The sequence below is a fragment of the Solanum pennellii genome, chromosome 8 (assembly GCF_001406875.1).
Source record: "Solanum pennellii chromosome 8, SPENNV200".
Classification (NCBI taxonomy): domain Eukaryota; kingdom Viridiplantae; phylum Streptophyta; class Magnoliopsida; order Solanales; family Solanaceae; genus Solanum; species Solanum pennellii.
In genome coordinates, this window is record NC_028644.1 from 58,522,877 (window position 1) to 58,584,280 (window position 61,404).

At 32.1% G+C, this 61,404-nt stretch overlaps 6 protein-coding genes across 9 annotated transcripts in view; 2 read left to right on the forward strand and 4 right to left on the reverse strand.

The window, feature by feature from the left end:
- The window catches only part of LOC107028664 (calcineurin-binding protein 1), a 19,615-nt gene extending 18,246 nt beyond the window's left edge, over positions 1–1,369 (reverse strand). The window contains exons 1-4 of the mRNA XM_015229825.2: positions 1,244–1,369; positions 1,079–1,153; positions 665–784; positions 530–570 (exon numbers count right to left, since the gene is read on the reverse strand). Of these exons, the coding sequence (XP_015085311.1) occupies positions 530–570; positions 665–784; positions 1,079–1,153; positions 1,244–1,246 (239 nt within the window). The 5' untranslated portion in view covers positions 1,247–1,369. The remainder of the gene's footprint in view (positions 1–529; positions 571–664; positions 785–1,078; positions 1,154–1,243) is intronic.
- A 2,019-nt stretch (positions 1,370–3,388) lies between these two features.
- Positions 3,389–11,206, reverse strand: LOC107027033 (long chain base biosynthesis protein 1-like). 2 transcript variants are annotated; one of them, XM_015228192.2, is made up of 13 exons: positions 10,868–11,206; positions 9,486–9,609; positions 9,302–9,396; positions 8,387–8,478; positions 7,450–7,543; positions 7,289–7,361; positions 7,052–7,184; positions 5,377–5,551; positions 4,729–4,869; positions 4,556–4,651; positions 4,260–4,401; positions 4,044–4,171; positions 3,389–3,936 (listed from the first exon to the last, which is right to left on the reverse strand). In XM_015228192.2, the coding sequence occupies exons 2-13, from the start codon at positions 9,598–9,600 to the stop codon at positions 3,760–3,762; spliced, it is 1,461 nt and encodes a 486-aa protein (XP_015083678.1). In that variant the 5' UTR covers positions 9,601–9,609; positions 10,868–11,206; the 3' UTR covers positions 3,389–3,759. The 2 variants fall into 2 exon arrangements, with proteins under 2 accessions (XP_015083678.1, XP_015083679.1); XM_015228193.2 differs by lacking the exon at positions 10,868–11,206 and having other exon boundaries at positions 8,387–8,516; positions 9,486–9,502.
- A 9,160-nt stretch (positions 11,207–20,366) lies between these two features.
- LOC107026863 lies at positions 20,367–25,511 on the forward strand. 2 transcript variants are annotated; one of them, XM_015227969.2, is made up of 6 exons: positions 20,367–20,617; positions 21,076–21,214; positions 21,304–21,429; positions 21,524–21,614; positions 24,023–24,172; positions 25,207–25,511. In XM_015227969.2, exons 1-6 carry the CDS (start codon positions 20,532–20,534, stop codon positions 25,260–25,262), a joined length of 648 nt encoding a protein of 215 aa, XP_015083455.1. In that variant the 5' UTR covers positions 20,367–20,531; the 3' UTR covers positions 25,263–25,511. The 2 variants fall into 2 exon arrangements, with proteins under 2 accessions (XP_015083455.1, XP_015083456.1); XM_015227970.2 differs by having other exon boundaries at positions 20,369–20,617; positions 24,023–25,435.
- A 763-nt stretch (positions 25,512–26,274) lies between these two features.
- On the forward strand, positions 26,275–29,283 carry LOC107027049 (serine/threonine-protein kinase Aurora-2). Of its 2 annotated transcripts, none has more exons than XM_015228209.2 (9): positions 26,275–26,417; positions 26,753–26,890; positions 27,197–27,343; positions 27,435–27,530; positions 27,784–27,879; positions 27,970–28,066; positions 28,208–28,325; positions 28,649–28,721; positions 28,814–29,283. In XM_015228209.2, exons 1-9 carry the CDS (start codon positions 26,373–26,375, stop codon positions 28,913–28,915), a joined length of 912 nt encoding a protein of 303 aa, XP_015083695.1. In that variant the 5' UTR covers positions 26,275–26,372; the 3' UTR covers positions 28,916–29,283. The 2 variants fall into 2 exon arrangements, with proteins under 2 accessions (XP_015083695.1, XP_027774669.1); XM_027918868.1 differs by having other exon boundaries at positions 26,771–26,890.
- Positions 29,284–37,799: 8,516 nt separating this feature from the next.
- LOC107028816 (exocyst complex component EXO70B1) lies at positions 37,800–40,012 on the reverse strand. Its single transcript, XM_015230026.1, has one exon. The coding sequence runs from the start codon at positions 39,870–39,872 to the stop codon at positions 37,980–37,982; it is 1,893 nt and encodes a 630-aa protein (XP_015085512.1). The 5' UTR covers positions 39,873–40,012; the 3' UTR covers positions 37,800–37,979.
- Positions 40,013–58,486: 18,474 nt separating this feature from the next.
- Positions 58,487–60,603, reverse strand: LOC107027765 (receptor-like protein 9DC3). The gene is made up of 3 exons (XM_027919311.1): positions 60,574–60,603; positions 59,613–59,810; positions 58,487–59,284 (listed from the first exon to the last, which is right to left on the reverse strand). The coding sequence occupies exons 1-3, from the start codon at positions 60,601–60,603 to the stop codon at positions 58,487–58,489; spliced, it is 1,026 nt and encodes a 341-aa protein (XP_027775112.1).
- Between the last annotated feature and the right edge of the window lie 801 nt (positions 60,604–61,404).

A 61,404-nucleotide genomic window follows, 5' to 3' on the forward strand; every position in this document is an offset into this window, starting at 1 on the left:
CACATACTTCTTAAAATGTGTGAAAAAACTTTTTTCTTTTAAATAGTTGGTAAAAAAAAATTATGAGACCTGAACCCAAGACTTCTGGTTGTTTTGATACGATGTTAAAGTGTGTGACTTTCTCATCTAATAGTTCACAATGTTAGAAAGTGCAGTTTTTATTAACTTATATTTGTCTTCAACATCCATAAAGGTGCACCAATTTTCTAAAATCAGACGCTCAAACTGATCCTTCTATATCATGCTCTTTTAGATCTTTTTAAGTTCTTCAATTCAATATAGTCTCACTAACAATAATGCAAAACATAAACTACCAATGATAGCGGGAATGAGCAACAAATGGGCTTCAGTTTTAAATGCACAGGAAAATAATATGGGAAATGCTGTAAAGCCAGCTAAAAGAGATGGTAGTCCACTTGTAATTCTAGATTATTAGAGAATTAGTAGCCCGGAACAAGCAAGTAAGACAAGAAATTAACAATAAAATTAGAACCGGTAGTTTGAGTTAAAAGTTAAGCCTCAAACACACCTGAGCTGCAAAAGATGACCATCACTAGAATTACTATCCACCTACAGTGAAAACACAAAAATAAGAAGAAGAAAAATAACCATTGTAAGAATGTATCACAAAAGAGGTGATTCCAGGGTAACCATCAGCATGTACCTGTGAATTTGCGACCAAAGGATCCTTTAATACCACTTCCAAAAGCTCACGAGCCTTTTTATAGTCTTTAGCTTCCAACTTCAAAAGTCCCTCATGGTATGTTTGTGATAAGTGAAATTCCTGCAGAAACCAAATTATAAATTCATTATACAAAAACATAAATCAAACCAGCTCCTCACGATCACAAAATTGAGAGATGCTTTATAATGTCTTAACACAACTAGCTTTTTCAAATTTTAAATACTTGATAAATGAATATAATGAATTAAACTAGCTTTTTATATCTTAATCTTGCACATTTAAGGTACTGAAACATAAGGGATTCTTTAATATCAATTCTTAAATCAATCCCAACAACTAAGCAGACAATTAGAAACCCCATTTAATCAAGCGCAAAAGCAAGAACAAGTTTACCTGGGCTTCTTTGGTTGGGGCTAAAGGTTCCCATTGGCTTACTGACTCTGTATCGTTGATGGCTGCAATCGAAAACTGAAAAAAACAAATTTTGAAAGAAGAATCAAACACCCAGTTGAAAATTATACAGCAAAAAGTTGATTTATTTGAATTTTGATAGGTTACCATTGTAGCGAACAAGTATGAGTTGAACTCTAATGGATTTTCTCCATTGAAGAATTGAGCGAGGGAACTTCGCTAACAGCCCTTTAGACACATGAAATTGAATTTCAGTGTAAATATAGTTGTAGGTTAATTATCATATTATGTTGATGAGTTTTTCTTTTTCTTTTTTATATAATTGGATAATTTTTTAAGAAAAAATTATTTATGAGAAATTAATTATAAATGGATACAAGTGATTTGATATTCTATAAACTAATAATATGGTAAAATAAGATAATTATAACTTGGAAAAAAAATGAATCTGTGATTATGTAATAGATTTTATATTTATCGATTTCACTTGTTATTTTTTAGGTGTGAAAATTTTATGTATATTAAATGTGAATATTAATTTTAATTTTAAATGAAATTTGAAAATATTAATTTAGTTCTTGTACTTTATGCATAAAAAGATTTATTGTTAAATAATAAAAAAAATTAAAGACAATTTTAACTTGTTCTTTCGAGGAAAGGATCAAAATAGGCCCTCTTCTTTGGGTCAAGACACAAAGTGATCCTTGAGTTTTCACATAGAGCAGTAATAGTCCCTCATGTTCGCAATATTGGTGCAATTTTTATTCTCATATGAAATTTATCTATTTTTTAGCATTGCTTTTATCCATAACCTATGTATCGGATGTGCAATTGTCATTTTATATATTTAGTAAAAATAACAACTCCATATGAAAGTACGTAAGAATAAAAAAAATTTTGTTTAGTAGAAATCGTATTGCAAGTAAAGTCGAGAGGTTCATCACGATAATTTCACGTGCAATAGTACAATTTTTTCTTTTCCTGCAAAGTCATAAGTTAAGATGTTCTTAGTTTAGTTGCAGTAATATTTCTAGTGAACAAAACAAAGTGTTTTTCTTATGACCTTCTCTCATATTGAGTTATTATTTCTACTAAATATATAAAAAGACGATCAGACATTTCTTATATAAAATTCTGGGCAAAATTAGTTAAAAAATAGGCAAAATTTTTGGGGAGGATCAAAGTGCACCAATATTGCAAACATGAGGGACTATAAGTGCTCCATGTGAAAAATCAAAGATCACTTTGAGCTTTGATCCAAAGATGAGGGACTATTTTGAGCCTTTTCCTCTGTTTTTTTTTTTTTGGTAAGATTTAATTATATTTCTTATAGTTTAAGTTTTTTTCATGATTATGGCATGTTTTTTCAAAAGATTTAATTTTTTCGTCCTAGGCTTTCTTATTTTATTTATTTTGAATTTTAAGTTATTTTGACGATTTTTACATGTTGGTGTAAAATTTCTTTCATTTTTTGTTGTTTTATTTGATTTTTGGGTTTGTAATAATAATGTATGCACTTAATTTAAACTTCACTTAATTTTTGCTTCTTCTCTATTTAGGGGATTGTATTTCAAATTTTATTATATTTTGAAATCCTTGATTATTAAAATTTAATTTTTTCATGTGTGTGCTCTCTCAATTTATTAAATTTTCATGTGTACGTGTTTGTACTTGGAGAAGAAAGGAAAGAACTTATCATGATTTAAATTTTAGTGATTGATGCTTACACTAATTTTGGTGCACAAAACATGTCTTACCAACTAGCCAACCCTTTTAATTCTATATTTTCTCAAGGTCTAACATATCACCCAATGATTATTCATCTTTTTCTAGTCTTCTTTCTACTCCATTAACTCAATAAAACAATTTTATGTCAAAGAATCAATTTTTAAGGTTATCGCCACGAGGGTCTCAAGTTCAAATTTCAATGAGACAAAAATACTAAATGACCATTCTCATCTGTTTAATAAAAACAAAGCTACCTAATACATGGCAAGAACACTAGAGTCATAAAAAAAAAAGTTAAATATATATAAACTTGTAGAGTTATGAACATAATTGCAGGGTATAATCTACATATTTGATCTTGATATGACTATCATTAATTTATCTTCCAACAACAACTCTATATATGCTCTATCACTATTTTCACTGCTAATATTATGTCACTTGCCAATAAGCCAAGATATGAAAGTGATATCTCTTCTGGATCTTCTGGAGTACTATAGTTTTCACCCTGTAATAAAGCGATTGTATACTAAGATCAAATCAAATTAGTTCTAGTATCAACAGTAGGAAAAAAAATGAATTTTTTGAATAGCTATCACTTTCATATCTTGATTGTATTGGCAAGTATAATACTAGCAAGTCTTGTGAGCACCTGTATAGTAGATCAAAAGTATCAAATAGATCTAGATTGTTAGTTCACAAAAGTAAAACTTGTGAGTCCATTTCAGTGGAAGAAGATTTCGCCTCAACCAACAACTGTGGCCGTGCATTCTCAAGAACGTTTAGATCCTTGATAGCTTTGATTTGGAAAATCGAAAGACCAGCAAAGGGCAAAACAGATGCAATATAGATGAAGGTTGGAACCTCCATGAATGACATTTTGGCTCCTTTGACACAGTGATTTGTTCGTAGAGCAAAGCAGTGAAATCCTTCTATCAATCGTGAGCTGGCAGTAGTGATGCAGTTGCTCTTTTCAATGATTCGCTGGCTTTCACCAGATCGGCTTCTGAATGAGCTGCTGAGACAAATAATCTAATTCCAACTGGCAGCTTACATTTATCAAGAGTGGATCTCTTTGAAGTCACAATGAAGACACCGTCTTCCTTCAAGACCTGCAGAGGATTAGATGGGTGCACGAAAACAAATTCGTGAGGTAACTCTAGATGATGAGTTTGAATGTACAGATGGCAAAGTAACGAGCACTAGGCTAATAGCTTACATGATCAGCTATATCTTCAAGTACTTGTAGATCACCCTTTGAAGAACCAGTGGACTGCTTTAATGCAAGGAATATAATGGGGGAGAGGGGATCGTTGACTATCTCTAAGCCTTTTATATCTGACAGACCTGCAGTTATACAAAAAAATAATGTTTCTTCAGACTCCCATAATGAGTATAAGGAAGAAGAGAAAGGCCATTGATTAGGGACAAAAACCTTTAGTCAACAGAGCAATATTTTGCCTCAGTTTGACAAGAAGTTCAGGTTTTTCTTCCACGATATCAATAGCCTTAATTGTAGCACTTGCTAAGTAAGGAGGCAGTGAAGCAGAGAAGACATAACCAGAACTACTGAGACGCTGTCAATGCAAGAAAAATAAACCATTAACAAAAGATGGGTGGAAAATATAAGAGATACAAGTACATGAACTGAAAATCATGAAAATGGAATTATCAGGGCCTGAAGATAAACTAGTACTACTCAAAACCAGTGGATAGAGTACACCTCAGTACCTGGTGTTCAATTACTCTAGCATTCCCTGTGCAAAACCCACCTTCTGTGGCCAATGCATGTCCCATCGCCGCAGTTATTATATCTATCTTGTCAGACTACATTTGGATAATTCCATAAGAGGGTGTACACAGAGATACAAAGTTAAATTGATCAAATAACGTGATGAGCATACCGGAACTTTACAATGTTCAGTTAGACCTCTACCAGAACTGCCAAGCACACCAATGGAATTGCTCTCATCCAACAACACGCGGAATCGATATTTTTCCTTCAGCTTAATGATTTCATCTAATGGAGCTATTTTGCCAGAATTCTGCAAATTACAGTCAAATAGTATCTGGCATTACAAAGTACAATTTTTTTGAGAATTTCAAAGTACAATTTCCTTAGTAGAGAAGTGTGGTGAGGAAGTATAAGAAGCAGCTACGGAACAATGAAGCAACAAGTTGTTTATCCCCATCAAGAAAATGTTCTGTTGATGATAAGAAGGCATCAAGATCACAATTTGTAACCCTAAACGATCCTCCTTGATGATTTACTTCCTTACATAACCTTGGAAATGATTTAGGACACCGTGGATCCTCACAAGTTATCCAATTAACTTAAAGAAATTTTCAAACACCATAATTGGACTCGGTATATTCTGCATCCTCTCCAGCCCAGATTGAATGAGGCTCAATATTTGCATATGCCTAGAGTTAACCTCTCCCATTTCCTTGCACTAACCACTTTTGTTTCAACTACCACTATGCCGCCAAACAAAAGAAATCAGAGTTACTTGTTCATATCAGTATGTTACATTAACATAAACAGTTGATACCTGATACACAGCTTCAACAACAATATATCGCCTTAGTTTCCTAGCTTGCTTGTTTTCTTGGGTAACTTTCTCCAAAGTATTTCGTAAGGACTCCATATTGTTATGCTTAAAGTATATGATGGTACTTCTAGAGAGCTGAAGGCCGTTTTGAATTCCCCAGTGGACACCTTCATCCCTACAGGAAAAAGGCAGATTGCAGAACAATGTCAATAATAGTGAGATTTGATGACAGGTGGCAATCTCTGGATTGTTTATTTTAACATCAGTACCAACATTAGCAAATGGGACACCAATATATCTTTTGACTCAACTAAAATTAAGTTCAAGGAGTAACGTAAACGTTTAAGGACTGAGGTTCATTAGGTGTTGCAACCTAAAAAGAAAAAACTGAAAGGAGGGAAGTGTATTACCACGAATGTTTTAGGAGGAGGTGCATTAGGTGACGCAGCCTAACGGCAACAACTGAAAGGACGGGAAGTGTATTACCACAACCCCCCAACCCCCCTCCAAAAAATAGATAGAAGGAACAGAAAATGACTTGTTACTGTTTTTCTTTAAGGAAACGAGCGAATCTATAGACTTCAAATACATTAAGCTAAAATCCATTTTGTAGCTGAATTCTGTTTCGATGTAATTGATTATGTGAATTCATGAGAAAACACTTCACAACAACATACCCACGGTAAGGGGAGTGGGAGTCTGGGGAAGGTAGGATGTACAGACCTTACACCTACCTTTCTTTTGTGGCCTACTTTTATCTCTCCTAAATCTTTCTATCAACCTCTCACACCTCCTAACTGAAGCACCAGCGCACCTCCTCTCCACAAACCCAAGTCATCTCAATCTCGCTTCCTCATCTTGTCCACCAAGAGGCCACTCCCACTTTTCCCGTATAGCTTTGTTCCTAATCATATCCTTTCTTGTATGCCCACAGATCCATTTGAGCAATCTCATCTCTGCTACCTCCATCTTCCGAGCGTAGGTGTTCTTGACTAGCTAACATTATGTTCGTACAACAATGTCTGTCTAATCACCACTAAGTAGAACTTACCTTTAAGTCTCGGTGACACATTCTTATCACACAAAACCCCGGTTGCAAGCCTCCATTTCACCCACCCTGCACCAATATGATGTGCGGCATCATCATCAAAGATTCATACGTTTTGACTAAGTTCACCGAGGGATAACATACAAAATTAGTTGAAGTAAAAGTTTTTGTCTAGGCTTACAAGCATCAAGATATTTTGACTCCCTCTATCCATATCGAGAGACAAGCCAAAAAGTAATAAGAGATTCTTCCCAAATTACATTATTCCCTCGAGAGTCGAGTCTAAAGGTTAACGCCCTAAATTTTAGGTTACAGCCTACAATAATATCCTTTAAATTCCTAGCAAGCAGTATGTTGATGAATGACAGAACGTATATTTACATAGCAGATGTTGAGGGAGAAAGAAAAGATGAGTAATGAGAAACACATTCAGGAAATTAAGAACGAGAAGGATTATAGAGAGTAACTGATGGGCATTTGGTGACACACAGTACTACCTCTAGCCCACAATTGTGCCTTTGGTACTTTGCCCAGAAAAATCAATGTTATTTCAATATCTTCATTCTATGTTCAAACTAAAACCTTGGACTACAGATGAAGCAATAACTAAAGAATGTAAATACTCACGCAATAACAACATCACCCTTTTTGCAAAATGCTGGAATTGCACTGAACATCGTAGAAAGTCCATAAGAATACAGTATGGAATCTGGAGTTCCCAGAAACTTTGCTATTCTGGCCTCACAATCAAGGTGGACATCTGCATGAAATGTAAAAATAATAAGTTGATTTTTTATGAGAATGAAGGAGAGGAGTGCAATGGAACTATAGAATAGTACGTAGATACAAATGATCAAATTATACCAATTGTGCCATAGAATCCCCGGGGACCACAAGAACCTACACCATACTTCTCTAGAGCTGTAGTACAAGTCTCCTGCCATTCAACATTAGATGTGAACGTTCCGTTCTACCAAAGAATTAAAACAACATCACAGCTAGCTAAATAATAAAGAAAACCTTACTAGTAATTCTTGGCTTCCTAATAATCCAAGGTAGTTTGCTGAGGTAAAGTTAACTACGTCTTTCCTTTTAACTATAGTATGAGGCCCTGCAGCACTGCACAAACACAAGATATGAGAAGCAATACATCAAGCTATTCATTCCAACAAGTTTGATAACTGGAACATCCAAAATCATGAACTTGAACAATAGGTAGAAGAAAGGCTCTTCTAACAATAATTGCTGCTTCAATGGAGCTTACTAACATTACTTATCAGCTCATAACGTAAAGAAACTGTTTATAGTTTGTTTTTAGCATATTTTAGCCATTGCACTAAGTCAACTCTAGATACGACCTCTGAAAACTACTAATCATATTTTTCGCATTTTGGTGTAAGTTGTAACACACTAAGGGGTCGTTTGGTAGAGTGTATTAGAAAATATAATGCATGCATTAGGTGTGTGTATTTAGCACCATTTCAATGCTGTTGCATGGATAGAATAACCTTTACTAATACACACATCTCAATGCTGTTGCATGGATAGAATAACCTTTACTTATCAAATAACAGCTGAATCTAGCAAGCAAGATCACAGCACAACAGTTTTAATTGTTTTCATCTTTATGGCCATCTAATAATCATTTAGTACAAGAATAAAACCCAAGAAAATACTAAAACTGGAGCTCTAAATATTATTTACTTTTAAATGATGTAAAACTGGGATGAGCGATGCAGAGAACAGAAAAATATCACTAAAGAGAATGTAAAGCCTTTTAGAGTTGTCTTTTCTGTCATATAGGTCTATTTGAAATTTCTAATTCTCCAAGTGCACACAGTTGAATAAAAGAAAGAGTAACCTGACTGAAATCATCTGAATAAAATGCAACTTTTCTTTAAAAGGCCGAGCAAAATACAACCATCAGTGTTTAGAAGAAGGAAAGAGAAACAGCATTCCCACCTTTCTAAAACCGGAGGTTCACGTTTCATCTCATCAGTGATGGAAGGGATAAGTGGTTCTGGGGCCCATTCTTCACATAATTCATCAATTTCCTGAAAATCTTGAATGCATTCATCAGCGCGGTTGAAGTCTGAAGAAAATTTTGCTTTGCATTTATTATTTTTGCTTTCATTGCAGAAAGGAGGTTGGGGCAGGGGACGTTTACTGACTCTCATTTTGATGCATATGGAATAAATCTAAAGGGATTTTCATGTGAAAGTGAAACACACAAGGAAAGGATGCTTAAACAAAATTGAAAGGATCCTTTATGCATATCTTGAACATAGATGATTCTGGAGCATGCATGTTCCTGTCTTGAGCCTAAATGTCAAATTGATGTATAACTGGGAAACTTATACCAGCATCACGTATTGAAGCTACTTTAGAGAGATAAACATTACGATTAGCAGAAGCGCAAGGAAACGCTATACTTACATGCAAATGATATAGTTTGATACATTTTACAAGTTATTTTACAACCTTTACTGATTGCTATGGTTATAACCTCAACATTTGACAGTAGTTCAGTGCATCACTCAGTGTAAACACCTAGCCTAAAAAACTTTTCAGCCACAGGTGATTTAAATCCAGCAAATTAATGCATATCAATGTTGTAGGTGAGGTACATATGTTCAAGATGAGAAATCCTTTCTTTTGCCTTTCCCAATATATATTTCGAAATGAGTAATAATTTCTAGAATAAATATCACCATCTTAGTAAAACGCCAACCCAGTAAAGTTAATCCTTAGTTGATACAGATATAGAACTATAACCAGAACGAATACAAATTAAGAGAGCACAGTAATCTTAAACAATTATGAAGACGAAATATCCACAGGGTCATTGACATTTGAAAATGCAGATCTATGACTAACCTTCTTCGTCAATGGTCTTTTAGGTGGTTTGTAACTCTTCTGAGACAGTAGGAAAAGGATGACTATCAGGAGAAGACCTTCCACAAATAGATGTCCTACAGGAAAAACAACAAAATATATCTAATGCACAACATAAAATCTTAAAACAAAGAGGTGATTACCATCCAAAGAATGAAGAGACTACCTCCAATGTTGACCTCAAATATCACAGCTCTTGCGAATTGAAATTCAAAAACTGATCTCACCCAATCAGATGTAGCTCCCACTACATTTGCAAGTATTGACACTGTTGAATCCATTATCTAAACCTGGAAAATACAGACGATGGTGAAAAACTTACCCACATAAGAAAGATCAGAATAATTTAATGGGTTTTACCACATTCTCAATACTTTGTCATGCCCAGGCGATATAAATTAAAACCAAATGAACAAGTTAGTGATGCAGTTGATCAGAAAAGAGAAATACTCTAAGTAAGAGGATATTCAATAATATAGCACAAAGAATATATAGCACAAATTATAACAATGATTTTCATTTACACATGAGATCTTCTAGTTTCTTTTTTAGGATTAGTGAATCAATTACACAAATATCTTCTTTTTTGAGACGTCAATCATTTACACAGAATCTTCTATTGCAAATCTTCTTGTTTTTAATCCTCACTCTCATCCATTCTCTGAGAGAGCTTGCCTGATATCAACATGAGTATTTCATGATATTTGCATCCAGCAAACGTGTCATATCTAAGATAACAATATCAATACTAATTTTACAAGTGGACTATACTTTATCATTCAAACATTGAAGTACTCAAAATATATTAGTTTGTGTTCTTTCAACTTTTTATATGTAGAGTACCGAAGTTCTTGTATTACATGGTTTTCATTGTATTTAATATTCTGCACAATTATTACTTAAGCATGACAACAAAACAATCAAATCATAATACATAGAATAACGAAATTAACCAGGTTGGACCACTGCCCATTCACAAAAAAAACTGATAATCTGCACATTCACATAACAAATAAACAAATCCAGTCCATCATACGAGACTAAAGATAACTATCAATGCAATTATTAGTGTGATTATTCCAACTATATTGGCAAGAAGCATAAAGATTGACAAGCAATATCCTCCTGTTGGTGGATAAAACGAAACCACTAAAACATGGTGATACACATATGCATTACATAAAAGTAAATCACCTAAAATAAGCTAAACAGCCAGAAAACAAAAGCTTTAACAGAAAAATGAATTTTTTTTACAAGTACAGTGCTAATTGATTGATCCTCTTCACATTCAGTAGCCTCTTGAATTAATCTACTAACTCGTTAGTGATTATGCACTACGCGGATCCTTCAATGTACATTCATCAATTAAAAAAAGATTAATAACCCCCAAACTGAGATCTTGATCAGATATTAATAATACCCATTATGCTGTTCCCAAAAAAGCTTCTTTTTTTATGCATAAAGTATCCATTTAAATCTTTTTAGTACCCCATTATTCATGAACTCACTCTCAATTCAAATGAATACGAGTTGGTAAAAAGTTGTTACCTAATATTTAAGAAGCAAGGCAGATGAGATCCTGGAATATTGAAATTCTCTGAAAAAGCAGATCCTTATTAGGATGAAATTGAATCGAAAATTCTGTAATCAAGAAACCCAGATGAGGGTGGGCTTTGGTTGAAGATGGAAATAACCGGGAAATGTGAGAGGCGCTAAAATGCAAACATCTTATGGGACAAACAAACAAAAGCTTCAACAATCAAACGCTGGTCAAAGGTGGTGGCAATTTCGCAACTTGAGCATGTCATTGTTTCAGTTTGAGACAAGTATTTCAAATTTGGTACAAATTATTAGTAGCATTGGACATGAATAAGAAATAGATATGAAATTATGAGATAAATTTAATGGCTAGACATGAAATTTTAGTAATAATAACTTTATATATATATATATATATATATATTATAATCATTTATTTTATATCTAAATATAATTTTTAACTCATATTATTACTTTTAAAATTATTTATATTTCATACAACAGAATGATTATTCTCACTAACATATACTTTAAATCAATTTCTACTGTATGATATATATTTGCCAAATTTTTTTTTAAAAATATATTCAATATTGATTTTGTTCTACGTGAGAAGATTGTTCGTATTATGTGGACGGATATATTAAAGACAAACACACCATAACTAATTATGTCTAATTTTTTTTTTTGATTGAATTAAAGTTTGATCAATAAATATTGTATTTTCTAAGAATATCTTTGTGATATCGTATTATGTGATTTTATAAACTTGTGCTTATTTGGTAAGATTGTGTAAAGAATTGAGATAATTTTAATAATTTTACAAAAAACATACAACATAAAAGTTAAATCGCATATTCCTACAAAATTTCAATTTTATCTCATAATTTCATATCACATAGTCAAACAGGCATTTAGATCTCCACTTCAACTATTATTGATAGGCTTAAAAATATCTTTCTATTTGATTAGTTAAATTTAGATAACAAATATATTTAAGTACAATAGTACTTTTAAGTTTGACAATAGTACAATGATAAAACTAATAATTCATGTTCGAGTGTAGGGATATTTTAATACTTCTCTCCTTCAGTTTTGAGTAACGGCATATATATATTAAGTTCGCTTATTTTTACTTGTCTATTTTGTATTTTGCACGTCTTAAAAATTTTAAATAGTGGTTGATATTAGTATTTTATCATAATATTCATACTTAATTAATGTATGCATTATTCGAATTAAAAAGAAAAACCAAATCAAATTCTAATTTGGATCGTTTTTTTTTTAATTTCTATTTGGGGTTTTTCTTTGATGTTGTATGTTTTTTTAAAAATTGAATTATAAATATATATAATATTTAGGTTTAGAATTAAGTCGTAGTAAATTACTTTTGGTCATTTTCAGTTATTGTCTTTTATTATGATTTAGTTTATATTTCATGTTTCGACATGTATAATTGGTATACTTTTAAATTTTATTTGTGTTTATCCAAATAAAAAATAAATTGTGATTTATATTAGAAAGTATATTTAAGATATTTAAAATTATTACTTCTCCTTTATATATGTAACGATTAGGTTTAGTCGTTATAAAAATGTCAATGAGGAAAAATTGAGACCGGAAAAACTTTTTCGTAGTACTAGAATTTTCTCAACATTGTCTAGATTTGAAGAAAATTGGAGTCATAAAGGTGTAGGGAAATTTGGTAGAAATCGGGTGGAGTAAATGTGGACTTGATTTCATGAATAGATAGATAACTCGTTAAGGAATACATAGGACTTTACGACATCAAATTTGGATAAGTAGATCATCGGGAATTGACTTTGGCGTTAAGAACACTTTTTGAGCATAGTGGGCTAAAAGTATGTTGTAAAAGGGAGAAATTGAAAATCTATTATAAGCTCATTGTCTCGCGTTGTGCCGCTACAGCGGGATGGGTGTCGCTGTAGCGGGTGAGGTGGAAATGGAATTGAAGGATTTTGGAATTTTTCGAGGCGGGGCTCACTAGTTCACTTTGTGCCGTTGCGATACCGCTACAACAGATGAGTGTCGCTGTAGCGGGATGACGGATTTTTAAATCGCAAATAAACCCTTAGACGACCTTATTTTGTATTTTTTGACTTTTTGAGTTAAAAGACGATCCTTGGGCTATTTTAACTCGTTTTCCACCATTTTTGAAGTTAGGCGTAAGATTTTCACTCCTCAAATTCATTTTTTGATTCGTAGATTGTTTTAGAATGGGTCAATATTGATGGGGAAGGATATCTTGAAGAATCCTATGGTGGAATTAACCCAAAATTGACTAGTTGGGGTCATGGGTTTAAACTAGAGTTCATGGTTTGCTAGTATTCGGGGAATTTAGTTTTTTTAATTGATTCTCGTATATAAATTATTGTTTTTAGACCATGAACAAGCAGATCAAATCCAGAAAGGGAAGGATCAAGTTATCTAGGTTTTCAAGTTTGTTTCGAGGTAGGTGATGGTTGTGATTCTTTGATTGTGTGATATACACTTGTTCTGCTTTGTTGTGATACTTGTATATGTATGCATGTTGCAATATTGATCATAGATGTTGAAAGAGATATATGAATATCGATACCATGAAATCATAACTTGGATGTGTAATCTTGATGTGTTATTGTGATGTGTGAATGGATTGTTGCCACGTTCCGGCATCCTAACTAGGATCGAATTGCCACATTCCGACATGCTAGTTCAGATCAGTTGTCACGTGCCGACATAAAAATGAGATCAAATTACCACGTTTCAACATGCTAACATTTCGATTTTGGATTCTGTGAGAGGATCAACTATGTGATGAAGCATGTGAATTGTGATGTTGATTCTTATGATATTATTGAATATGTTGATATTTATGCATGCATGATAATATTGTGATTGCTTGTTTATGTTACACTAGTGGGATAACCGTGTGATCTTGCAAGTACACGATGGTTGTGTACCGATTCTGCACTTGCTCTTATTTTTGTTGAGTACGGGGTATCTTCACGCGACAGTTGACAGACCTCACTTTGGAGATTGGTGATCGCTTTGAGTTCAAGGGTGAGCCACATCGTTCGGACTGTCATGAAATTCTCTTTACTCTATGTCCATCATTTCGGACCTAGACCTTGTTTTAGTTAGTTAAATAGTTCACTAGAGATTCTTGTTAGATTTGGTTCTCGTTTCTAGTTTTGGTACATTGACTTTCAAATTCTAGATTTATCTTTCGCGTTGTTAGTTAATTATTAGATCTTTATTTAGTAATGAAACCTTGTCTTTAGTTATTTAACTTGCTTCGTAACTTAAATGCCTTAGTCTTTTAAATTTATTGCTCTAATTGGTTGCTAGTAGTGGGTGTCAATCACGACGGTCTGGATTGTGACAATATATTTTTTCCAAATTACAAATATATTTTTAATTATATTATTAATTATTGACATATATAACTAAATACTCAAACCAAAAAAAGTCAAATTAAAAAGATAAAAAACAAATCAAATCTATTTTAATTCGGATCGTGTTACACTTTCTCAATGTAAAAGATAGAAAGAACTCAAGTCAAATAATATGAAATCAAGTTGAAACAACAAATGTAAACCCCTATACTTTTATTGATATTTATTAGCGTCTGTTTGGAAAGTCACTAGGTAATTGGAATTGGTGTAATTACTAGGGTATCAACCTAGTAATTACACTGACTTGTTTGGTTGCCACAATGTAATTACACTGTAATTACACTCGTTATGTTTGGATGTCATAGTGTAATTACACATGTTCTTTTTGGATGCACAATTGCAATAACAAATTATAATAAATTTTAAAAATAAAAATTAATTATTAAAATTTATACTAGACAAATAAGAAACTTTATAAATGACATTAAATTAAATATTTAAGGTATATATTCTTTTTAAAAAGTATATTAATTAATAAACATAATTTCTGTAACTAATATTATGAAAAAATAACTGATTTATATTTTTTCAAATAACATATTTCAATTGAATTGATCGTAACAACTAAAAGTATGAAGTTTCTACGAACATCGTGAAATGCATGTTTGATTAAAGAATAATATATAAATAAAATATCATAAATTATTAAATGTTTGACAAAAATATAATTTATCAAGTCTAATTTAAAAATGACATGCAATGTAAATTCAATATTACTAAAATAAATTAACTGAAAATATAATTGAAGTGGTAAATTCAAAACAAAAAACTTAACATAATACTCTTATAACAAATATCAACATAACAATAAATATGATTTTATTTCTTAATAGAGGAAATGTAAATCTATAACCTTACTTAACAATAAATTTTATTTTAATTTAAAAATTAGAATACTAATAAAAGTATACTAGTGTGAAAATAAGCATGTCACAAATAAATATATAATACGAGATTACATAAAATCACGTAAAGTAAGGTTGATAACAAGAAAAAAAATATAATAATATAATTAAAAATAAACTTTCACAAACTTTAGAATAATAACAATTTAAAAAAGAAGTAAAAAAAAATTATCGTCTTGTCCAATCAAAATTAAAAAGTAATATTTGTCCAATCAAAACAACAAAATATTTGCAGTCCACATTTTTTGAGTAAATGTATCCTACGATAGTTTGAGTTTACTATCGTCTAAAGTCACTTACATACACAATCATACTTATCATCCAAATACGATTGTGCCTTCATCCATATCAACGGTATTGTCTACTATTTCATTAGCATTTCAGCCTCCTTTACCAATTCCATATATCATTTTAGTAGACCCACTTTAAAATTGTTTAGATTCCTTAATTCATACGAGGGGATATCGTATTTTCATGGTTTTTCAAGTGGGGCTCAATTCTTACCGATTTCGGCAAATTAATACATTACAAAAGGGGTTTAGGGCTTCAAAACTAGAGGGAAAAATAAAAAGAGAAATAGGGTAAAATTAAATTTCTCTTTTTGAATCAGAAAAATTGATCCGTTTCGATGAATTTGGAGGCTAGGGTGGAAGTCGTTCTCACAAATATAATACTTCTAAACTAATGTAACAAAATATTTAATTCGATCAATTAAATTAGTCGAATAGTTATAAACTAATCTCACTAGTAGTCTGATTGGGCCCATAAAAATTTAATAAAATATAATATATTTATTTTTTACATAAAGTTGTTCTGTTATTTGGCGAAACAATCCATATGACTAAATATTCTAGTTTGACCTCTCTAGATACGATTTGGAAACGAATTCAAAAGGAGAAATATGAAATGATGCACAGATTTGGGCAAACAGAGCAACATAATATATGTCATCCAAATTTCTCGAATTAACATATCCCCATGATAATTAAAATCAACTATTGTCTGAAGACGCATAATATAGTCACTTGTCATTAGTGTCAGTGATTTTGTTGTGTCTTTCTCCATATCAATGACTTCTTGTACATATTCCATTGGCATTTCACACTCTTCGACCAATTCAAACATGTCTTTTTATCAGATCCGCAATGATATAAACTATCATTATCAAAACAAAACAATTACAAAAGGAAGATCCTTTTTGAAGATAACAGATATGACACCAAACAAAGTAACCAATATTGTATTTCCATGTTTTAGTTCAAGTAGGGTGTCGATTTCTTTACCGACTTTGGAGAAGTTATCAATTTGATTTTGCATTCGGGTCTCTAAAGAGGCCAAGCTCTCTATATATGTGTGTGCTCTCTATATATGTGTGAAACAAAATTTTCAGAAGAAGAGTGAATCAATAATCTATGTGTTTCTTTTATAGATGATAATACTGAAATATTATATTTACTAACCTCTATCTCCCCACTATTATATAGAGAGGTTTAAGCTTCAAAATAGAGTGGAAAAACAAATTGAGAAATTGGGTAATTTTAATTTCTCAAGAAAAGTTAAATTTGGAGGCTGTTAATTTACTAGGAAAGCTTAAAAAGTGGTGCGACGGAACCCCGAAACTCTATTCTTATCTTAACATTTTTGGGAAGAAAAGAGAAATTTTGAAAAAGGAAAAGAAAACAACTGGATAGCCGTTTGATGAAATTTAAAAATGGGTTGATTTATTTGGGTTGTTAATTTTTATTTTTTGTATTCAGATTTGCTTTGGACCTATTGCTTAGGGTCTATGTTTGTAAAGTAGTTGATTTTATTGAAATAAAGCTTCACCAATTTAAAAAAATTGTTCCAGCTTCAAAGGAACACTCTGGATTAAAGGATAAGTGGAAACATTATAATGATATTATTAGCAATTTTCGGTTATTTAGCATTGTATAAGATAGATAAAAGGAACCATCAATTTTTATTACAAGAAAGAAAACAATATGTGTCTTTGTTTCGGACTTCAATTACCGCCAAGCATATAAATAACCTCAATGTATTTATAACTTTCATTAATCACATTGTGTCCCTTTTGAGACAAAACAATATGCTAGCTACTATCATGTGGATAAATCAGATCATTATCTTTTTATCTTCTGCATTATAACCGCGATAGTGAATGAATGAGTTAATCAGGATTTATGCATCATAATCGCGAGACAGGGGTTGAAATCTCAAATACTAAATATAACATGAAGAGTGTTGTTTTTCAAAATCGTAGTTTCATCCTATTTTATCATTTTTTAACATTGGAAGCTCGATAGAGATAATTCTAAAGTGACTTTTCAAGATCTTCAATTGGGTAATGATTCTTAACTCTCCATCTCCATTTCTTACTAATTATTTCATGATTTTGTTAAGTAATCATTGTTTTTGAATTCAAACTTCAGAAATTTCCGTAAAAACTTGATGTTTATGAAAAATTATGATTTAAGATTGATTTCAACTCGTTTTTGGATGTTATTTTTACCAATGAGTTTTAAAATTTCTAGGTAACATGAGTACATGATTCTATATAAATTTTCATATTTAATCATAATTCTAGAGAAAGACTTTTGGATCGATTTGAATCGATTATCAAAATTAATGATATGCGTGTTGTTGTTCTTAAATTTGTATTATGATTTCATATTTATTTGAATTATGTTGATTTGAAGACGCATCGAAAGGGAAAGTTTGGGTTCGTAGAATAAATTTTCAGCCATAAAATTTCAATATGAATTCTACAGATGTGATCTACTGTCCGTACATAGATAAAACCACGAACCTTAAATGGCCCTATGAAAAGTTCTTGACAAATTGTAAAGAGAGTTTTTTTTACTTTTCCCATCTTTTCTAATCCCAAGTCAAAGATGTTTTAACTTCAATTAGAGAAATATATTCCACAAATAACTCAATTTTCTTTTATTTTTACGCTCTCAACTCGTCAACTTAAAAATAAAACTATAAGGAAGAGTAAAAATAGGGCTTCTTTCTTCAAGATACTTCAATTGTTCTTCCAGGTATTTAAGACTATGTATAGTGATGGACTAAGTTCGTCCTTACGCCCTAAATTTAAATTCAGTCACTAACGTTAAATCTAGTGTTCTACTCAAAGTTTTATAATTTTCTCTTAAATTGAATTATGTTTTAGTTCCGAATTTAATATGTTAATTATGAGATTTTGATATTATATATATTGATATCCTTGAATTGTAGTTCATCATATATTTCGCATGAACACTAGTTGATGAGATTTTTTATTGAAAGCCTTTGTGCATTTACTTTCATGCATTGATTTTGAAACTTAAAATGAGTTCACAAGTATTTTAAAGTACTTTTTGAGAAGAGTGTAAGAAATACAAATTGTTCGCAAAGTACTATTTTCACATAGAAAAATAACTATTATTTTTAAGAAGCACGTAAATAAATTTCAAAAGCATTTTAACCGGATAAAAGAAGTTCATTTACCCCCTTAAAGAAGGGTATATTTATTCACATTGAAAATAAATGAAATATGTGAATTGTAAGACGCTTATGATATCAAGTTTTATGAAGTTTTCACAAAAAAGCATGATGCATAGTTTCAAAGTAAAATATCCCCTTTTAAATGCATGTTTTTACATGGTTGTCATACTTAGTGCATTCTCTGACACTATTCTTCTTTACCTTTCACAAAGTGTATGTTATGGATGCTTAAATGATGTCTTTAAAATGAAGGGCTTGATATGTTTTATACAAGCTTAAGGAAAAGGAATCTTTAATTCAAAGATTTCCTAAGTCAAGTTTTTATAAGTCATGTAATAGTTTAGTTTATGATTTTATGTTATAAGGGTCGTGCCCTTAATGTACTCTAATGATGTTAAGTCTAAGATGACAAAGAGACTGAGGAGTCGTTTGGTAGGATGTATTAATTAAAATAGTCCTTGGGTAAAAATTTAATCCATCCAATACAATGTTTGGTAGCACATTTCAACTCAAACCCACCTAATACATGGATAACTTAATACACCATATGTGGTCTTATCTAATACCAAGGATACCTAGGGATTACTAACACCATGTTTCATAAACCTTGGATAAAACAACAAATGACTAAACTGTCCCTCAATTTCTTTATACAGTACTCAACTGCCCAAGAGAATTCGGTTGACTTTTAAAAATATTGCACATAAATATTGCCGATGCGGATGTAATAAACTGAAAACTATGACTATTAATTTGTTGTTATAATTTAACCCTATATGTTGATAAATAGAGTTACATATAATTACCGTTTAAGTAATTTAATTGTGCAAATAATTTGTATATTATTAATTCATAGATCTTAAACTCTTAATCATTAATTGACAATCTTGTAAAAATGATAATTAACCTACTATTTAAATTCACTAACTGATAATTTGCCACATTGATCCTTTTACTATTTTTACTTCGATGTCATATTCTTTTTTTGATGGTTAATAGAAATTAAATATATACTGCAAATCAATTATTTAATAACCATTTTATTTTACATTTTTTTTCACAATTAATATGTCCATAATGTTATACATAAAATAAAAAATCACATAATAATTCAAGGGTATAATTGGAAATAAGTCTTTTGTAGAGTCTTAAGCCACACACAAGATTGTATTGGAAATAATGAACCAAACATTTGATAAAAAATAGTCTCTAATCCCTGCATTATCACTCTTTCTACTAAAGGACCTCTTAGAGTTTAACTATGTACTTGTGTTATTTTATATATATAATGAAAATGATGTCCTAACATATGATGTGCTATGAAAATTTTAAATTTTCCGCTAAATTTACCTATGACAATACGATGAATGGTAAATATGGGCTTATATAAGACCACCGAAAGGTCAAGTACGCCATGTTACTTCTCGGGGTGCTCCTCGATCGTGACAATGCAATTGAGACACGTGAGAGATATTTGAATGCCACATAAGCTAAAAAGATGTACAAAATTACAAAAAATAAATTTATAATAGAATCTTAATTTAATTAATCTATATGTCTGAAATTTCGATTATAATGTAGAATGTACTTAGTATTTTCCCTCACAATATTGACATTTTGAAAGAGGAATAATGTGTGATTAAAAAAAAAAAGAAAAAAAATGGTTCCATTTGAACCCGAAGAAGCGGCTATATTTTCGTATCAGTTCAAGTGGAATGAAAATCCTCTTTCACCTTCTTCAACCTCCTGCGAATCTATGGTATCTCTGATACAGAGGTCTGGATTTATGCGTATATACATCATTGAAAATCAGATCAAACGACTATGAGGAGCGTTTCAACTTCACTCTTTAGTTGTTTCTTCATTCTCATACTTGTTCTAGCCCCAATCTCATTCACTCATGGATACATGTAAGTCCTCTTACCATCACTATCCAATTTTACCTTACTTTTTTTGGAAAAAATTTAGATCCCTATGTGAGTTTTGAGGGCTCTTGGCTAGAGTAGTGATATAGATAACATTAAGAGGGTTCGAGATAATAGTGATTGGGAATTGAACTGAAATTTGAATGCCCTAAACGACTGACCCAATATATTGTTGGATTTAACTTTCATACTGAGTTTGTTGTTGTTGCTATTGTAGATCCCTATGTGAATTTTGCAATATATCGTTGGATTTATCTATAACACATAAATTTGACCTGTTAGTATACAAATCCATGCTTATTATGGATAGTTACGTATACGCTATAAGGATTTCAGTTGCAGAGTGTAGAATTTGTATACCTTTTCCAAGTTACCTGAAATTGTTCTTTAAATAATTGCAGAATGTAAATATGTTATAAAAGCTGAAATTTATAATGTTATAGGATGGATATAAAAGTTTTGCAAGTCGGACAGGAGCTAATGAAGGAAACTCTTCCATTACAATCCGGATCGAGACTATATGAACTGCAAGGGTTGAATTCCAATAAGTGGTATGAAGTGAAGATCTCATATCCTGCTTCTGTATGTACATTTGCATTCTTCCCTATTACTAGATTTCTATACCTATTGGTATTTAGAGCTTAAACCTTTACTTTTTCAACTTATAACAGATACCAGCTACTTTTACTCTACAACTAAGTAAAGGAAGTTCAGGGCTAAATGTTGGTAGGAAGTTACTGAATACTGAAAAGATTATTTTTCAGGCGGACAACAGTCTTCAATTGCTTGGTGACGAGGTTTGGTTATGTCTGCATGATATATAATGATTGTCATCTATTCGTTTGCTCATTTTTACCTCTGAAGAGGCACTGATAATGAAATTTTTCACAGGGAAAAATGTTTGTCCTGGTAAATGTGGAGCCTGAGGGAATTGTTGCAATACCTGGGGTAAAGGAGAGAGAGCACATCATATATAATATAGGTAAACATTTCCCCTTAATTGAGATAGTTCAGAGTTCCATTTAACATATTTAATCATCTTCTCACATGCCAATATAGTAATTATGTTACCCGAGTTGTCATCATTTAGAGGTGAATTCGCAATGCTAATTTTCAGGGACACCTTAACCTCCTTTTTATCCCCAGAAAAAAAGAGTGGGAAGGAAGTAAGAACATTCACCTATGACTTGTATGTTTGAGTAACTTGCCATAAAAAATAAAAGAAAGAAAGATAAATACTATAACTGAACACCTGCCAATAAATTGGAATTCACAAAATTAAAGGCGTATTCGCAAACACTCTTTGATCTAGGAAGCATATTTATGTTAAACAGAAAGATGTCAAAGTATGCAATGTTGAAATTTATCTAGGCTGTCAGTTAGCTTTACAGATACACCACGTCATAACAACAACAATTCCCAATGTCGAGCAAATTGGGGTCGGCTGTATGAATTGTCCATATTGCTTCAAGTGTCAAGTCCTTTAGATCTCTAAAACTTTGTGAGCTCCTTGAGTAGCTAGGAGTTTTTTGCATACACTGTCCCGAGGGTGTAGCAATGATTAATGAATTGGGTTGAAAATCTTTGGTCTCAGGTTCAAAACCCACAGAGGCAAAAACACTAGGTGATTTCTTCCTATTTGTCCAAAACGAAATAATGTCAATCAAGTAGAACAATTTTAGTTTCTGATTTAGATGAAAAAGTTGTAATTCATATTTTTGGGGCTGGTTTTCATTCGGTACTAGATTTCTGACTTCTTCTTCCTTACAATTAGAATTTCATTCATACTGTTTTCTAACAAGTAATGTATCAGTTTGCTAACTATATTTGTTGTCTAGTGCTGTCCTATTAAAGACAGTGTCTACAGTTGATGCCCTTGTATCTTAGCACAGTCAGTAAAGCACCACCTATACGGGGTGATGCGTGTAACCTTTGTGAATTTACTCCATTCTATCCAAAACAGCCCTAGATATGCTTTCTCAAGTTCATCCTAGATGATATCTAACTGTTCTATAAAAACATAAACAATCAAATAAAAAGAATAGTAGGCGTTATTTATCGATAGATTAAGAATGCCTGGCATAATGTCCATGTAGAATTTCACCGTAATCTTAGAATGAGAGTTTAGTTATGCATGTACATGAAAGAACAATACATTTTTAAGCCAAAACTCATAGAAAAGAGAAGGAAAGATAAATCCCCGATGAAGTCTCTAGTCTCCTCTCCAGTAGCTCGCAAGACATCTGAATGAGTGCCCCGGAAACAAGCCCAAACTATGTATAGCTTATGCGCAGAAAAGGAAAAGATAGAATAACGCTTGAACTCTCGCTCAACATATCAAGTGCACTGTGCTGAAGAAATCTTTTTTCCCAGTGCGACTTTGTATGCACTTGAGTACTACATTAATCTTTCATGTTCTAATATGTTGCATTTGGTTAGTTTGATTTTCTTTTTAATTCATAGTGTCCTGCTGTCTAGGACAATTTTACGACGAGTTGCAGTAAGCCATCTCAATGCATAGAGCTTAATGCGATGCAGTGCGCTGTTTCACCTTTCTCCCTCTTGGGTGTCCCCTTTGCCTCCTCTTCTTGTCTTTATGGATTTAATCTGTAGTTTCTTTGCTCTGTGCTTGAGATCTTGAGCTTCATTGCACATGCTTTTGACACAGAACAGTGAAAATCATTCCTCGTACCAATTGCACCCACCTTCAAACAAACACACTTAGGCAGTTCAAAGCAATAAAATATCACTCAAGGCATTCAATTCAAATAAAGAGAATTGTGTTAAATGTTTGCAACATCTCTGGGTCATCAATTATGTTCTTGGTTGTGATGATAGGGATTGCAAATGTACGCTAAAAAGTGGCTTGTAGGCTGTAGCTATAATATCTGAAGACGAATGAGGTCCTTTGGTTTGTTCCAACCCATTGACGGAATGTAGCTTTGACTTCTGTATTATCTCGGCCATTATCTCGTCAAACTGTGTCCCTCTTTTCTTTGATGTTGAAATATTGTAATAACTATTGTGGAGCATTAGTCAATAGAAAACTTCTTAGCTCAATTGCATATCTGCTTTTCTATACTGGTCTATCTACAATGTGATCTTACCTACAATTGTAAAATTTTGATTTGTGAAGTTGTGGAGATCTTGTGGATTTCCTGTTCCTTTTCCCTTTGATGTTAGTAACATTAAAATGACTGTTTTCATGTAAAATTTGGTCAAATGAACAGATCTTTTGATGATTATGACCCCTGTTTCGTGATATGCTTGCTGTCCAACAGCCTTGTCTTACTGAAGCTTTTTGGCAGCTGTGGCCTGTGTATTTGTTAGTATCTTCAATTGTTACTCTTTCACAGTGTCTTGCTAATATTATGTGCATTTCCATGGCAGTATGTGATGAGCTACTATTTGGCATCCCTCATCAAGCATGGTATGTCGTAGTGCTGGTGGTGCTATGCTTGGCACTGGCACTTGTAATCCCGTCATTTCTTCCATCATATCTTCTACCAAGGAATCAAGGGTTAGATGCTGCTAATCATGGTATTTCTAAGGACTCTTGATCATGTTTTGGTATGTCACCTGTGACGTAACATACATTCAGCAATGGTAGTAGTAGATCTTGAAGCTCAAGTATTAGAAAACTTTCTAACTGGTGTAAGGTAGTTTTGTTAATTGCAAATGATTAAGATCTACGTCATTACTCAATGCAACTCTCACAACCCCTATCTCTTTATGTACTCTTTTCCCTTCTGTTGGCTGTAAACACGGAGTTAGTTTGTTCTGTCATTTTTCTAGCTTGAATAAAGTATCTGCTTGCAAAATTATCATGTGATATTGTTCAAGTGAATTAACATCTACTAGCCCCTGTTCATAAATGTGCCCCTTGTTATTAGCGGAAAGGAGTTAATCCTATTTCAGAACCAGGAGAAGCATCAAGATACATGTGATACACCTTACTTTTCCCATACTGTTATCTTTCTCGAGGTAAAACCAGGAATCTTTTCTCCATTTTAGACCATAATTCACTTTCTCCATCTTTTCCTTCTTCCCCGCCAATTGATCATGAATGCTCATAAAACTAAAGGCTCATGCCAAGCTTCCATCACCCCCGCACACTTCTCTAGACCCTCTCATGTCACACCACCCAAGAAGATGATGCCTATGTATTTTCATGTGTCCTTTGGGTCCCCATTTGATCACAAAAAATACTATATAATGCAAGACTTTCCTAGTCCTTTGCATTCATTCTCAGTTCCTTCCTAAAAAGTATAACAACCTCTATTGTTATAAGTTTTAGCCATGTCTGATCAGCAGAAAGAACTCCGTGGATCACCTCCACATTACGAAGCCTTGAGGCTCGTGGCAGCAGGAACACTTGGTGCTGCTTTGTTAGGCTTGTCCAGTCTTATCTTTGCAGGGACAGTTATATTTCTGATCCTTGCAGCCCCATTCCTTGTCGTGTTCAGCCCAATTCTTGTTCCAGCTGCGATGATTCTCGTCTTGAGCACTGCTGGTTTCTTGTTTTCTGGTGGGAGTGGCATAGGGGGTTTAGCTGCAATATTGTGGTTGTGTAGGAAAGTTCGTGGGCAACTCCCGTATGCTTCAGGCCAACTTGATTTTGCTAGAATGAGGATTGCAAGCAAAGCTTGGGATATGAAGGAAAGAGCTAAAGAGGGTGGACAATTTGTGCAGAACAAGGCCCAGGAAAATACTGAAGCCTAACAATATGAAATGTTATTTAAGTGCAATTTGTGTTACCTTATCCTAATAAAGGGGGAAAAGAGAATGTGTTGTTCCTACTGATCTTGATCTCTGTTAAAACTGCGTTCATATGATTTTTACGTGTTGTTTCATAATATATTGTATTGTATCGTATTTATTGTACTGTATTGTTTTAATGAATATAATATTTAAATAGATTGTGTTGTGTCTGTTGTTTCATAATATCGATAATGTGATACATCAACGATGATACATAGTGATATGAAACATTAGCGTAAATAATAAAGTTTGATTAATTAAAATAAATATGGTATTTAAACTAATAATACAATATATAACTTAAATAACACAAAACTAATATTGGATCACTCCTAATTTTCCACTAAAAAATAATTGTATGTACCGTGGAACAAAATAACTTAAATAGCACAAAATTAATATAAAAGATTCATATAAAACCCCAACTATATGTTTGAAGCATTATTAATTTGAGGGTTAAAGAGTCAAAACAACACACTTATATTATCCTGTTTATTAAGTTTCGCACTTGAATTAGTAAGAGTGTGAGTTTTCATGTTGAGTCATCACGCAATTATTGACGAAACACACTTAAATGTTGAATATGTCAAATATTTTTCTTAAAACTATTTTTAGACGCGTCTATACCTAAAAGGTTCCGTCCACCTAGCATATACGATAACTCTATTTATTTTTAAAACATATTTTTAATTTACTTCTTTGAAATTCTAAAACTTTGTTTCCTTTTAAAAATGTTGAAGACGCTCCTGTAAAAAGGAATTAATTGAACAAAAAGAGTGCTAGATTGCTATTGGTCCACGTGGCACATTACCGAAAATATGACCGTTGTAAGAGAAATTATGTCCCCCGTCTCCTCCCTCTATATTCAAATCGAAAATAATTTCAAACGACTCACCATTCATTTTCTTTTTCCCGTTCAGCCGTCCACTCTCTCTCTTCTTCTCATTCTTTTTTCTCTCTCTAAAATAGATAATAGAGGATGGGGATCGCCATGGAGAACCAACCACAGCAACAACAACACAAGGTAAACAAATCCACGATTTTTTGTTGTAATTTGATCTCGAGCTTTTCGAAGAATTATGTGTAGGGGATTCCCCTTCAGATTTTGAAGTTTGTTGAGTAATTTAGGGTTTTACATTGGACGAGCATGATTTCATTGAGTTTTTCTTTTCTTAATTTAGAAGATTGGTAGAGATTCCAGCTCGGTTTATGATATGATTAGGGTTTTTCTCTTCATTTTTTATGAACGGGATGGATGATTTATTTATTTATTTTTTAAAATTCCAAATTTGATTATTGATGATGTAATGTACAAGAAGAAGAAGAATTTGTTATTAATTTTTGTTATATGGACTACAGAATTTTCAACTTCTACAGACTTCATCAGAGGCATCATCAGAGGCTGATAAAAAGAGATGGACGCTTAATGATTTCGACATTGGGAAGCCTCTTGGAAGAGGAAAGTTCGGTCATGTATATCTAGCTAGGGAGAAAAGGGTAAGTTCTTAAAGCTTTATATGTTAAAAATGGCTGATAAAGCTACTTACTTTTTTCAAAACCTCAGATTTATGCTTTGCGAGCCAGTATCTATTATCCAACAAATTAGTTATCTGCTATGCTAGTGTCTGGATACTAGAGGTTCTACATCAGGAGTTTTCTGTAGCATTTAATGGTAATGTTGGGAAGTTCTGGATGATATCTTATGGGCATGGCTTAAAAGTTTTTTTTTTTGAATTCTATTAGATAGACTTGACATTCTACAATCACATTCCAATACTAAGGTTAGTTGTTTCTTGAAAACAGAGCAATCATATTGTTGCATTAAAAGTGCTGTTCAAGAGCCAGCTAAAACAGTCCCAGGTTGAACATCAGCTTCGTCGTGAAGTTGAAATACAAAGCCACCTTCGCCATCCAAATATTCTGAGGCTTTATGGTTACTTTTATGACCAGGTAACTTGTCATAACTTCTTCTGCATTGCTTTTTCTCAATTTTTGGTCTTAAGAACTTTCAAGAGACTGATGATAGCACTTACTAATGCAGAAACGTGTGTATTTGATCCTGGAATATGCTGCCAAGGGTGAACTCTATAAGGAGTTGCAGAAATGCAAATATTTTAGTGAACGGCGTTCAGCAACTGTAAGTTCTTGTTGAATTACAAAACTGTGTAGGATTTCCTTTTTCATAATCTTGAATTACAGAATCATGAGAATTGGTAAATGAGCATTTTTTCACTTAACATTTTCAGTTCTGGTCACATTCTAGATAGCCTTGAGTATGAGCAGATTTATATATCTCCGACATTTAAAGTATATTATCATGCCCTTCACATCTACTTTCAAACTGACAATAAGTTCTCTATTTTTTTTCTTTATCTTTGGTCTTGGAGCAGTATGTTGCATCATTAGCCCGGGCTCTCATATACTGTCATGGGAAGCACGTAATACACAGAGATATCAAGCCAGAGAATCTTTTGGTTGGTGCACAGGTATATATTTAACATTGCTAAACAGTTTACACGCTGCATTGCAATAAAATGACAGCTGAAATTAATTATTTTTAATATTTCTGCTGTTAGGGTGAACTCAAAATTGCAGACTTTGGGTGGTCAGTGCATACCTTTAATCGAAGGCGGACTATGTGCGGCACTCTAGACTATTTGCCACCTGAGATGGGTATGCATGTTATATGATATGAATATTTTATGCAGAAGGTTTCATGTTATACGACATATGTTGGAAGTTTTATTCAAATGATTTAGTATTTCTTTAACTGCTTTTACATTTTTTCTAATACATAAATTGCTGTACTTGCAGTGGAAAGTGTGGAGCATGATGCAAGTGTGGACATTTGGAGCCTTGGTGTCCTATGCTTTGAGTTTCTGTACGGGATGCCCCCATTTGAAGCAAAGGAACACTCAGACACATATAGGAGGTGCGATTTTCTTCCATAATGTAGATGTTACTTTACAAGAAATAGTACTTTTTGTACACAGTTCCCCTCTTAGAAAATGTGTGAATTGCTATTCTCATATCTCTAGTCACTAAATACTTCCGGAATCTCTTTCTCAACTTCAAAAACTCATGAATGAATATGAAATGACAATGAATTACACATATCATTACAAAAGTAGTACAAATTTCAAGCCTTTATTAAGCTAAATGTTTGCATGGATGAGTGTAAAATGCCAGGAGATTTTTACGAATTTTACCAACTTAACACTCGTGGGTGACAAGATTTTCGTATGGATATGACAGGATTGTGCAAGTGGATCTCAAGTTTCCTGCCAAACCAGTTGTTTCATTAGCTGCCAAGGACCTCATTAGTCAGGTTTTTCACAAATCCATTGATTGCTTTGAAATACAGCAACTCGTAATGTCGGGCCTAACTTGTTCTTTTAATTTCATGTTGTTGGGTTACAGATGCTTGTAAAGGATTCTTCTCAGCGTCTGCCCCTGAAAAAGGTACTTGAGCATGCTTGGATTGTGCAGAATGCTGATCCTTCTGGCGTTTATAAGGGCTGATGAGAGAGTTCTACATCACCAATTACTCTCACAATCTTTGTGGCAGACTACAATTGTTTCATTTTTTTACCGAAGAGCATCTTGCTCAGCTGGATCGTATAACTTTGTGATGTAAAATAACCACACCAAGATGTTAAACCTTTGTGATCTTCGAACCTTGCACGAAAGGAGGTCTCTTTACATAGGATATGTATTCATTTTGCTTTTTCTCAATGTTGTACTTTACTATCTGCACTGTCTGGCTAGAGTTTAGATACCATCGGATATTCATGCCATGCTCAGTGGTTTACTTACCTGTAATCTCTCACTTACATTGTCATCTCCATCTAACAACTGAGTTGGTGGGTACTGCCACTTTTGCGCTTGAACAATGTCTTTTGTGCTCTAGAAACTAGGCTGACTGGTTGAAGAAACATGTCGTGCTCACATCCTGTCTGTTATTTTGCTTCTCAGTAGCAAAGATGCTTATTCAACTTGTGAAAATGACAACAAAATACATTTTGACAAGGTAAAACCTGTGACAGATTGAACAGCTTTTGGTACCCCTTTGGGCCACCAAGTCACAATGGTGAAAATGATGACGATGACATACAATACACAAAGCTGTTGCTGGTTTCAGTTATGCCATGAAATTAGAAAACTGAGATGGTTTATGTCACATTACCATAACCCCGAGTACAGAATGATGTGTTGCTGATAAACAATCTTAGAGAAAACGAGCATTTTTACAATTGCAGCAACTAAAACAAAGGAGGAGTGTTGAAGTTTGTTTTTAGTTGCTGCAATATCTTTTAATAAAATAAATTGTTAATTTAAGATGGATTTGAGTTTTGAATTTTAGTTAGGTTGTTTGAGTTGTAGATATAATTTAGGTGAATTTAAATTTTAAATAATGCAGATTATATGTTTTATGTTGGCTATTTAAGCTTCATAATATTATCGAAATCAATTGAAAGTTATTGAAAGTCATCATGATCAATCCTTTTGTGCTGCCTCATTTTCTTTTAAAGAAAAAACACCAATAGGACAAGATGTTAGATGAATAATTCTTTGGTGAGTCATAAACTTCTGAACTTGCGAAGATAAGTATTCTAAGACATTATCACTACGAAAAGTACGAATAGAAACACCAAACTGATTTTGTATTTTCGCAAAGAAACTTTATAATATAAAAATAATTCAGAACGAACTTTCATAAAAAAATTCAAGTGCATCTTGAATAATCATCAATGAAACTAACGAAATCATAAGGTTGAACTGACTCTACTAGAACCCCAAATATAATAATGAACTAAGTACTATGTGAAAATGTAGCATAGGTGTGTTTTTCAAGATTACATGACTCACAATCTAATGTGGATAACCTAGGCAAACTAGACACCATCTTTTGTAGCTTGGATAGACTCGATGTCCGAAACACTTGTGAATTAGGTCATGAGATTCTATAACGAAGCATATTGTGAAGGGATTTGAAAAGGTACGATAATAAAGGACTTGTGATTCATGTCTTGTGCCAATCATCTGTCCCGTATTGTGGTTGAGAAAAAAGTCATCAAGAAAATTTTATGCCACAATTTAGGGTTTGGCTTGTCTAACCCCTTTTGATTTTGTTTGGATTCCATTGGCTAAAGTAATAGCAAGAAGAGATTGTGAATAAACAGTATCCGAAAGAAATGATTTGTTACCAGAAATATGATGAGAAGCACCTGTGTCCATGACCCATGATCCAAGAGTATTAGGTTGTGAAAGACAAGCAAAGGAATTACCAGTATCAAACCCATCAGGCTGAGCAACCGAGGCTACTTGTGGAGACATTCGCTTACTTGCTCGATACGAAATGAACTCATCATATTCTGTCGAGCAATATGAGTAGTATTGGATGGTCGATCAGGCGGAGCAACCGAGGCTACTTGTGGAGATGTCTGTGTACTTGCACGATTTCGAAGAAACTCATTATATTCCTTTAGAACAATAGGATCATAACTGGGTGGTGGACCATGCGAAACATAACATATGTCACGAGTGTGTCCAATCTTATGACAATAGCTACACTTGGATTGAGGTTTCCCAAAATGACTTCCTCCTAGCCAATTCTCCATAGATTGATATGTTTGTTTTTCTATGGTTTGAGATGCAAAAATAGAGGAGTCAACGGTGGATGATGAAACACCTTTGTAATTGGGAGGCACGACAAGATGAAGTAGTCGAGAGAATAACTCATCTATTGTAGGAACTGTAGGACTAGCTAAAACCTTAACACACACTGAATCATAGTCATTAGGCAATCCAACAAGTGTAAAAACTAGAAACAACATTTTTCTGTGCTCTTGTTGTTTTTCCACATTCGTGGTAACGCACATCAACATTTCAAATTCCTCCATGACTGCTTGTACTTGTCCCAAGTAAGTAGACATATTGGATTCTTGTTTCTTTAAGTTGGTCATTCGAGATATCACATCATATAAATGAGATATGTCATTAGTGTACAAAGCACGAGCCTTTTTCCAAACTAAATAACATGTCTGGAATGGGCAAAGTAAGGGCATCAACTTGGAATCAATAGAGCGCCACAAGAGACAACATAATTGAGAATCAATATTCTCCTATTGTGCTTTGGCGGTTGCATCATCTGCACTAGACTTTGCATTTTCATCTACCACACATGCTTTTTTCGTTAAGTGATCTTGTACACCTTGACCTTTGCACCATAACTCAACCGAGGAGGCCCAAGCTAGATAATTTGAACTTCCAATTAATGGTTCAGAAGTGATCATAACGCTCGAACTCCCAATTCCCATAGTTTTTATGCCAAAAGTGTCAACCTCAAAAGACATCTTGTTAAATCAAAACTTCCCCGCAAAAATAAATAAATTGGAAATAGAGTGCCAAAATCTGGAAAATAATCGTCCAGTCGCTGAAAATATGATGTGGTTGTCGGAAACTGGTCAGAATCGGAAAAAACATATTGTCAGCCTCGGAATGGAGAGGCAACCTCACTAGAAGAAAGAAATTGTTGAATAACTGGCCGGAAAAGCTCACATGCTCCGGTGCTTGAGGCGTGCAAAGAACCAAAACTCAGAGGAAGACCCTGTTTGTGATGTTTTTCTCACAACAAGTCATAGTAGACATAATAAGAGAATAAACATTACCACTAATAACTATTGCTTTGAACTTGGAATCTAGTCTAGAGATTCCAGTTTGAATGAATAATTAAAAAGATGAAAAACACAAATCACTGTAATTAGTAATAAATGAGGAAATTACAAGTCATCTCAATAATTTATTACTAATTCATTCATGTATAATAACACACTTTTAATGTCTTAGTAATAATAAATCAAATAAATAAAATCAGTGGCATTAATCGAATAAATGGGAGGTCATTCTTTTCATATGTCATTAATTATTCTAGGATATACATGTAAAATTAAAATATATCTTTTCACATTCCAAACATTTAGTTATTTGCTTATATTTTAATTAAGAATTAATTTAAGGAAATGCAAAAGTCATCTACATTTTTATTAAAATGATACAATTTAACATTTAAACTAAATAATTAAATGCTTTTATAACATTTTAATTTATAACAAGGGTAAAATTGTAATTCAACTTTTAACTTTTTTTGTTCCCTTTTATAATAATACTAGTTTCTGACAGCGTGCGTTGCACGTTTAATTTTTACTATTATTGTATAATTTAAAATTGTGCTATCAAATAGAAAATATTTAAATCAACAATATTAATTTTACCAATTATATTTCATGTATCAACAAAAATTAAAAAAAAGGGATTGCGCATTTGACATCAAGCAAAAAATATGTGAAATTAATTAATATAATATAGTCTCCTTTAACTTTGTATAAGTCTTTTTTATGATCTAAATATCAGTGATAACCTTTTATAGCCATAAATGGATATTAAAAATACATGCACTTATTGATAAGATTGCCTATTTTATTTTAATGAGAAACGATAGAATGAAATATTTACATTACTTAAGTAAGGTTCTAAAATTAAAAGACAGTACTATCAAAATTATACAAGATGAAAAACAATTAAATTTAAAATATAAAACTGACAGATATATAATTTAAACACAGAACTTCATACATACATCTATTTCAAAAGCTCATAATAATAGCTAAAAGATTACAACACCACAATTAGTTTATTAGAAATGCAAAAGAAATTAGAAACAACAATAATCTTCATGATAAAGAATATATATCGAAAGATATATGAGGACTTAGGCATGTCTAAAAAGTAGTCTTCAAGTTCTCCTCCCCACCTTATGTATTCTATTTATTCATGGTATTTTTGCTTATCATAGATGGAATAGTTTTTTGATTATCAGTTGAATGACAATTTCTTTAATTTTTAATGGTTATCACCTAGTTCTTAAATAGTAGTAAAAATGTCTGTTCAAATTCTATATTTTTTGTTTTAAATAATAGTCTTTAATATATAGATAGATAGAAAGATGAAAAATACAAATCATAGTTAGACTTATTAAGAGAATTAACATTACCACTAATAATTATTGCTTTGAACTTGAAATTTAGTCTATTTTGAATGAATAATTAAAAAGATGAAAAACACAATCATTGTAATTAGTAATAAATGAGGCAATTACAAGTCATCTCAATAATTTATTACTAATTCATTCATATATAAAAACACATTTTTAATATCTTAGTAATAATAAATCAAATAATTAAAATCAGTGGCATTAATCGGATAAATGGGGGTCACTCTTTTCATATGCCAGTAACAATTCTAGGATATACATCTATTAAGAATTAATTTAAGGAAATACAAAAATCATCTACATTTTTATTAAAATGATACAATTTAACATTTAGACTAAATAATTAAATGCTTTTATAATAATTTAATTTATAGAAGGGGTAAAATCGTAATTCAACTTTTAACTTTTTTTGTTCATGCTTTTAGTAATATATGATTTAATTATTTGTTTATATTTTAATTAAGAATTAATTTAAGGAAATACAAAAATCATCTACATTTTTATTAAAATGATACAATTTAACATTTAGACTAAATAATTAAATGCTTTTATAATAATTTAATTTATAGAAGGGTAAAATCGTAATTCAACTTTTAACTTTTTTTGTTCATGCTTTTAGTAATACTAGTATCTGAAACGTGCGTTGCACGTTTGTCCCTTAATATTTTTATTTTAAATTTTTCTTTACAAAGTTCAATTATAGAATAAGAAATGCAGAAATTAACAATTTTAGTTATGATTTAATCTCAAATGGTATGAATATGTCTATGAATAACTAATTATTTTTCCAGATCAAACAACTTATTTATTGAAGTAGTTTACAATGAATTTCTACTCGAAAAAAATAATAAACAGATGTAAAAGTCTTTGACAAAAGTAGCAAAGACATGAAGAAGAAATAAATGCAATTTAGTCATTGCTAAAATCAGAAATATAACAATCTTTTTCTTTTGTGCTTATATGAATTGCATTCTTCTTCTTTTTTTAAATATACAATAGTATTTTTTAAATGAAAATAGAAAAAATTGACGAACATTATTCTCATTTTCGAATATTTTTTGATCTTTGTTTCCATAAGATTTAAATTAATTATATGAGCCAAAAGATTAATTTAAGAAATTGGGATAAATAGTTCTAATTTAAAAATAATCATTCCGTTTTCATATCAAACACTATATCGCTAAACATACTAAGATTGAGGCTTAAACCACACATACATATATAAAAAGGATAGATATACCTGGAAAAAAAAGAATCTCTAGCAGAATGAGAATGAATGGAAGATGAGAGAAAGAAAACTTATTGTATACCTATATAGAGTTTTGTAATGTAAAGAATATGGAAAGGTGGAGAAAATTATATAAACATTGATCAACAATAACTATGAAAATATGACTTGAAACGTTTTTGAATTGTAATCAAGGAGATTATGACTATCTATCTTCAATCTTAAATATTGAATTTAGTGTAAAGCATTAAGTTCGGTTGGAATGAGTTTAACTGCAGAAACTCAAAGGATCAATAATTAAAGATAAAAAAAAAAATGTTTTGCTATCATTATTTATTTAATTTTCAAATTTTGTAAATGACAATTTAATAAATAAGTGAAGGGTATTTTAGTAATCCAACTTTTAAGTTTTGAGCTTCATGCTTATAATAATATATGATATGATATGATTGTTTTGATATCATATAAGAAATATTGAAGAAAAATATTATAATTGAGTATCTACATTGTTACACAGAGCCCTATTTATAGAAACGATAATACAATCCTTTACTAAGTAGGACACCCACATACTATTCATATTCCTATTCTAATTAGGATATGGGAGCTTCCTCGATGGATGAAAACATTTTTTTGGGCAGCCAATTGCAATCACCTTTGTGGACTTCCGTCCTTGCAGATTGGAACTTCTCGCTCGGAATTGCCTTAGGGACCCCTACTGTGACAAGAGCTACTACGCATCCCACATCACATCAGATAATGCTATCGACGAAACAAATTCAAAACAATTATGAACATACCTTTGGACCAGCACGCCGGAAATGTACTCCTCGCTGACTGTCCTTATGAACAACAATCTACAAAGTGATCAAACAAATTCATAACAATTATCACAATGAACAAAGGAACTCTCTTGGACAAATTTGCTTCAGCCTTTTGATGCTTAAAGGGACCGACTATAGTATACGCTCACATAAAGAACGTTTTTTGATGCATCATTTATAGCAGTGGAATGATAGACTGGCCATAGAATCTCCCGTGAAGTGTGAATTCGATATTATTTGGGATCGATCGTTTCTCCAAAACCCACATCAGACAATAATGGTCCTCTAGTCTTCTTTTCCAGATAGTTATATCTGTACTTCATTTATGTAACTAGCATCCTAATTTGCAGAATCACTAACTCAACTACGGCAAATCAAGGTAGCTAGCTATCTGTAACTATCTATTGTCTAACCATTTTCTTAACTATTGAAAGAGAAAGAAGTACAAACATTTTTTTACGAAAGAAACTTATATATGCAGGCAGAACATGTTAGCAAGAAGATTGCACCTTCTGAGGAACTATATCATCCATGTCAACAAAGTACTGCCTGAAATCATAAAGACAGTTTATAACTTGTCAAGGATCAACTGCATAAAAACTTCCACATTGGCCTGATGGCACTAAAAAAAGGAAAGGTTAATAATGGACTCACTTCACAACTGCGTATACTGGTTTAGAATGCAAGGTGTTATCATAAGTATGTCATCAAGCAATGAAACGAAGAATAAATTCGTGTTAGTAGATATATCAACATCTACAGCAACAAACACACATGGTTAAGAGGATAACACAGATACATAGTTGAAATCAAGTGTCTGGTGTCTAACTGATACACTTTTTATTTTCTGACTGAAAAGCAAAGACAACTCTTGCAAAAAGTAAATGTGAATTTCCATTAGTGTGTACAATAAGTACTAGAGGAGACGATTCAGAGACATGAAAAGGCCATATGACCAGCATTACATTTAAAAAAATTTCTTACACCTAAACTAGCATACATATATGGTACAAGAGATGCAATCACTTGCTTACAGACTTTGCTCTCACTTCCTCCCACCATCCGATCCACTTCCCCTAAAACAACTCATGATTCGATAATGCAGAATCAATATATATATACATACAAATATAAAAGGTACCTTATATATACTATATAATTTTTTACCGAGAGGGTTCAGGTGAATCCTTTGTGACCCCCTACATCCGCCCCTGGGATGAGGCGATTAGGCAGAATATGCCACAACTTCAGCTTACTGAGGAGGCGAGGACATGAACCTTGATCGTAGGGTGTGGCGGCCAAAGATTAGGGAAGAAGGTTAGTAGTAAGGGCCTGTTTGGATTGGCTTTTGGCTTATTTTTGTTGTTTTGACTTTAAAATAAGTGCTTATAAGCACGTTTTAACTTTACACAAACACTTCAAAATTGCTTAAAAGCTATTTTGGCTTAAAATAAGCCAATCCAAACGGGCACTAAGTCAGATGTATTCCTTTCCCATTCCCAGAGTTTTTAGCATTACTCTTCTGGTTTTCCTTTTTAGATTTCTATTACTATCTGTTATTCTTTTCTTTAGCCTCTATATCTTATTTTCTTCTTGTTCTTTCGGCTTGTTACTACTGCCTCTTTTTCATTTACATTTATTCTTAAGCCTCGTATCTTATTTTCTAGATGTTGTAGCAGCATGTCACTGCTGCTTCTTTGTCATGTTCGTTCGACCAAGGGTCTATCGGAAATCGTCTCTCTACCAGTCTACCTTCACAATGTAGGGGCAAGATCTGTGCACACTCTACCCTTAAACCCCCACCTATGAGATTACACTGGGTTTGTTGTTGTAGATCCCTATGAAAGTTTGCAATTATTGTTGGATTTAACATTAATACATAATCGGTTGGATCAGCTTAGCATAGTTTCCAGGTTACAGATTCATGCTTATTATGGATAATTACTTATAGGCTATAAGGATTTCAGTTGCAGGGTGTAAAATTTGTATACCTTTTCCAAATTACCTGCAATTGCTCTTTAAATAACTGCATAGAGTAAGTATGTCATAAAAGTTAAAGTTCATAATGTTATAGCATGGATATAAAAGTTTTACAAGTCAGGCAGGAGCTAATGAAGGAAACCCTTGGTTATGTGAGCATTATATATAGTGATTATTGTCTGTTACTTTGCTCATTTTTACCTCTCAAAAGGCACATCTTAACCTCCTTTTTATCCTCACAAAAAATGATAAGGAATCAAGAACATTCACCTACGACTTGTATAAAAATGAAAAAAAAAGAAGTAACTACCAGCCGCAAAGTTCTTGCAAAACAAACATAGTCATTTAAACAAACTAACCATCAGTGTGTACAATAAGTATTAGAGGAGACGATTTAGAGGCATGAAAAGGCCACAATGATTACATGAAGACACAAGAAAATTTCTAACAGCTAAACCAGCATACATATATGGTACAAGGACTTGCTTACAGACTTTGCTCTCACTTCCTCCCACCACCCGATCCACTGCTCCCTTGAAACAACTCAGAGATTCGAGCTTCAAGATCTTCCACACTAAACTTGATATGCCTCTCTGTGTGCCTGCTGGAGTCGTTATTACTCTGCAACCTCCCAATAAAGTTGCGATATGCTGGAGACAAAGCCCCTGCTACAGAAATCCTTAATTCTTCCTTTAGTTGTTCATCAAAGATTATCCAAGTTGATTGAGTTTTACATATCTCCTCAAAGTAGGAATTGAATAACTTAAGCTTTTCTTTCAAAGACCTCGATGCTCCAGTAGGTGACGACATAGCATTATTATCAATCTTCAGAACTCCTGAAACCTTACTCCACGAACTTCGGTGATAATTTACATGATACTGCTTAACTTTGGCCGCGTGTTTTCGTACCCAATCATCACCTAAAAGTAATCCCAACTCACTATCTTTAACTTTCTGAACAATGTATCTTTCATTATTCATCATAAAAACTGCCAACAAAGCCGAGTCCTTGTAAATCTTTGATTTTGTTTCCAGATTACTCTCAAGTAACTCCATAATCCATGCCATTTGAACAGCCAATGATGAAGACGAAAGTGCTCTATCATCCCCTTCTCTATAATCAACAGCACTAGCAGATGGCACAATGATTTCCTCAAAAACCTGTTCAAGAGTAATCCGGGATCGGCAAGCTGCACGGATATAATTCATCACATATCGAGTGATTGGGTGGAGTCCGCCGCCAGGCACTGGAGTCTTAGCAGGGTCACGGCGAATCAAATTCTCCAACTCCATAAATATCCCTCTAATAGCCTCACCTAATCTTCTCCATATAGTCAATGCTTCATTCCTCAATAGCACACAATATTGATCCGAAAACATAAATTCAAATTCAGGCATCAAATCCCTAAGCGCCTCATAAACATCAAGTACCTTGAAAAGTCTCTCCGGTGCCCGACTAGAGATCGCAACAGCATCGGCAAAGTTGAGAAGTTGAATAGTAGAACCTCTAGAAACTTCCATGAAAGATAGATCAGAAACAGAGTTGAATCCAAAGAAGACCCGATCACAAAGTCGACGTTCACTCGGGAACAGAATTCGGAGAGCTACGTTGACCGCTTTAACCCATTTCTCAATCTCATCTTCAAGCTCATTCCACTGCATTTTCTGCACTTGATCCATACTCAGCTTCTGCAACCCCAATCTACTTAAACTCTCCTCTAAAAACTCTCTTCTAGACACACTATACGCGTGTGAACACTCTTTCTCATACCCAGCAGCCACCATTCTCTTAGCAATCTCATGAAGATCACTAATGATTCCCGCCGGTAAAGCTTCAATAAGAATCCCGTAATCCGTAACAGGATGTGCTATAGGAATCTCGCCACTATCATCATCATCATCATCATCAACTTCTTCTTCCTCTTCAGATTCGTAGTAATCTCCCAACCTATCACCACCATTCTGGTGGCGCGTGAGATCCACGGGCTCGGAGGAGCGTTGCATCAGGGTAGTAAACTCATCTTGTAAACGAAACATAGCTTGTTGAAGTAAATCATCAGCTTTATCAAGAGAAGCAGAAACAGATTTATCATTAGCCATAGGATTCCATTCATGAATTATAGCCAATAATTGGTCAACAGAATCAAGGAAGGCAGCAGAATCAGCAGAATCAGACCATATAGGATGCTGAGCAGAGAGATGACGAGAGATCTGACGATGAAGAGATTTAAGGCTCCGTTCAAGTGGTTGATCATCAGTAAGTTTTTCACGGAATCGATTATCAAAATTAGAAAAGATTTGAAGGATGTCATCAGTCATAGTATCAGTATGACCAAGTGTTTTGGCGATATGACGAGCTACAGCTATGAGTTTTTCTTCACCATTTTCAGCCATGGATACAACTTTAGCTTCTCTGATTCAAATTTGTGTATGGAGGAAGAAGAAGAAATGTTTAAGAGCTGGGCGTTGGGGCCCACAGAAAAGTCTAAATAGCTCAATTATGTCTCCACCTCTTTACATTAAATTGACAACGCGCAAAAATTAGATCTTTCAATAATACTACTCAAATGACACCTGCTTTCGATATTTATTGCCCGTTTGGCCATAGATTTTCCAAATAATATTTGAATAAAAATTGATAAATAATGTTTGTTCATATAATTTATTATTATTTGACAAATATTTTTGATAAATATCTCAAATTCTCAAATACTAGTTTTTTCTAGTATTTGAACCAAATCTCATTATTTAGTATCTTTTGAAAATTAAAATTATACCCTAAATTTTTATCTTTTACAAAAACACCCTTTATAGTAGTTTTGTGTTGTATTATATAATTTTTTACGTGAACACCAAAATAATGATGAAATATTTAGGGAATGTTAAATAATGATATGATTGTTGATGAAAATGATGAAAAATTAGATCAAGGTAACAAAATCAGGTGCTTCGTCTACTTCCCGATGTATGGAATGATACTTGTTGCACTCACTCCAAATTACTACATTGCTCTAGTGTCATGGACACTATTTTGTTATTGTTGTAACGAACATCTAATTGACTTGTAATACAAACTTATAGTTAATTTTGATAGTTTTTAAAACTTATGGATATAAATCATGTTTTTCTAAAAAGATGAAATATATTTCCCAGATCCTATGGCCAAACACATGGTGAAATTTCACTCAAATAATATTCACCAAGAATATTTGAAAATTAATGACCAAACACTAGCTAAATATCTAAAGAGCCCCCAAAGCAAACTGTGACAAATAAAAGCATCTGTTCATTTAGATGTATATGTTGGAGGGGTCATTACGTGAACTCATATTTTCTTTTCGAAAATATATATAATAGTGTTATATTTTTATATTTGCTGTAAAATATAGATGACTTGAATCACACTCGAAGTATCATATAACACGAGATTGGGTGCACCTCCCAATAAGGTTAGAAATTTTGAATTTTATATCTATGTTGTTTTATTTTTCTTTTTAAAATTGACATCTCCAACTCAAACACCAAATTTGGGGTCAACTGTCAGCATTATTTTTTGTGTAAATCAACTCCAATCCATATGAATATTTTTCTATCTCTTCATTATTATATTATTATTTTTTATTTCATTTATATTTTTTTAATTTCATAAGACAAATTCTTTTTAAAACATTCACTATATATAATTAATATTATTTCATTTTACAATTATTTAATATAAATTATTTTGTACCATAATTTTTTCAAATAATATAAATTGCTAGCAAATATTATACATTATACATAATAATGGATGATACAAATAAAAGAGAAATTATTAATGAAATACAATTAATTAAACATTACATAATTGAAAAAATTAGTTTGAATTTTACATAAATTTTCAACTTTCAAGATCACTACGGTGCTCCTATAAATATTTTATTAATGCATTACGTAGTTTAAATGCGCTTCTTTGTTCTTTATTTTTTTTGTATCGAGCTAGAAATTATTGAAATTGATAGTTTTCATCTATTATCATTCTACAGTCGAAGTTTCACCTTCCGATGCATCTTGAATTGGTGCATTAAGATCACGTTCATCATCAATCATCATTTTGTGCATTATAATACATGAAGTTTAACATATCATGTAGCTCTTCTTAATTTTTTTAAGAAAGTCATACATAGAAAAATTAATTTATAAAAAAACTATATTTAATATCTAAAATTAATATTATAATAATATTACATAAAAATAATTAAATATACAAGAGATTTAATGAAACATACAATTTATATAAGTTTTAATTAAAAGTTTGTACGACAAAATAATATTAACATATTCAAAAAGTGAAACAGTGTAATTAATAGCGTTACACCAAATTTGGTGTAAAAATTGACCTGAGTGGGAGCTCAAAACACCAAATTAGAATTTGGTATAAAATTTGGTCTTGGGTTGGAAATGATCTAAGTGGTTACTGATAGCACTTTTAGCGTTTTAATTAATCAAACATTTCAATTTTAGACCTGTAATTTTAAAATTTTAACCTTTTTCAATAATAGAAACCTAAATGTCAAAAACCTATTAGATCTACCTCTTCATAACTAGTTCTGAGAACGTATATTGCACGTTTGACCTTTATTATTATATAAAATTTATATAGAACTTCTAACTTACGTATTGAAATATGTGTAATATCAGCTCAATTAACTTTTTTTTAAAAAAATAATAAAATATACATGTAATCATATGCATACAAAATGAGAAATATTAAACAAAGCAATATATTAATCTGAATAAGAAAGAATAACATATAAATTAAAATTTGTAAATCCATTGAATTGTGTGGATTGTCCTTTAGATATTCAAGACTTAATTATATTCATGTATGTATATTTCCAAGGTGATATGATCCATTGTGGATAAACATGTATCCATTAATTTGGTGACCTTTGAGAGTGATATCTCAATACTATAAATAGAGATATCACTCACCATTTGAAGGATACACTTGAATAAAAAGAAAAGTTCTCTCTTCTATCTGCATTTCTTGCCTTCTTCTCTTTATATTATATCATTATGAGTTTACTTTTATAACACGTTATCAGCACGAGACTCTAGCCAATTGAGAGTGAGTTTTAGTTATTCTTTAGCTGATGTTTTGGTTGATCTCGTTATGAGAATTAAGGTATTATTTGCATAAAATCAGGTATGTATTTTCTAAAATATTTTTATGATTTAGAATACAATAGTGTCCGATCACTAACAATTATTAGGAACCAAACATATACTACTATTGGTTGAATATGACATGATATACACAATTTCTTAAATGGAATAAGGTATAACGTTTTAATAGCATGAGTTCGAATATTATTTTGATTGTTTTGAAAGACTCAAAGGGTGAGTTATGTTGTAATTCGGTCTATTACACCTATGGTTGAGGGTAAGACGATGAATTCAAGCCCCATCTCACCAAAAAGGGTAAGACATCAGGTTGAAGTCCAGATGCACCATAATGAAAAATATTTGAGGGTAAGACGGTAGATTCAAGTTCTATTGTACTAAGAGACTAAGACATCAATTTGAGTTTTGATGCACCATGATGATAATGATTGGGTTCAAGTCCCATAAAATTATGGCGTAACACGCCTTATATGGGTAAGACAATGAGCTTGAGTCTCAATGCACCATAGTGATGATGAAATGATGACTAAAGCAAAAATAATATATTTTGATGAAAAGTCTTGAAATTCATCATATTGAATTTGCTCCATTCCTTGAAAAGAATGTGGTAGCAATGTATGATAACTTTGAAAACCCCAGTTAATTTGCTCCATTCTATCATATGAATGTCGTAGCAACGAATAATAGGTCTAAACGACGACAAATGATTGAATGTATAGATAATGGCGTGGAAGGACGAAATTATAATAGTCATCATTGTGGTAATTATAAAAGGAAGAACACTATGATTTCTCCAAATAGTCCTTCAAAATGTGAAGGTAATTTTTATTATCAAAATGGTACGAAAGGTCATTGGACTTGTGAATGTTGTCGACCCAATAATTTGACAAGTTTCTAAATCCTCCATCAAAAGACAAGAAGATAAAGTGATGGTATACTTGATCTTTCAAAGTGATGTTGAGGTGTGTCATGGAAATATGATAAACTTTAAAGCGATGACAATGTGCTTATAATGCAAATTTATGAAGTACATATAAATGATTAGTCCATTCTTTGAAGAGAATGTGACTTGTGAGTATCGTCAATGTTCGATCATTCTATAAAAGAGTGGATCAAGATGTGATAAAATCATTATAGATTGGATATATGTCATAACTCACCTCTATGTGAGGTTTGAGAAAAAATGATATATGTCACAACTCATCTCTACGAGAGCTTGAGAGGAATAAATAAATTTATTTGACAGAAATAATCAACGGTCGTGTACGTTTATACGTCATAAATATTATAGTATGTTTATTTGTGAACTACCAAAAAGGCAAAAGAAAGAAAAACTCTTGCCTATAAAGGTTGTGCCATGACCAAATAATATTATTGTGTGACAATACAAATTTGTCATTAGTTGTGTACCTATGGTACAACAAAAGTAAAGCAAGAAACATGTCTTGCTTGTAATGATTTTGACCATGACAATAATAATATAATTTCCTCCTTGAAAGAGATGCTCACCATAGGGATGACATGCAATATATGATAGTACACAAAATTAATAGCAAGCTCTAATGAGTTGTGTTATTACCAGAGGAATAATAATAGGGTTGTAGTAAGTTTCAGAAGAAACTTTTTAAGTTTCGGATGAATTGAAAAGAAATATTGAGACTATAAATTATGAAAAGATTTATTATCTTCAGATTACTACAATCGAAGCGGGTTATAAATATTTATGTAGAAGATTATTCATTTTTTCCTCTTGTTTGTTGCACACAAACGTGAGCATGCTGATGGAATCACATGCAAAAGTAAATTATAAGTGTACTGAAATAAAGATCAGTTGGCATGACCAGTTGACCATTCTGGTTTAAATGTGATACAAATGTAATTGAGAATTCATGTGGGTTATATGATGAAGAAATAAAAGATTCTTCAATAACTCTCTTTTGTTGTTTGTTCTCTTGATAAAATGATCATTATACCAGCTAAGATTGGGATTGTAATCCCCTAAAGTTTTTGGAACATATAAAAAGGTTAATATGGGCCCATTCACCTGCCATGTTGATAATTTGAAACTATATGATAGATGCATCTATGCGATGATCACATGTGTTTTGGTGTCAATTTACAAATTGGTGTTTGTAAGGCTGTTTGCTCAAATTGTTAAATTAAGCGCACAGTTTCAAATTACGAAATTATATTGATAATGCTGGTTGATTTAGCAGAAATTGTATGCCTCCAATTATAGCTAAATCATGGTTATGAGAACAAAACTCCCAAATAAAATTTGGTATGAGATAAATTTACTTAACATGTAGCAACACATGTATCAGTAGGGGTGTGTAAAAACCGAACCGACCAATAAACCGAACCGATAAAATATTATTGGGTTATTGTTATTGGGTTATTGGGTTTTTAATGGGTTTAGAAAAAATAATTATTGGGTTATTGGGTCGGTTTCGGTTTTTCCTATTGGGTTATTGGGTAAACCGGTAACCCAATAAGACGATAGTTATTTACTAGTTTACCCTTCCTCAATATTAAATATACATAATTTAATACATAAATAGATTCAATATTACTTATATTAGCTTTTCAGTATCTCAATATTTAGTACTTATATTTTTGGCGCCTTTAGTCTTTACTTTGTAGGGTTAGAAACGGTGGCAGCCGGCAAGTCTTCGAGGAGGTTTTGCAACAGCAACAGCGACGGTGACTCGGTGAGGATTTTTTAACCTTTTCTAATTTCTCTTCATCTCCAAATTTACATACTTAATTCCAAATTTATTTGTTTAACCACATATACTAAACGACCTCGTGGGATCCAGTGCAAATTTAGCATGTAGCGTATGAGTTCATGTAGATTCATCAAATTTTACCCACAAAAAGTATGAATTCATACTTATAATAATTTTATTTATTTATTATTAATACTCTTTTCCTTTCTTGGATCTTCGACCATTTGTTTTCTTTTTCTTTTTCATGTCTTAAGCTCTTGTTTGCTGCCAAACACAACGTCAGTAGTCTTGTTCATTTGGTTCGATTTCTAGGATTGATTGTTGTAGTATACATCATTTTATTTTTGTTTAATTCTCTGATTAAAATATGTAAAGAAACCTGTCTTGTTGAACTATATTATTGTGTTAGTACCAAGTAGTCCTTTCCTTTTCAGCAATGTTGAATACTTCCTTTAAAATCTCTTTAGTTTCTCTTTAGTTTACCTTGAAATTATTTCATTATTGCTGCATGATTAGTGACTATTGTTGAAATCATATTTTACAGAGACACACATATGGACTATGGCTGAAAATATTTCAACTGATGAGGTAGTGATCATGGGTGATGAAAGTATTAACTCAAATGTTATGCATCAAACACAATCTGTTCAGCCAAAGGTTGCAAAAGAAAGAAAGAAAAGATCTCGAGCATGGGATAATTTTGGAACATTTGTTAATGAAGAAGGAAATAAGAAAGCAAAGTGTAAGCATTGCGGCCAAGATTATTTTGCTGATTCAGTTAAAAATGGTACAACGGCAATGCTTACTCATATGTTAACATGTAAAAAGATGCCCAAAGTTGTTGACAAAAGTCAAACTCAAATAGGCTTTTAATCTATTCAAGGAGGGAATACATGTGATGTGGTTGTTGTTTCCTGGAAATTTGAGCAAGAACAATGTAGGAGAGCTTTATGCCGCATGGTAATTGTGGATGAACTACCATTCAAGTTTGTCGAGAAGGAAGGTTTTAGAAACTTTATGAAAGTAGCGCAACCTCATTTCAAGATTCCTTCTCGTACCACTGTGACACGTGATTGTTTTAAGCTTTATGATGAAGAAAAGCAAAAGTTGAAGAGACTTCTCGGAGAAGCACGTCAAAGAGTATGTCTGACAACTTATACTTGGACCTCTTTGCAACGGATTAATTATATGTGTATCACTCCACATTGGATCGATAATGAATGGATTATGCATAAGAGGATAATCAACTTCTGTCCAATTTCCAGCCATAAAGGTGAAGATATGGCTAATGAGATTATTAAGTGTTTGCGTGATTGGGGCTTGGATAAAATATTTACCATCACAGTCGATAACGCTAGTTCGAATGACGTGACTGTGAAAGAGTTACCTAAGATGTTCACTAAACGGGGGATCAATTTCATGAATGGAGAACACCTTCATGTGAGGTGTATGGCGCATATTCTAAATCTTATTGTTCAAGATGGTTTGAAGGTGTCTGTTGTTTCTATTGAACGGGTTAAAAAAGCAGTTAAATACATAAGGCTGTCTTCTGCAAGGTGTAAGAGGTTCCAAGAATGTTGTGAAGATGTTGATATCAATTGTAAGAAATCTTTAAGTTTGGACGTTTCTACAAGATGGAACTCCACATACTTGATGTTAAATAGAGCTATTGAGTTTGAAAATGCATTTTCCAGCTATTCTGCTCGTGATATTGGCTTGTTACATTACCTTCAGTTTGTTGAGGATCAAGATGGAAAGGATGAAAATGGAAGCGTTGTTGGTGCCCTTTTGAGTGATGACTGGGACAATGTAAGAAAAATTGCAAATTTTCTTCAAATTTTTCATGATCTTACCAGAGAAGTATCTGGATCACACTACGTCACAACAAACTCACATTTTCTTAAAATTTGTGAGGTTTCTTGTTATTTGAAACAATTGATATCAAGCGAAGATGATAGTGATGATCTTTTGGGTAAAATTGCTTCAACTATGAGAGAAAAATTTGATAAGTATTGGGGTACTCCAAAGAAGATGAACAAAATGATTTTTATTTCTTGCGTTTTGAATCCTCGTCACAAGTTTGTTTCAGTTGGCTTTGCACTTCAAATGATGTTTGGCAAAGAAGCTCCAATTTTAGAGAAAGGAGTTAGAGACTACATGGAATTGTTGTTTGGTGAATATGTAAAGTCCCTTTTGAAAGATAAAGGTAGTCAACACTCTTCATCTTTATGTAGTTCTTCATTTGAAAATTCCAGTTCACTACTTTCAAGTTCAGGCAGTGTTGTCCAATCGATAGGATCTTTAGGGACATTCATGGGTGATCTAATGAAACATAAAGCTGAAAATACAACAACTGTCAAAACAGAATTGCAAAAATATCTTGCTGAAGAAAATGAAGTTGAAAGCAAGAACTTCAACATCTTGTCTTGGTGGAAAATAAACTCGCCCAGATTTCCCGTTCTTGCTGAGATGGCTCGGGATGTGCTAGCTATTCCCATTTCAAGTGTGGCATCCGAGTGTGCGTTTAGTACTGGTGGACGTATCTTGGATTCATTTAGGAGTTCATTAACTCCTAAATTAGTGCAAACACTTGTGTGCCTTCAAGATTGGATAAGAAGTGAATCAAGACCTATAAGTGTTGAGGAAGATATAGATGTCCTCGAACAGCTTGAACAAGGTAATGATATTTTAATTATAATAGTTTTAATTGTTATTGTGATTCGTCATAAGCATATTTTTAGTTGATTAACGTAAATTCTTTATAGATTTGGCAAATACTAGCATTCTGGATGATTAATGTGGAGTTAAAACTCTTCCTTTTTTGCACTTGGATCATGCTATTTGGTAAGCCACTCTAGATACAAGTTGCTCTAAGACTAATAGTATGCAGCTTATCGTGTTATTTGAATGTCGATGTTATGCATTTATGGAGCCTATTTCATTAAATATGTTCATCATCAATTTTGTCATTAAATGTAAAGATGTACTCTAATAGTCTATCAACCATCTTTTTCTTTTTCAGGCTATGTGATTTTTTGGTTAGGAAATTGGTGAGAACTTTGTTGATTATCTGGTGGATCAAGCAACTGTTCAAGATTGTCTCATTGAAATATTTTATTTTAGTTTTAATTCTAGTTCATAATTGTAGACGATAGCTTTTGCAAGTTTGTGAATGTTAGTAATTTGATCAACATTCAAAGTTTCCTATTATGTTTTGGCGGTAAGTTGGTAACATGTAATTATAACACACGTACTATTATATATTATTTGATCGATATTTTCTTATTGGGTTTAGCGAAACCGAACCGATAACATCAAAAACCGATAAACCGATAAAAAATTTCTTATTGGTTTGTTATTGGGTTAGCATATTTTAAAACCGAAAACCGATAAACCGAACCGATTATATATAAAACCGAACCGAACCGACCGATGCACACCCCTACATGTATGCATCAAGCCAACAAGGTTTCCCTATTAAAATTGGTTCAGGGTCGGGAACCAAATAGTTTTCATCTAAAATGTTGAATGTGCAGTTATAATTTTAATTGTTCCACCATGCACACAGATGAATTCCCAAATAAGGTTGGGATGAATATTAGATTTTCTAACATTAGGGGGAGAGATGACTTTGATAACTGAAAATTATATGTGAGGTTAATTATGATTTATCTAGATCCTCGTTAAATAAATATGTGAACTTAAAGTTCAATGGATAATTCATTTGCATAATGTTGCAAATCAATTGACAGATGAATGTGCTGACCCTATGATATAATTCAGCTGCAAATGCTCCAACGTGAAGTCCTTGAAGGACAGAGTCTATGAAATGCTGGAAGCGTAATGGACCAATCGATTTCAAATATAAAATTACTTGAAGAAGGAGAGGAACAAATGATCAATATGGTCATGATAATGAGACAAATGCTATAAAAGAGCACATTGACATAACACTTTATAAAACCTCAAAAAAGGTTCAGGTAACTGAAAAATGAAGAGATCTCGATAATTTATGGCTTGTTGAAATCGATATCAAATAATCGTCAACGGTATTTTGATATGAGGTAGCGCTCAATGATATAAATTGTGGCGAGGATCTTGAATTCAAATCTGTCATATATTGTGGACAAATAAATGGTTTGCCAAGTAAAATGCATGATTCAAGTAAATTTTGTTTCACTTAGAAAAGTGACAGTTTAGACTGATAGTCCATAAATCATGGTATAATGTCAGTGGGGTATAAATGAATAATTATGAGATAGTATAACCGTAAGATATAAAGTACGATTTATGCTCTAGGACATAAAGGTTTTTCGCAAAAGTCCTGACATTATTGGATATGTTTTCTTCTATGGTGGATGCAATGAGGTTTGTTTTGATCTGACAACATATTTAAAACTTGAATGCATATATAAATAATTGTCATGTCTAGCTAGACGATGAAGGTTATATGAAAAATCCTTGAAGCAATTGAGGTGACTGAATCATATAAGAGTTTGAAAGAAACTTTTTCAATAAAGCTTCAAGAATCTTTATATGGATTGAAATAATCAAGGAAGAAAAGGGTATAAAAGGAATGACCCTAATTGTCCTTGCATTTTTATGAAAAAATAAATTTGCTGGCAATATTCAGTTCTTCCCCAACAAAAGGACATTGAAATGGTGTTGAGCATATGCTTGAATATCCTCGAAAGATCATAGTTATGAGTTTATTCTATTCTGAGTAATTCAAGACAGAATTGATTGGTTATGCAGATGCAGAAATAAAAGTCTTCCATGAAGCAAATTGAGAGTGTTAATTATACACCATATTCATAAAAGATGTGATTTTTCTTTGAAAAAGAATTTACCAACCACAATGTATGAAAATAATCAACTGCAAATGAAAGTACTCACTGCTATGAACAAGTTGAATAAGCAATTTACTTGCAGTAACGAGGTCACTAATAGAGTGATTGCCAAGAATGTATTCGGCTAAGCTCAAAGCCTCATCGAATTCATGAATTCAGAAAATAATATATCATAAATGAGTTCAATCATGCAATATATTCGTGATTGTGAGTTGATCACAAAGACATTTTCAATTGTTGACACCCATTTTTGACTTTCCATGATTGGAATTAAATTTTGAGTTTCTTAATTTTCAAACGACTTGAAATAACTAACTTTATCAAATTCAAAATATTTTAAAGAATATTTTCAATAGTTTTTAACATATATATAATTTTTAAGTAATATATATGTTTTATATATATAATTTTTGTATATAATTAGCATATTTTATAACTATTTCGAAAATCATCTCAAAAAGAGAATATAATTTTTAGTAAGTATTTCATTGAATTAGTTTAGTTTAAATTATGTTTATAATTTTTAAACCATTTAATTTATGATTAGGTTAATTATTTCATTTTCGTTAAGCTTAAGAAGCTCGTCATTTAATTTTGTTTGAATTTTTCTTGATTAAGATTTGGCCGAATTTACCTATTGATTTCAAATCGATTAAGTTTTCAACCTCAATTGATTATATGTTTAATTGCAAATATAATCATCCCCCTTTAACCGGTATCTTTTTCTTCCCAACAATTCAGCGACCCTAGAGTCTTCTAGAGAACAAGAAACTCAGAAACGCTACAATCACGAGCATCCTAATTGCGTGTGTGGCTTCGCGTCTGTCCTAATCCATTTGTACTCGTACCAGACCGTTGGAGAAAATCCAGGTGTTTGCATCTCAACGCCTCCTTCGTCCCTTGCTCTTAATCAAGCGGTCGTCTTCATTTTTTTCGTGGCAATTGGTACGATGGTAGCTTTTGAATTTGGGATATTCTGAGATAGTATAAGTGTGTTTCTGATATTTCGGGCATAGGTTGAGGGGTAGTTGTGCATTTTTCCATTTATATTAAATATATAATAATTAATAATATATGACTTTTGAAACAAAATTAATATAGGGGTAAAATGGTATTTTAACTTTACACTTTAGAGTTTCCTACTTATAATAGTATATGATGATATATCATAACTAACAATATATGATTTTTTTTAAAAAAAAGTTTTCAGTATAGGGGTAAAATGGTATTCAACTTTACACTTTAGAACTTCCTACTTATAATAATACTAGTCTCATGGCATGTGCGTTGCACGTGTGTATCGCATCATATCGCATACAATATTGTAAAATAGAATTGATATTACTAAATTAAAGCTTTGTCGTAAAAAATTATAATTGAAAGAAGGACAAGTGGTTATAAATGTTTAATACAAATTATCGTAGAGTTACTCAATTTTTAGATCAAAATGACAAAATATCTTTGATACTTTTCAAGATACATTCTATGTTTAAATTTGGGAAGATAATGACATTTTTTTTGTAATATTATTTTTTACTTCACTAAATTAAAAAAAATGTTTAAGAAAATATATAGAAATAAATATCAATATAAAAAAGGTCACCAGAGGCTTTCTTCTTGACGTTACGATCATAAATGATGCACACCATTTAAGTACAATTTTTCTCTTAAATTTCCATATTTGAAATTTAATATGTGCATGACACTAATGATCACGATTACCACAAATATTTCAATATCCCATCTTTACAAGAAATATATTTTTTGAATAAACTATTATTCAACTAATATTTGATTAAGTTTATCATAGAGAGATAGTTTTACAAAAAAAAAAATAATGTACTTCTATAGTGAATATCAACACTGTTATAAATAGAATTTTGTAGAGACAAAAAATATAACTTTGAAATCAGTTCTAAAGAAAATTAGGAGATTATAGTAAAATGTTGTTATAACAAATTATAGTCAAATAAAGGTTTGAGTGTATGTCAAATATTTAATTTGACAAATTCTTTGTTTTAGTAGCATAATTTAATTTTCATATATGAACAACATAACCTATTGTGAAAAATATTACATATCTTCACGTTTATACCTTATCTTTGCAAAACTGTAGTCTTCTCTTTTTTTGTGTGTGTCGCATGCATATCATATAGGTTTTGTCTAATGAAGTATCAAGTATCTCAATTATAAATATTGTATGGTTATAAAAAAAGAAAATTCAATAAAAAATAACATATGAATAAACTTTTAAGTATTATTTATAGAATTTTTAATTTGACTTAAGATAATTTTATGATCAACACATCTAATTTATTTTTATATGACTAGCAAGGAGCATATCGTACGACATACCATTTTCTCAAGTTTTAATGAACCAAAAATTTTACAGGAAATTCATGCATAAAAATTCATACTCAATATAAATGTAAAAAAGAACAAATATACTGAATAATTCATAGCCGAAGAAAAAAGAAAAAAATATATGTTCATGTTATATTCACTCTAGTAATTCATTTTTTTGAAATCTCAATACTTTTCTTTCTCCGTTCATTTATATTTACATTTCTATCAAGAAAATAATTATTATCATGACTATATTATCATATTATAATTAAAAGTAAAACTCTATTTTAGAAATAATGGACTAAACATCAAATCTAATAATTCAATGGACTACGTTGATGCCCGTTACGCTGTTTTAGCAAAATTAAGAAGAAAATTCTTCAATTGAGGATAGAATCGTAAAAATAAAAAATCGAAAAATACTTATGAAATATCTTGCCGCAATCATGTGTGCCCTTTTTGTATTTTTTATGACTATTGTCTCTCCCACAACTTGATCAATTACTTTTTCTAGGAAAAATAATCCACGATGTATGTATTTGTCAATTTTCACTGATTATGTGAACACAAATTATTAAGTTCTCTTTCGAATAAAAACAAAAAAAGAAATTAATTACAGAATCAAAAGAATAAAATTAAATGTAAATCCCCTTGAACTATTTAGAGAAGTTTTCTATGTGAAGCACATTTCATAGTTAATTGCACATTTCTCTATTCTCTTCTTCTCTTCTTGAATAAAAAGCCAATATCTAAAAATGAAAATGACCAAAAATCGGAAATAAGTGATATAAGTGAAACATATACAGAAATCTTGGAACAGACAAACAAACTAAAGAAATTAGAAATAAATACAGGAGATACAAATAGACCTAGCACATCAGGAGTTAAACCAGAAAATAGTCCAAGAAATAGTCCAAGAAAGAGTCCCAGAACTAGTCCTAGAAGGGCACAACCCACTTATTATACAGAAAGTTATCAACAGTCAGATAGAGCTAATACGATATGGAACAGTAGATTAAATAAAAATTGGATACCAAAACCAGCAAATGAACAATATAATTTCTTAGACCTAGATTGTGTAACAGATATAAATAAAGCAATGTTACTATGGACGGGAAATATATCCAAACAACTGATAGATAACAAAATAAGTACAACAGAAACACCAAGATATATAGAAAGAACATTTGTAGGAACAGTTAAATTATGGATAGAAAATCTACCCCCAGAAAGTTTAGAAGTACTTAGAAATAATAAAAAATTAGATGGATCTTCTTTAGCAACAAATATAGAAATATTAGATAAATACGAATTGACGATAAGAAGTGAATTCGGAGGTATGACCACAGATGTAAAAGAACAAAATAAAGAAAAAATAATAAACAGGCAACTTATGACAAAATTAGCTATATGTAAAATGTGTTTTATAGAAGAATACACTTGCGCATTTAAAGAATATTACTACAAAGCAAAATATAATCTTAATGAAGCAAAAGAAGTAAGACACCAATATTTTACAAAATTACCAGAACCATTTAGTACAAAAGTAATTAAAGATTGGGAGAATGAAGGGCTTACAGATACTTTAGGATCTAGAATAAAATTCTTATCTCAATGGTTTACACAATTATGTGAAAGCCAAAAGGAAAAATTAAAAATGGAAAAAGTATTAAATAAAAACTTATCATGTTGCAAAAATAAAATGGCACCACAATTTGGATGCACATATAAAAAACAGAAAAGCAAAAGATATAAAAATTACACAAAAAATAAAACTAAGTATAAATATAAACAACCAAGAAGAAGATATTATATAAAAAATTATAAAACAAAAAGACCATATAGACCAAAGAGGAAAATATCCCAATGTACTTGTTACAATTGTGGAAAAATAGGACACATAGCTAAAAATTGTAAATTACCAAAAAACCTAAAAAGAAAACAAATTGCAGAATTAATTATAGACGAAGAAAAATATATGCAAATAGAATACATAGACTATGAATTAAGTGAAAATGATAGTATATACGAAGTATCAGATATAGAAACTGAAAATGAAGAAGAAAATACTAATACAGATAATGATGAAATAAATGAAGAATAATGTCAGAAAATGAAATAAAAATAATAACTGAAGAAAATTATGAAAATGAAGAAATATCACATCAAAAAATCATATTTGATAACACAATTTTTGAACAAATAAAAGGAAAAGAATTAGATTTAAGCGTTGAAAAGATACTTGAAACATCCTTATTAAAAAATTTGTTTAAAAGACGAAAAGAAGAATATTATGTAGTTAGTCAGAAAGAACATGCCATAGATTGTAAATATACAAGTGGAAAAGCATATATACCTATAATAAACAAACGAATAATAAATAAAGAAATACAAAATATAAAAAATAAAGCAGATATAAAATATGTACATTTAGGAGGAACAGAAATACTGATAAAAGCTTGTTTCAGAGAAGGAATAGATACACCCATTGAAATATATCTAGCAGATGACAGAATAATACATCCTATAGAAAAAAGCGTAATCAGTGCAGTTAGAGGAAATTTAATATACCAAAAATTTAAATTCATAATAAGTGCTAATTACACAGTAGCATTAACAGATACAAACATAGATAAATCATTAGTACTATATTGGAAATTATCAGGAATAAAGTTAGCACCAGGAAGTAAAATATTTACAGCAAGATGTAAAAATCTATATATATTAACCACAAAACATAAAATAACAGCAAGAAATAAAATTGATAAAATAAAAATAGAAAATCCTTTCGAAAAAATAATTACTGTAATAGACAATAATGACTACAGCTATAAAGAAATTGACATGGAAGAAGATTTAGAAATAGTAAAAGAAAGATTAAGTACTTCAAGCGTACCAAATACACTAACAATCTAAATCCCATGATAATAGCATCAAAGAAACATATTACTGGATTAGGGATGAATCATTTATGAAACTGGTAAGTGGTTTTAGATACTCACAGAAAAAAGATCCTCAAGAATTTATAAGGAGTGGATGATTGCGATTTATGATCAAAGAAAGACGAAGGTTAAAATTGTTGTGACTATTCGTACGAAATATGTCTTCTTTAACAAATAAAATATGCAGGTTAATTAAAATGTACTTAATTTCTAAAATGATACAAACAATATTGAAGTATATACATGATGAAAATCGTAAAAAGAAAAATACAAGTATGAATTGATGAATAAGTTGCCACAATTTATTCACCAATTCTTTCTTATGTAGTACCTCAAATTTGGTTGAATTTCAAACTTCATCAATTGTTGCAAACAACACTTGAGATATTTTAGGAAGAAGAAATGTAGAAAACTTGAAACAATAGTATGAAAATGTGAAGAAACACTTCTATTTATAGCTGACAAATTGTGTTATGAATATGCGCTAATTGTTTCTTATCAGAAAAGATACAACCCTTCGAAAAAGACACTGCTCATCAGAAAAGTCGCAACACTATGAAAAAGCTACAACTTATCAGAAAAGACACAATGCTTTGGAAAAAGTCAGAACCCTTTGAAAAAATCACAACCCTTATGAAAAGTCACAACTCACCGAAAATGTCACAACACGTCAAAAATATTTCAACCCTTCAAAAAAGTCATAATTCATAGCAAAATTCACAACCGTTTAATGAGTAAAAGTATCTATTTAATATAATATAAGTAATTAAAATAATAATAAATTAATTGTATATTTTTAATTGGGGGTATTATTGTAATTCAACATTCATTTTTTAGAGTTCATGCTTTTTAGGTATTTCGTTAATTCAGCACTAAATGTGAATTGGGGCGAGTAGAACTCCGGGAAATGATCTTGGCGTGGAAGGTATTTTTTGAGTGTCATTGTTCAAAGGTGTGTTGTGAAATGGGGATCTTGGGATTTTCGAATTAGCTCACTGGTTCCGTGCGAGCCGCCTTGGCGACACTGGCGGGGCCGCTATAGCGGGATGAGGGTCGTGGCGGGAGCGACTCGACTTAATGTCGTTAATATACCCCTAAACGACCTTATTTAGCATTTTTTTTAATTTTTAGAACTAAGAAATGAACCCCAGGCGACTCATACTCGTTTTTCATCATTCGTGAGGCTAAAGGTAAGCTTTTCACTCCCTGAATTCATTTTTTGATCCATAAAATGTAATAGAATGGGTAAATATTAATGGGGGAGAGTTTTGATCTAGGTTCTATGGTGAAAACAACCCTATTTTTGGATACTTGAGATAATGGTATGATCTAATTGTTAGAAATCTGGATAATTAGTGAATGGTATATTGATTCTCGTATTGTATTGATTGTTTGTAGACCAAGAACACAGTAGAAGAAAACTGTTAATTACGTGGGGATTTTTCTGAGAAATTAGTATGAAAATTTGCAGGAAAATAAGATTCTTGCGGATTTTCATACTAATCACCAGAAAAATCCTCATGTAATTAACAGTTTTCTTATAGTGACAAGCGGAACAAATCCGGAAAGGGAAGGATCAAGTTTCTTAGAGTTTCAAGCTTGTTTCGAGGTAAGTGATAGTTGTGCTTCTATGATGGTGTGATGTATTCTTGTTATTGCTTCATTATGATGCATGTATGTATGTGAATGTTGCATTGTTGATTCACACTTGTTGTAGTGAGATAGACGAATGATTATTTGTCATGAATCACTCTTGATTGTATAACTTAAAAGTATAATTGTGTTTGTGATTGTGGTGTGTTGATGGACCATATTGTCACGTTCAGGCATAACTAACTGGGATCGGATTTTCACGTTCAGGTGCACTAACAGTTTGGGTTTGGGTTCCATGAGAGGACCAACTACTTGTTATAAATGTGTATTGTTGAAGCATGTGATATTCAATATTATATATGTTCGATATATTGCATGGTTATATTGTTGTATTTACTTGTTTATCTTGCACTTAGTGGGATAGCCGCGTGATTTTATCAGTACACGGTGGTTGTGTACTGATACTGCACTTGCTCTTATTTTTATTGAGTACCTGACATCTTCCGGCGGCTATTGACAGCGCTCCCTTAGAAGATCTGTGATTGTTGCTTTCGAATTCAAGGGTGAGCTAGCATCTTCCGGGCTGCTTTGGATTCTCTTAAGTCTATGTCCACATTTCGGACTTAGACTAGTTCTTTAGATGTTTTTATGATAGTTGGGGTTATGACCCTTCTTGTTTTAGACTTGATTATCGTTTAGTAGTTTTAGTACATAGACTTTTAGGTTCTAGGTTGTTTACTTCCGCATTTATTTAGTTAGTACTTTAGAATCCTTGTTGAAGTTTATGGGAACTTCGTATTTAGTTTATTTAACTTGATTTCGTAACTTAAATATCTTAGTTTTTGATTTTAGTTGCTTGTTTAGGTTGTAGTAGTGGTTCTCCCACCGGAGGGCTAGTGTGGGTGTCAGTCACGACGGTCTGGTTCGTGACATTGCATCTTTTATTATAAATGTTTATCTTTTACATTCACAAGGATATATTCTCATCTGGTTTTTCCTTTTTCGTGTAGCTTAATTTGAATTTGTTGGTATGGTTTAGCTTTTTTCTAGAACTAGCATAAAATTGTCCCAAATATAGTGAGATAGATAATAGTTATGGAACTAGCAGTACAATACAATACGATACATTATGAATTAACAATCCAAACAGAGTGCAGGTATTGCTACATCGAAAGCTTATTTATTATTTGCCTCAAAACTATAGAAATCAACTGCAACAGATCCATCCATTGCTAATAAACTTGTTAAACTCTCCACGAACCTCTGCACAAACAAAAATTCCGATCTTGAATATTTCAAAAACATACACAATTGACAAATAGTTTGTTCCTGATTCAATAAAAAAAGTCTTAACACATACCTGATATATTGCTAGTTCACTCTTAGACGCGTCTTTGACGTCTCTTCTTTTGCCTTTTAGGAGCACTTTGTTGAGCAATATCTTCAGCAAAGTTCACATACCATTTTGGTTTTTCCAATAGGAACATGAGACCTCCAATCAACAATCCAAATGTCATACCACAACCATACCCTATCACCACAGCTTCCCATGTGAAACCACTCGCGAAAAATGAATCATCATCATCATCCTGTTCAAGTGGTGAATCATCTGACACATTATTGTTTCCACATTCTTTCGATAGTGGGAATCCACATAAATCAGGATTTCCACAATACGAATCGTTTGGAAATGTATTGAATTGTTTCCCAATAGGAATGTGTCCGGCCAGATGATTGTACGAAAGGTTTAAGACCTCAAGAAATGTCAAACTCGACAATTGACCTGGAATTTCTCCAATGAGTTTGTTCCATGAGAGATCTAATGCTTCGAGTGGCTGCAAATTTGCAATTTCTGCAGGAATACGACCACCAAAGCTGTTATGAGACAGGTTGAGTAACACAAATGAGCTCAGACTACCAATTGAATTTGGAATATCTCCTTCAAACCTGTTGCTTGATAAATCAACACTCGTCATAATTGACGTGATGCTCATATTATACTCATTACCTTTTATCACCAAACTAATTTTGTAAACGTAATCCGTCTGAGTGCTTATAGTTCGTGTTTCCTCTTCATCCATCATACCTTCAAAACTCTTGAAAAGATTAGATGGCAAAGTTCCAGTGAACTCATCACTACTAGAAATTTGACTTACTGCAACGCTTATGTAGCAACGATTCTATAATCGTAGCAATAGCTCACCTATTACAACGGTTATAATTGTGGCCAAATAACCTTGAATCTAATAGAACAATTCTTTAAACGAACTGTTGCATCATCCCTATAACCGTCCCTATAGAGATTCTATGGCTACAAATTTTATAACTGTCGCAATAGCTAACTCTATGACAACGGTTATTTTAGGAAAAATATTGTGGTTCTGATTTTTATCACTAAATATATTTCCCTCCTAAAAAATATATTTCCCTCCATTAATTTTGCAAAGCTCCTAAATATATTTTAACCCTAAATATATTCTCTCATTAAAAATCTAAAAGAAAAAAGACTTGTTCTCCAAAACCTTCACCGATGTGAGCATACTCCAAAAACAACGTTAACGAAGCCCTATTCCATAGATTTTCAATCAAAGCAGCTCTTGGACAGCAAAGCTCTGCGACAATGAAGCATTTGGTGAGGAAAACAACAACGAACAATTTCGAAGCTTTTGGTAAAGCTCGTTGGTCCTCTTGGATACCGAGGTTTGACTACAAAATCTTCCATATAAATGTGAGTAATGTTTATGTTTTCTCTGCTAGTTCATGATTTCTAGGTCTTCATTGAATTATTTTCAAAAATCATAAAGAATAAACAATGGGTTAGTCTTAAATCTATGTTATTTGTTCTAATCTAGGCAGTGTATACACATCCCCTGTATTAATCTGTGATGTATAGTTAAACAAGAAAAGAAAACACTTCTAAATTAAATTTACAGTTCAGTATTTTGGGTTAAACTTGAAGAAGATTTAGGGTTAAACTTGAAGCAGATTTGGGGTTAAACTTGAATAGGATTTAGGGTTGAGTCAGCCCTTTGTAAAGTAGAGCCGTTGAAGAATCTGTTAGAAACCTTTTTGTGTTCTCGTCTCAGTGTCTCTGTCCCGAAAAGATAATTCTTTTGACCTCAACTCATTTTAGCCGGCAGTTTGTTTTGATAATCTAAAGCTTACTATCATATTTTGTTCTCCTTCGCTCGAATGGTTGTTTTCTTCATTGATTTATTGTTGATGCATAGTGATGGACTGTTTGGTTTCAAATTGAGTGTGTCTTAGTTGTTTGAGGTATAAGCTATGCTCTTGTGTTTGGTGTTGTTTTGTTCGTGAGTGATATTGTTTCAATCACTTGTTGGTTTAGTCAAGTATGTTTAAGAAGTTATCCATCAACTTTATTTAACTTTGGTTAGCATGGTTCTAGTTGTCTGGTTGCTTTGTTGTTCCTCTAGTTCAGCTCGTGTGCTTGCTTCCTTTTACTTACTGCATTAATTTGAGCAATTGTTTTTCTCATGTTTGTTTGTGATATGTGGAGTTTCGTCTTTCATCTTTAACAAATTCCGAAGAGTTTGAAGAGCATATAACTGGGAGGTTGCGACTCTCTACATAGTTCTTGTGATTTCTTTGCTTATCTCATTAATCTTTGACTAATTTTCTCATTTTATATGGTTGATTTAATTGCCTTTGAATTTGTAGTTTGTGTGGTCTAGGAAGTATTACTTTCAAGTGGGATGGAACTGATTCTGTTGTTAAATTTTGACTTTTGGTTCCCCCATAAATATTTTGTCCTTTATGTTGAATCCATCCCATTTTTTAGTCAACTTTAGCTATTCAATTGGTACAAGCAATTGTTAAAAAGGAATAGTAATTGGAGTTGAAAATAAAAGATTTGGTAGTTGGCAAATTGGTAAGATTTGCAACCATTCTTGACTTTGCTATGTTTACATATGTCATTAGTGACATAGACATGGTTTTATCCTTCTATAAATAGAGCATTCTTGCTCATTTGTAGAACACACCAAGTTAGAGAGAAAAACCATTTTGAGAGCAAAGTGAGGTATTCCATAGACTATACAAGAAAATAGTCTGTGAAGAAAAATAGAGTGTGAGCGATATTTTAGTAAGACGGAAACCAAAAGAGTGTTGTTCCTTTTGAGTGTGTAGTAGTCACTTTGAGTATTGTATTCGTGACTACACAGTGTAAAATTCCTTACTATAGTAATATCAATTGCTCCTCTTAGTCCGTGGTTTTTTCCCTTATTCAAAAGGGTTTCCACGTAAAATTCTTAGCGTCGTTATTTTCCCATTTTATTTC

Coding starts and splice junctions, on each gene's coding strand:
- LOC107027033 (XM_015228192.2), bottom strand. CDS start 9,600: ATGGATTCAACAGTGTCAATACTTGCAAATGTAGTGGGAGCTACATCT. Junction 8,479..9,301: donor AAAGACCATTGACGAAGAAG/GTTAGTCATAGA, acceptor CAAGATTTTCAG/GAAATTGATGAATTATGTGA. Junction 4,172..4,259: donor TATTGCTCTGTTGACTAAAG/GTTTTTGTCCCT, acceptor GTATAACTGCAG/GTCTGTCAGATATAAAAGGC.
- LOC107026863 (XM_015227969.2), top strand. CDS start 20,532: ATGAGGAGCGTTTCAACTTCACTCTTTAGTTGTTTCTTCATTCTCATA. Junction 21,615..24,022: donor GCACATCATATATAATATAG/GTAAACATTTCC, acceptor TTTCCATGGCAG/TATGTGATGAGCTACTATTT. Junction 24,173..25,206: donor GTTAGATGCTGCTAATCATG/GTATTTCTAAGG, acceptor GTGGTTGTGTAG/GAAAGTTCGTGGGCAACTCC.
- LOC107027049 (XM_015228209.2), top strand. CDS start 26,373: ATGGGGATCGCCATGGAGAACCAACCACAGCAACAACAACACAAG. Junction 28,326..28,648: donor CACTCAGACACATATAGGAG/GTGCGATTTTCT, acceptor TGGATATGACAG/GATTGTGCAAGTGGATCTCA. Junction 28,722..28,813: donor CCAAGGACCTCATTAGTCAG/GTTTTTCACAAA, acceptor GTTGGGTTACAG/ATGCTTGTAAAGGATTCTTC.
- LOC107028816 (XM_015230026.1), bottom strand. CDS start 39,872: ATGGCTGAAAATGGTGAAGAAAAACTCATAGCTGTAGCTCGTCATATC.
- LOC107027765 (XM_027919311.1), bottom strand. CDS start 60,603: ATGAGAAAAACAATTGCTCAAATTAATGCA. Junction 59,811..60,573: donor CAATTGCTCAAATTAATGCA/GTAAGTAAAAGG, acceptor AAGATTTTGTAG/TCAAACCTCGGTATCCAAGA. Junction 59,285..59,612: donor GTGAAGGTTTTGGAGAACAA/GTCTTTTTTCTT, acceptor CTACGATTATAG/AATCGTTGCTACATAAGCGT.